Source organism: Gobio gobio (genome assembly GCF_949357685.1).
Source record: "Gobio gobio genome assembly, chromosome: 10".
In the NCBI taxonomy this organism is placed as follows: Eukaryota; Metazoa; Chordata; class Actinopteri; order Cypriniformes; family Gobionidae; genus Gobio; species Gobio gobio.
Window position 1 is genome coordinate 35,447,818 of NC_137116.1, and position 72,089 is coordinate 35,519,906.

Below are 72,089 nucleotides of genomic sequence, written 5' to 3' on the forward strand. Positions count from 1 at the left end.
ATAATGTACTATGATATCACACTGACTGTGTGTTAAGAACAAGTGTTCAATGGATTCAAATAATACACTATGATATCACACACTGAATGTGTGTTCAGAACAAGTGTTCAATTGATTAAAATCACACTGTCTTTGTGTTCGGAACAAGTGTTGAATGGATTCAAATAATGCACTATTATATCACACTGACTGTGTGTTCAGAACAAGTGTTCAATGGATTCAAATAATGTACTATGATATCACAATGACTGTGTTCAGAACAAGTGTTAAATGGATTCAAATAATGTACTATAATATCACACTGACTGTGTGTTCAGAACAAGTGTTAAATGGATTCAAATAATGCACTATGATATCACAATGACTGTGTTCAGAACAAGTGTTCAATGGATTCAAATAATGTACTATGTTATCACAATGACTGTGTGTTCAGAACAAGTGTTCAATGGATTCAAATAATGCACTATGATATCACAATGACTGTGTGTTCAGAACAAGTGTTCAATGGATTAAAATAATGTACTATGATATCACAATGACTGTGTTCAGAACAAGTGTTAAATGGATTCAAATAATGTACTATGATATCACACTGACTGTGTGTTCAGAACAAGTGTTCAATGGATTCAAATAATGCACTATGATATCACAATGACTGTGTGTTCAGAACAAGTGTTCAATGGATTCAAATAATGTACTATGATATCACACTGACTGTGTGTTAAGAACAAGTGTTCAATGGATTCAAATAATGTACTATGATATCACAATGACTGTGTTCAGAACAAGTGTTCAATGGATTCAAATAATGTACTATGATATCACAATGACTGTGTGTTCAGAACAAGTGTTCAATGGATTAAAATAATGTACTATGATATCACAATGACTGTGTTCAGAACAAGTTTTCAATGGATTCAAATAATGTACTATGATATCACACTGACTGTGTGTTCAGAACAAGTGTTCAATGGATTAAAATAATGCACTATGATATCACAATGACTGTGTTAAGAACAAGTGTTCAATGGATTCAAATAATGTACTATGATATCACAATGACTGTGTGTTCAGAACAAGTGTTCAATGGATTCAAATAATGCACTATGATATCACACACTGAATGTGTGCTCAGAACAAGTGTTCAATTGATTAAAATCACACTGTCTTTGTGTTCGGAACAAGTGTTGAATGGATTCAAATAATGTACTATGATATCACACTGACTGTGTGTTCAGAACAAGTGTTCAATGGATTAAAATAATGTACTATGATATCACAATGACTGTGTTCAGAACAAGTGTTAAATGGATTAAAATAATGTACTATGATATCACACTGACTGTGTGTTCAGAACAAGTGTTCAATGGATTAAAATAATGTACTATGATATCACAATGACTGTGTTCAGAACAAGTGTTAAATGGATTCAAATAATGTACTATGATATCACACTGACTGTGTGTTCAGAACAAGTGTTCAATGGATTCAAATAATGTACTATGATATCACAATGACTGTGTTCAGAACAAGTGTTAAATGGATTCAAATAATGTACTATGATATCACACTGACTGGGTGTTCAGAACAAGTGTTCAATGGATTAAAATAATGCACTATGATATCACAATGACTGTGTGTCCAGAACAAGTGTTCAATGGATTAAAATAGTGTACTATGATATCACAATGACTGTGTTCAGAACAAGTGTTCAATGGATTCAAATAATGCACAATGACATCACAATGACTGTGTTCAGAACAAGTGTTAAAACGATTAAAATAATGTACTATGATATCACACTGACTGTGTGTTCAGAACAAGTGTTCAATGGATTCAAATAATGTACTAAGATATCACACTGACTGTGTGTTCAGAACAAGTGTTCAATGGATTCAAATAATGTACTATGATATCACAATGACTGTGTTCAGAACAAGTGTTCAATGGATTCAAATAATGTACTATGATATCACACTAACGGTGTGTTCAGAACAAGTGTTCAATGGATTCAAATAATGTACTATGATATCACACTGACTGTGTGTTCAGAACAAGTGTTCAATGGATTCAAATAATGTACTATGATATCACACTGACTGTGTGTTAAGAACAAGTGTTCAATGGATTCAAATAATGTACTATGATATCACAATGACTGTGTTCAGAACAAGTGTTCAATGGATTCAAATAATGTACTATGATATCACAATGACTGTGTGTTCAGAACAAGTGTTCAATGGATTCAAATAATGTACTATGATATCACACTGACTGTGTGTTCAGAACAAGTGTTCAATGGATTCAAATAATGTACTATGATATCACACTGACTGTGTGTTAAGAACAAGTGTTCAATGGATTCAAATAATGCACTATGATATCACAATGACTGTGTGTTCAGAACAAGTGTTCAATGGATTCAAATAATGCACTATGATATCACAATTACTGTGTGTTCAGAACAAGTGTTCAATGGATTCAAATAATGTACTATGATATCACAATGAATGTGTGTTCAGAACAAGTGTTCAATGGATTCAAATAATGCACTATGATATCACAATGACTGTGGTCAGAACAAGTGTTCAATGGATTCAAATAATATACTATGATATCACAATGACTGTGTGTTCAGAACAAGTGTTCAATGGATTCAAATAATGTACTATGATATCACAATGACTGTGTGTTCAAAAAAAGTGTTCAATGGATTCAAATAATGCACTATGGTATCACACACTGAATGTGTGTTCAGAACAAGTGTTAAATGGATTAAAATCACACTGTCTTTGTGTTCAGAACAAGTGTTAAATGGATTCAAATAATGTACTATGATATCACAATGAATGTGTGTTCAGAACAAGTGTTCAATGGATTCAAATAATGCACTATGATATCACAATGACTGTGGTCAGAACAAGTGTTCAATGGATTCAAATAATATACTATGATATCACAATGACTGTGTGTTCAGAACAAGTGTTCAATGGATTCAAATAATGTACTATGATATCACAATGACTGTGTGTTCAAAAAAAGTGTTCAATGGATTCAAATAATGCACTATGGTATCACACACTGAATGTGTGTTCAGAACAAGTGTTAAATGGATTAAAATAATGTACTATGATATCAAACACTGTCTGTGTGTTCAAAACAAGTGTTAAATTGACTCAAATGATGTACAATGATATCACACACTGATTTTGTGTTCAGAACAAGTGTTCAATGGATTAAAATCACACTGTCTTTGTGTTCAGAACAAATGTTAAATGGATTCAAATAATGTACTATGATATCACAATGACTGTGTGTTCAGAACAAGTGTTAAATGGATTCAAATAATGTACTATGATATCACAATGACTTTGTGTTCAGAACAAGTGTTCAATGGATTCAAATAATGTACTATGATATCACACTGACTGTGTGTTCAAAACAAGTGTTCAATGGATTCAAATAATGTACTATGATATCACAATGACTGTGTTCAGAACAAGTGTTCAATGGATTCAAATAATGCACAATGACATCACAATGACTGTGTTCAGAACAAGTGTTAAATTGATTAAAATAATGTACTATGATATCACACTGACTGTGTGTTCAGAACAAGTGTTCAATGGATTCAAATAATGTACTAAGATATCACATTGACTGTGTGTTCAGAACAAGTGTTCAATTGATTCAAATAATGCACTATGATATCACAATGACTGTGTGTTCAGAACAAGTGTTCAATGGATTCAAATAATGTACTATGATTTCACAATGACTGTGTTTAGAACAAGTGTTCAATGGATTCAAATAATGAACTATGATATCACAATGACTGTGTTCAGAACAAGTGTTCAATGGATTCAAATAATGTACTATGATATCACACTGACTGTGTGTTCAGAACAAGTGTTCAATGGATTCAAATAATGCACTATGATATCGCAATGACTGTGTGTCCAGAACAAGTGTTCAATGGATTAAAATAATGTACTATGATATCACAATGACTGTGTTCAGAACAAGTGTTCAATGGATTCAAATAATGCACAATGACATCACAATGACTGTGTTCACAACAAGTGTTAAATAGATTAAAATAATGTACTATGATATCACACTGACTGTGTGTTCAGAACAAGTGTTCAATGGATTCAAATAATGTACTAAGATATCACATTGACTGTGTGTTCAGAACAAGTGTTCAATGGATTCAAATAATGTACTATGACATCACACTGTCTGTGTGTTCAGAACAAGTGTTCAATGGATTCAAATAATGCACTATGATATCACAATGACTGTGTGTTCAGAACAAGTGTTCAATGGATTCAAATAATGTACAATGATATCACACTGACTGTGTGTTCAGAACAAGTGTTCAATGGATTCAAATAATGTACTATGATATCACACTGACTGTGTGTTAAGAACAAGTGTTCAATGGATTCAAATAATACACTATGATATCACACACTGAATGTGTGTTCAGAACAAGTGTTCAATTGATTAAAATCACACTGTCTTTGTGTTCGGAACAAGTGTTGAATGGATTCAAATAATGCACTATTATATCACACTGACTGTGTGTTCAGAACAAGTGTTCAATGGATTCAAATAATGTACTATGATATCACAATGACTGTGTTCAGAACAAGTGTTAAATGGATTCAAATAATGTACTATAATATCACACTGACTGTGTGTTCAGAACAAGTGTTAAATGGATTCAAATAATGCACTATGATATCACAATGACTGTGTTCAGAACAAGTGTTCAATGGATTCAAATAATGTACTATGTTATCACAATGACTGTGTGTTCAGAACAAGTGTTCAATGGATTCAAATAATGCACTATGATATCACAATGACTGTGTGTTCAGAACAAGTGTTCAATGGATTAAAATAATGTACTATGATATCACAATGACTGTGTTCAGAACAAGTGTTAAATGGATTCAAATAATGTACTATGATATCACACTGACTGTGTGTTCAGAACAAGTGTTCAATGGATTCAAATAATGCACTATGATATCACAATGACTGTGTGTTCAGAACAAGTGTTCAATGGATTCAAATAATGTACTATGATATCACACTGACTGTGTGTTAAGAACAAGTGTTCAATGGATTCAAATAATGTACTATGATATCACAATGACTGTGTTCAGAACAAGTGTTCAATGGATTCAAATAATGTACTATGATATCACAATGACTGTGTGTTCAGAACAAGTGTTCAATGGATTAAAATAATGTACTATGATATCACAATGACTGTGTTCAGAACAAGTTTTCAATGGATTCAAATAATGTACTATGATATCACACTGACTGTGTGTTCAGAACAAGTGTTCAATGGATTAAAATAATGCACTATGATATCACAATGACTGTGTTAAGAACAAGTGTTCAATGGATTCAAATAATGTACTATGATATCACAATGACTGTGTGTTCAGAACAAGTGTTCAATGGATTCAAATAATGCACTATGATATCACACACTGAATGTGTGCTCAGAACAAGTGTTCAATTGATTAAAATCACACTGTCTTTGTGTTCGGAACAAGTGTTGAATGGATTCAAATAATGTACTATGATATCACACTGACTGTGTGTTCAGAACAAGTGTTCAATGGATTAAAATAATGTACTATGATATCACAATGACTGTGTTCAGAACAAGTGTTAAATGGATTAAAATAATGTACTATGATATCACACTGACTGTGTGTTCAGAACAAGTGTTCAATGGATTAAAATAATGTACTATGATATCACAATGACTGTGTTCAGAACAAGTGTTAAATGGATTCAAATAATGTACTATGATATCACACTGACTGTGTGTTCAGAACAAGTGTTCAATGGATTCAAATAATGTACTATGATATCACAATGACTGTGTTCAGAACAAGTGTTAAATGGATTCAAATAATGTACTATGATATCACACTGACTGGGTGTTCAGAACAAGTGTTCAATGGATTAAAATAATGCACTATGATATCACAATGACTGTGTGTCCAGAACAAGTGTTCAATGGATTAAAATAGTGTACTATGATATCACAATGACTGTGTTCAGAACAAGTGTTCAATGGATTCAAATAATGCACAATGACATCACAATGACTGTGTTCAGAACAAGTGTTAAAACGATTAAAATAATGTACTATGATATCACACTGACTGTGTGTTCAGAACAAGTGTTCAATGGATTCAAATAATGTACTAAGATATCACACTGACTGTGTGTTCAGAACAAGTGTTCAATGGATTCAAATAATGTACTATGATATCACAATGACTGTGTTCAGAACAAGTGTTCAATGGATTCAAATAATGTACTATGATATCACACTAACGGTGTGTTCAGAACAAGTGTTCAATGGATTCAAATAATGTACTATGATATCACACTGACTGTGTGTTCAGAACAAGTGTTCAATGGATTCAAATAATGTACTATGATATCACACTGACTGTGTGTTAAGAACAAGTGTTCAATGGATTCAAATAATGTACTATGATATCACAATGACTGTGTTCAGAACAAGTGTTCAATGGATTCAAATAATGTACTATGATATCACAATGACTGTGTGTTCAGAACAAGTGTTCAATGGATTCAAATAATGCACTTTGATATCACAATTACTGTGTGTTCAGAACAAGTGTTCAATGGATTCAAATAATGTACTATGATATCACAATGACTGTGTGTTCAGAAAAAGTGTTCAATGGATTCAAATAATGCACTATGATATCACAATGACTGTGAGTTCAGAACAAGTGTTCAATGGATTCAAATAATTTACTATGATATCACACTGACTGTGTATTCAGAACAAGTGTTAAATGGATTCAAATAATGTACTATGATATCACAATGACTGTGTGTTCAGAACAAGTGTTCAATGGATTAAAACCACACTGTCTTTGTGTTCAGAACAAGTGTTAAATTGATTCAAATAATGTACTATGATATCACAATGACTGTGTGTTCAGAACAAGTGTTCAATGGATTCAAATAATGCACTTTGATATCACAATTACTGTGTGTTCAGAACAAGTGTTCAATGGATTAAAATAATGCACTATGATATCACAATGACTGTGGTCAGAACAAGTGTTCAATGGATTCAAATAATATACTATGATATCACAATGACTGTGTGTTCAGAACAAGTGTTCAATGGATTCAAATAATGTACTATGATATCACAATGACTGTGTGTTCAGAACAAGTGTTAAATGGATTCAAATAATGTACTATGATATCACAATGACTGTGTGTTCAGAACAAGTGTTCAATGGATTCAAATAATGTACTAAGATATCACACTGACTGTGTGTTCAGAACAAGTGTTCAATGGATTCAAATAATGTACTATGATATCACAATGACTGTGTTCAGAACAAGTGTTCAATGGATTCAAATAATGTACTATGATATCACACTAACGGTGTGTTCAGAACAAGTGTTCAATGGATTAAAATAATGTACTATGATATCACACTGACTGTGTGTTCAGAACAAGTGTTCAATGGATTCAAATAATGTACTATGATATCACACTGACTGTGTGTTAAGAACAAGTGTTCAATGGATTCAAATAATGTACTATGATATCACAATGACTGTGTTCAGAACAAGTGTTCAATGGACTCAAATAATGTACTATGATATCACAATGACTGTGTGTTCAGAACAAGTGTTCAATGGATTCAAATAATGCACTTTGATATCACAATTACTGTGTGTTCAGAACAAGTGTTCAATGGATTAAAATCACACTGTCTTTGTGTTCAGAACAGTGTTAAATGGATTCAAATAATGTACTATGATATCACAATGACTGTGTGTTCAGAACAAGTGTTAAATGGATTCAAATAGTGTACTGTGATATCACAATGACTGTGTTCAGAACAAGTGTTCAATGGATTAAAATAATGCACTATGATATCACAATGACTGTGTTCAGAACAAGTGTTCAATGGATTCAAATAATGTACTGTTATCACAATGACTGTGTGTTCAGAACAAGTGTTCAATGGATTCAAATAATGCACTATGATATCACAATGACTGTGTGTTCAGAACAAGTGTTCAATGGATTAAAATAATGTACTATGATATCACAATGACTGTGTGTTCAGAACAAGTGTTAAATGGATTCAAATAATGTACTATGATATCACACTGACTGTGTGTTCAGAACAAGTGTTCAATGGATTAAAATAATGTACTATGATATCACACTGACTGTGTGTTCAGAACAAGTGTTAAATGGATTCAAATAATGTACTATGATATCACACTGACTGTGTGTTCAGAACAAGTGTTCAAAGGATTCAAATAATGCACTATGATATCACAATGACTGTGTTCAGAACAAGTGTTCAATGGATTCAAATAATGTACTATGATATCACACTGACTGTGTGTTCAGAACAAGTGTTCAATGGATTCAAATAATACACTATGATATCACACACTGAATGTGTGTTCAGAACAAGTGTTCAATTGATTAAAATCACACTGTCTTTGTGTTCGGAACAAGTGTTGAATGGATTCAAATAATGCACTATTATATCACACTGACTGTGTGTTCAGAACAAGTGTTCAATGGATTCAAATAATGTACTATGATATCACAATGACTGTGTTCAGAACAAGTGTTAAATGGATTCAAATAATGTACTATAATATCACATTTACTGTGTGTTCAGAACAAGTGTTAAATGGATTCAAATAATGCACTATGATATCACAATGACTGTGTTCAGAACAAGTGTCCAATGGATTCAAATAATGTACTATGTTATCACAATGACTGTTTGTTCAGAACAAGTGTTCAATGGATTCAAATAATGCACTATGATATCACAATGACTGTGTGTTCAGAACAAGTGTTCAATGGATTAAAATAATGTACTATGATATCACAATGACTGTGTTCAGAACAAGTGTTAAATGGATTCAAATAATGTACTATGATATCACACTGACTGTTTGTTCAGAACAAGTGTTCAATGGATTCAAATAATGCACTATGATATCACAATGACTGTGTGTTCAGAACAAGTGTTCAATGGATTCAAATAATGTACTATGATATCACACTGACTGTGTGTTAAGAACAAGTGTTCAATGGATTCAAATAATGTACTATGATATCACAATGACTGTGTTCAGAACAAGTGTTCAATGGATTCAAATAATGTACTATGATATCACAATGACTGTGTGTTCAGAACAAGTGTTCAATGGATTAAAATAATGTACTATGATATCACAATGACTGTGTTCAGAACAAGTTTTCAATGGATTTAAATAATGTACTATGATATCACACTGACTGTGTGTTCAGAACAAGTGTTCAATGGATTAAAATAATGCACTATGATATCACAATGACTGTGTTAAGAACAAGTGTTCAATGGATTCAAATAATGTACTATGATATCACAATGACTGTGTGTTCAGAACAAGTGTTCAATGGATTCAAATAATGCACTATGATATCACACACTGAATGTGTGCTCAGAACAAGTGTTCAATTGATTAAAATCACACTGTCTTTGTGTTCGGAACAAGTGTTGAATGGATTCAAATAATGTACTATGATATCACACTGACTGTGTGTTCAGAACAAGTGTTCAATGGATTAAAAAAAATGTACTATGATATCACAATGACTGTGTTCAGAACAAGTGTTAAATGGATTAAAATAATGTACTATGATATCACACTGACTGTGTGTTCAGAACAAGTGTTCAATGGATTAAACTAATGTACTATGATATCACAATGACTGTGTTCAGAACAAGTGTTAAATGGATTCAAATAATGTACTATGATATCACACTGACTGTGTGTTCAGAACAAGTGTTCAATGGATTCAAATAATGTACTATGATATCACAATGACTGTGTTCAGAACAAGTGTTAAATGGATTCAAATAATGTACTATAATATCACACTGACTGGGTGTTCAGAACAAGTGTTCAATGGATTAAAATAATGCACTATGATATCACAATGACTGTGTGTCCAGAACAAGTGTTCAATGGATTAAAATAGTGTACTATGATATCACAATGACTGTGTTCAGAACAAGTGTTCAATGGATTCAAATAATGCACAATGACATCACAATGACTGTGTTCAGAACAAGTGTTAAATGGATTAAAATAATGTACTATGATATCACACTGACTGTGTGTTCAGAACAAGTGTTCAATGGATTCAAATAATGTACTAAGATATCACACTGACTGTGTGTTCAGAACAAGTGTTCAATGGATTCAAATAATGTACTATGATATCACAATGACTGTGTTCAGAACAAGTGTTCAATGGATTCAAATAATGTACTATGATATCACACTAACGGTGTGTTCAGAACAAGTGTTCAATGGATTCAAATAATGTACTATGATATCACACTGACTGTGTGTTCAGAACAAGTGTTCAATGGATTCAAATAATGTACTATGATATCACACTGACTGTGTGTTAAGAACAAGTGTTCAGTGGATTCAAATAATGTACTATGATATCACAATGACTGTGTTCAGAACAAGTGTTCAATGGATTCAAATAATGTACTATGATATCACAATGACTGTGTGTTCAGAACAAGTGTTCAATGGATTCAAATAATGCACTTTGATATCACAATTACTGTGTGTTCAGAACAAGTGTTCAATGGATTCAAATAATGTACTATGATATCACAATGACTGTGTGTTCAGAAAAAGTGTTCAATGGATTCAAATAATGCACTATGATATCACAATGACTGTGAGTTCAGAACAAGTGTTCAATGGATTCAAATAATTTACTATGATATCACACTGACTGTGTATTCAGAACAAGTGTTAAATGGATTCAAATAATGTACTATGATATCACAATGACTGTGTGTTCAGAACAAGTGTTCAATGGATTAAAACCACACTGTCTTTGTGTTCAGAACAAGTGTTAAATGGATTCAAATAATGTACTATGATATCACAATGACTGTGTGTTCAGAACAAGTGTTCAATGGATTCAAATAATGCACTTTGATATCACAATTACTGTGTGTTCAGAACAAGTGTTCAATGGATTAAAATAATGCACTATGATATCACAATGACTGTGGTCAGAACAAGTGTTCAATGGATTCAAATAATATACTATGATATCACAATGACTGTGTGTTCAGAACAAGTGTTCAATGGATTCAAATAATGTACTATGATATCACAATGACTGTGTGTTCAGAACAAGTGTTAAATGGATTCAAATAATGTACTATGATATCACAATGACTGTGTGTTCAGAACAAGTGTTCAATGGATTCAAATAATGTACTAAGATATCACACTGACTGTGTGTTCAGAACAAGTGTTCAATGGATTCAAATAATGTACTATGATATCACAATGACTGTGTTCAGAACAAGTGTTCAATGGATTCAAATAATGTACTATGATATCACACTAACGGTGTGTTCAGAACAAGTGTTCAATGGATTAAAATAATGTACTATGATATCACACTGACTGTGTGTTCAGAACAAGTGTTCAATGGATTCAAATAATGTACTATGATATCACACTGACTGTGTGTTAAGAACAAGTGTTCAATGGATTCAAATAATGTACTATGATATCACAATGACTGTGTTCAGAACAAGTGTTCAATGGACTCAAAAAATGTACTATGATATCACAATGACTGTGTGTTCAGAACAAGTGTTCAATGGATTCAAATAATGCACTTTGATATCACAATTACTGTGTGTTCAGAACAAGTGTTCAATGGATTAAAATCACACTGTCTTTGTGTTCAGAACAGTGTTAAATGGATTCAAATAATGTACTATGATATCACAATGACTGTGTGTTCAGAACAAGTGTTAAATGGATTCAAATAGTGTACTGTGATATCACAATGACTGTGTGTTCAGAACAAGTGTTCAATGGATTCAAATAATGTACTATGATATCACAATGACTGTGTTCAGAACAAGTGTTAAATGGATTCAAATAATGTACTATAATATCACACTGACTGTGTGTTCAGAACAAGTATTAAATGGATTCAAATAATGCACTATGATATCACAATGACTGTGTTCAGAACAAGTGTTCAATGGATTCAAATAATGTACTGTTATCACAATGACTGTGTGTTCAGAACAAGTGTTAAATGGATTCAAATAATGTACTATGATATCACACTGACTGTGTGCTCAGAACAAGTGTTCAATGGATTAAAATAATGCACTATGATATCACAATGACTGTGTTCAGAACAAGTGTTCAATGGATTCAAATAATGTACTGTTATCACAATGACTGTGTGTTCAGAACAAGTGTTCAATGGATTCAAATAATGCACTATGATATCACAATGACTGTGTGTTCAGAACAAGTGTTCAATGGATTAAAATAATGTACTATGATATCACAATGACTGTGTGTTCAGAACAAGTGTTAAATGGATTCAAATAATGTACTATGATATCACACTGACTGTGTGTTCAGAACAAGTGTTCAATGGATTAAAATAATGTACTATGATATCACACTGACTGTGTGTTCAGAACAAGTGTTAAATGGATTCAAATAATGTACTATGATATCACACTGACTGTGTGTTCAGAACAAGTGTTCAAAGGATTAAAATAATGCACTATGATATCACAATGACTGTGTTCAGAACAAGTGTTCAATGGATTCAAATAATGTACTATGATATCACAATGACTGTGTGTTCAGAACAAGTGTTCAATGGATTCAAATAATGCACTATGATATCACACACTGAATGTGTGCTCAGAGCAAGTGTTCAATTGATTAAAATCACACTGTCTTTGTGTTCGGAACAAGTGTTGAATGGATTCAAATAATGTACTATGATATCACACTGACTGTGTGTTCAGAACAAGTGTTCAATGGATTCAAATAATGTACTATGATATCACAATGACTGTGTTCAAAAACAAGTGTTAAATGGATTCAAATAATGTACTATAATATCACACTGACTGTGTGTTCAGAACAAGTGTTAAATGGATTCAAATAATGCACTATGATATCACAATGACTGTGTTCAGAACAAGTGTTCAATGGATTCAAATAATGTACTATGATATCACACTGACTGTTTGTTCAGAACAAGTGTTAAATGGATTCAAATAATGTACTATGATATCACAATGACTGTGTGTTCAGAAAAAGTGTTCAATGGATTCAAATAATGCACTATGGTATCACACACTGAATGTGTGTTCAGAACAAGTGTTAAATGGATTCAAATAATGTACTATGATATCACAATGACTGTGTGTTCAGAACAAGTGTTAAATGGATTAAAATAGTGTACTATGATATCACAATGACTGTGTTCAGAACAAGTGTTCAATGGATTCAAATAATGTACTATGATATCACAATGACTGTGTGTTCAGAACAAGTGTTCAATGGATTAAAATAATGTACTATGATATCACAATGACTGTGTTCAGAACAAGTTTTCAATGGATTCAAATAATGTACTATGATATCACACTGATTCTGTGTTCAGAACAAGTGTTAAATTGATTAAAATAATGTACTATGATATCACACTGACTGTGTGTTCAGAACAAGTGTTAAATGGATTCAAATAATGTACTATGATATCACACTGACTGTGTGTTCAGAACAAGTGTTAAATGGATTCAAATAATGTACTATGATATCACACTGACTGTGTGTTCAGAACAAGTGTTCAATGGATTCAAATAATGTACTAAGATATCACACTGACTGTGTGTTCAGAACAAGTGTTCAATGGATTCAAATAATGTACTATGATATCACAATGACTGTGTTCAGAACAAGTGTTCAATGGATTCAAATAATGTACTATGATATCACACTAACGGTGTGTTCAGAACAAGTGTTCAATGGATTAAAATAATGTACTATGATATCACACTGACTGTGTGTTCAGAACAAGTGTTCAATGGATTCAAATAAATTACTATGATATCACACTGACTGTGTGTTAAGAACAAGTGTTCAATGGATTCAAATAATGTACTATGATATCACAATGACTGTGTTCAGAACAAGTGTTCAATGGACTCAAATAATGTACTATGATATCACAATGACTGTGTGTTCAGAACAAGTGTTCAATGGATTCAAATAATGCACTTTGATATCACAATTACTGTGTGTTCAGAACAAGTGTTCAATGGATTCAAATAATGTACTATGATATCACAATGACTGTGTGTTCAGAACAAGTGTTCAATGGATTCAAATAATGCACTATGATATCACAATGACTGTGTGTTCAGAACAAGTGTTCAATGGATTAAAATAATTTACTATGATATCACACTGACTGTGTGTTCAGAACAAGTGTTAAATGGATTCAAATAATGTACAATGATATCACAATGACTGTGTGTTCAGAACAAGTGTTCAATGGATTAAAATCACACTGTCTTTGTGTTCAGAACAGTGTTAAATGGATTCAAATAATGTACTATGATATCACAATGACTGTGTGTTCAGAACAAGTGTTCAAAGGATTCAAATAATGCACTATGATATCACAATGACTGTGTTCAGAACAAGTGTTCAATGGATTCAAATAATGTACTATGATATCACACTGACTGTGTGTTCAGAACAAGTGTTCAATGGATTCAAATAATACACTATGATATCACACACTGAATGTGTGTTCAGAACAAGTGTTCAATTGATTAAAATCACACTGTCTTTGTGTTCGGAACAAGTGTTGAATGGATTCAAATAATGCACTATTATATCACACTGACTGTGTGTTCAGAACAAGTGTTCAATGGATTCAAATAATGTACTATGATATCACAATGACTGTGTGTTCAGAACAAGTGTTCAAAGGATTCAAATAATGCACTATGATATCACAATGACTGTGTTCAGAACAAGTGTTCAATGGATTCAAATAATGTACTATGATATCACACTGACTGTGTGTTCAGAACAAGTGTTCAATGGATTCAAATAATACACTATGATATCACACACTGAATGTGTGTTCAGAACAAGTGTTCAATTGATTAAAATCACACTGTCTTTGTGTTCGGAACAAGTGTTGAATGGATTCAAATAATGCACTATTATATCACACTGACTGTGTGTTCAGAACAAGTGTTCAATGGATTCAAATAATGTACTATGATATCACAATGACTGTGTTCAGAACAAGTGTTAAATGGATTCAAATAATGTACTATAATATCACATTTACTGTGTGTTCAGAACAAGTGTTAAATGGATTCAAATAATGCACTATGATATCACAATGACTGTGTTCAGAACAAGTGTCCAATGGATTCAAATAATGTACTATGTTATCACAATGACTGTTTGTTCAGAACAAGTGTTCAATGGATTCAAATAATGCACTATGATATCACAATGACTGTGTGTTCAGAACAAGTGTTCAATGGATTAAAATAATGTACTATGATATCACAATGACTGTGTTCAGAACAAGTGTTAAATGGATTCAAATAATGTACTATGATATCACACTGACTGTTTGTTCAGAACAAGTGTTCAATGGATTCAAATAATGCACTATGATATCACAATGACTGTGTGTTCAGAACAAGTGTTCAATGGATTCAAATAATGTACTATGATATCACACTGACTGTGTGTTAAGAACAAGTGTTCAATGGATTCAAATAATGTACTATGATATCACAATGACTGTGTTCAGAACAAGTGTTCAATGGATTCAAATAATGTACTATGATATCACAATGACTGTGTGTTCAGAACAAGTGTTCAATGGATTAAAATAATGTACTATGATATCACAATGACTGTGTTCAGAACAAGTTTTCAATGGATTCAAATAATGTACTATGATATCACACTGACTGTGTGTTCAGAACAAGTGTTCAATGGATTAAAATAATGCACTATGATATCACAATGACTGTGTTAAGAACAAGTGTTCAATGGATTCAAATAATGTACTATGATATCACAATGACTGTGTGTTCAGAACAAGTGTTCAATGGATTCAAATAATGCACTATGATATCACACACTGAATGTGTGCTCAGAACAAGTGTTCAATTGATTAAAATCACACTGTCTTTGTGTTCGGAACAAGTGTTGAATGGATTCAAATAATGTACTATGATATCACACTGACTGTGTGTTCAGAACAAGTGTTCAATGGATTAAAAAAAATGTACTATGATATCACAATGACTGTGTTCAGAACAAGTGTTAAATGGATTAAAATAATGTACTATGATATCACACTGACTGTGTGTTCAGAACAAGTGTTCAATGGATTAAACTAATGTACTATGATATCACAATGACTGTGTTCAGAACAAGTGTTAAATGGATTCAAATAATGTACTATGATATCACACTGACTGTGTGTTCAGAACAAGTGTTCAATGGATTCAAATAATGTACTATGATATCACAATGACTGTGTTCAGAACAAGTGTTAAATGGATTCAAATAATGTACTATAATATCACACTGACTGGGTGTTCAGAACAAGTGTTCAATGGATTAAAATAATGCACTATGATATCACAATGACTGTGTGTCCAGAACAAGTGTTCAATGGATTAAAATAGTGTACTATGATATCACAATGACTGTGTTCAGAACAAGTGTTCAATGGATTCAAATAATGCACAATGACATCACAATGACTGTGTTCAGAACAAGTGTTAAATGGATTAAAATAATGTACTATGATATCACACTGACTGTGTGTTCAGAACAAGTGTTCAATGGATTCAAATAATGTACTAAGATATCACACTGACTGTGTGTTCAGAACAAGTGTTCAATGGATTCAAATAATGTACTATGATATCACAATGACTGTGTTCAGAACAAGTGTTCAATGGATTCAAATAATGTACTATGATATCACACTAACGGTGTGTTCAGAACAAGTGTTCAATGGATTCAAATAATGTACTATGATATCACACTGACTGTGTGTTCAGAACAAGTGTTCAATGGATTCAAATAATGTACTATGATATCACACTGACTGTGTGTTAAGAACAAGTGTTCAGTGGATTCAAATAATGTACTATGATATCACAATGACTGTGTTCAGAACAAGTGTTCAATGGATTCAAATAATGTACTATGATATCACAATGACTGTGTGTTCAGAACAAGTGTTCAATGGATTCAAATAATGCACTTTGATATCACAATTACTGTGTGTTCAGAACAAGTGTTCAATGGATTCAAATAATGTACTATGATATCACAATGACTGTGTGTTCAGAAAAAGTGTTCAATGGATTCAAATAATGCACTATGATATCACAATGACTGTGAGTTCAGAACAAGTGTTCAATGGATTCAAATAATTTACTATGATATCACACTGACTGTGTATTCAGAACAAGTGTTAAATGGATTCAAATAATGTACTATGATATCACAATGACTGTGTGTTCAGAACAAGTGTTCAATGGATTAAAACCACACTGTCTTTGTGTTCAGAACAAGTGTTAAATGGATTCAAATAATGTACTATGATATCACAATGACTGTGTGTTCAGAACAAGTGTTCAATGGATTCAAATAATGCACTTTGATATCACAATTACTGTGTGTTCAGAACAAGTGTTCAATGGATTAAAATAATGCACTATGATATCACAATGACTGTGGTCAGAACAAGTGTTCAATGGATTCAAATAATATACTATGATATCACAATGACTGTGTGTTCAGAACAAGTGTTCAATGGATTCAAATAATGTACTATGATATCACAATGACTGTGTGTTCAGAACAAGTGTTAAATGGATTCAAATAATGTACTATGATATCACAATGACTGTGTGTTCAGAACAAGTGTTCAATGGATTCAAATAATGTACTAAGATATCACACTGACTGTGTGTTCAGAACAAGTGTTCAATGGATTCAAATAATGTACTATGATATCACAATGACTGTGTTCAGAACAAGTGTTCAATGGATTCAAATAATGTACTATGATATCACACTAACGGTGTGTTCAGAACAAGTGTTCAATGGATTAAAATAATGTACTATGATATCACACTGACTGTGTGTTCAGAACAAGTGTTCAATGGATTCAAATAATGTACTATGATATCACACTGACTGTGTGTTAAGAACAAGTGTTCAATGGATTCAAATAATGTACTATGATATCACAATGACTGTGTTCAGAACAAGTGTTCAATGGACTCAAAAAATGTACTATGATATCACAATGACTGTGTGTTCAGAACAAGTGTTCAATGGATTCAAATAATGCACTTTGATATCACAATTACTGTGTGTTCAGAACAAGTGTTCAATGGATTAAAATCACACTGTCTTTGTGTTCAGAACAGTGTTAAATGGATTCAAATAATGTACTATGATATCACAATGACTGTGTGTTCAGAACAAGTGTTAAATGGATTCAAATAGTGTACTGTGATATCACAATGACTGTGTGTTCAGAACAAGTGTTCAATGGATTCAAATAATGTACTATGATATCACAATGACTGTGTTCAGAACAAGTGTTAAATGGATTCAAATAATGTACTATAATATCACACTGACTGTGTGTTCAGAACAAGTATTAAATGGATTCAAATAATGCACTATGATATCACAATGACTGTGTTCAGAACAAGTGTTCAATGGATTCAAATAATGTACTGTTATCACAATGACTGTGTGTTCAGAACAAGTGTTAAATGGATTCAAATAATGTACTATGATATCACACTGACTGTGTGCTCAGAACAAGTGTTCAATGGATTAAAATAATGCACTATGATATCACAATGACTGTGTTCAGAACAAGTGTTCAATGGATTCAAATAATGTACTGTTATCACAATGACTGTGTGTTCAGAACAAGTGTTCAATGGATTCAAATAATGCACTATGATATCACAATGACTGTGTGTTCAGAACAAGTGTTCAATGGATTAAAATAATGTACTATGATATCACAATGACTGTGTGTTCAGAACAAGTGTTAAATGGATTCAAATAATGTACTATGATATCACACTGACTGTGTGTTCAGAACAAGTGTTCAATGGATTAAAATAATGTACTATGATATCACACTGACTGTGTGTTCAGAACAAGTGTTAAATGGATTCAAATAATGTACTATGATATCACACTGACTGTGTGTTCAGAACAAGTGTTCAAAGGATTAAAATAATGCACTATGATATCACAATGACTGTGTTCAGAACAAGTGTTCAATGGATTCAAATAATGTACTATGATATCACAATGACTGTGTGTTCAGAACAAGTGTTCAATGGATTCAAATAATGCACTATGATATCACACACTGAATGTGTGCTCAGAGCAAGTGTTCAATTGATTAAAATCACACTGTCTTTGTGTTCGGAACAAGTGTTGAATGGATTCAAATAATGTACTATGATATCACACTGACTGTGTGTTCAGAACAAGTGTTCAATGGATTCAAATAATGTACTATGATATCACAATGACTGTGTTCAAAAACAAGTGTTAAATGGATTCAAATAATGTACTATAATATCACACTGACTGTGTGTTCAGAACAAGTGTTAAATGGATTCAAATAATGCACTATGATATCACAATGACTGTGTTCAGAACAAGTGTTCAATGGATTCAAATAATGTACTATGATATCACACTGACTGTTTGTTCAGAACAAGTGTTAAATGGATTCAAATAATGTACTATGATATCACAATGACTGTGTGTTCAGAAAAAGTGTTCAATGGATTCAAATAATGCACTATGGTATCACACACTGAATGTGTGTTCAGAACAAGTGTTAAATGGATTCAAATAATGTACTATGATATCACAATGACTGTGTGTTCAGAACAAGTGTTAAATGGATTAAAATAGTGTACTATGATATCACAATGACTGTGTTCAGAACAAGTGTTCAATGGATTCAAATAATGTACTATGATATCACAATGACTGTGTGTTCAGAACAAGTGTTCAATGGATTAAAATAATGTACTATGATATCACAATGACTGTGTTCAGAACAAGTTTTCAATGGATTCAAATAATGTACTATGATATCACACTGATTCTGTGTTCAGAACAAGTGTTAAATTGATTAAAATAATGTACTATGATATCACACTGACTGTGTGTTCAGAACAAGTGTTAAATGGATTCAAATAATGTACTATGATATCACACTGACTGTGTGTTCAGAACAAGTGTTAAATGGATTCAAATAATGTACTATGATATCACACTGACTGTGTGTTCAGAACAAGTGTTCAATGGATTCAAATAATGTACTAAGATATCACACTGACTGTGTGTTCAGAACAAGTGTTCAATGGATTCAAATAATGTACTATGATATCACAATGACTGTGTTCAGAACAAGTGTTCAATGGATTCAAATAATGTACTATGATATCACACTAACGGTGTGTTCAGAACAAGTGTTCAATGGATTAAAATAATGTACTATGATATCACACTGACTGTGTGTTCAGAACAAGTGTTCAATGGATTCAAATAAATTACTATGATATCACACTGACTGTGTGTTAAGAACAAGTGTTCAATGGATTCAAATAATGTACTATGATATCACAATGACTGTGTTCAGAACAAGTGTTCAATGGACTCAAATAATGTACTATGATATCACAATGACTGTGTGTTCAGAACAAGTGTTCAATGGATTCAAATAATGCACTTTGATATCACAATTACTGTGTGTTCAGAACAAGTGTTCAATGGATTCAAATAATGTACTATGATATCACAATGACTGTGTGTTCAGAACAAGTGTTCAATGGATTCAAATAATGTACTATGATATCACACTAACGGTGTGTTCAGAACAAGTGTTCAATGGATTAAAATAATGTACTATGATATCACACTGACTGTGTGTTCAGAACAAGTGTTCAATGGATTCAAATAATGTACTATGATATCACACTGACTGTGTGTTAAGAACAAGTGTTCAATGGATTCAAATAATGTACTATGATATCACAATGACTGTGTTCAGAACAAGTGTTCAATGGACTCAAATAATGTACTATGATATCACAATGACTGTGTGTTCAGAACAAGTGTTCAATGGATTCAAATAATGCACTTTGATATCACAATTACTGTGTGTTCAGAACAAGTGTTCAATGGATTCAAATAATGTACTATGATATCACAATGACTGTGTGTTCAGAACAAGTGTTCAATGGATTCAAATAATGCACTATGATATCACAATGACTGTGTGTTCAGAACAAGTGTTCAATGGATTAAAATAATTTACTATGATATCACACTGACTGTGTGTTCAGAACAAGTGTTAAATGGATTCAAATAATGTACAATGATATCACAATGACTGTGTGTTCAGAACAAGTGTTCAATGGATTAAAATCACACTGTCTTTGTGTTCAGAACAGTGTTAAATGGATTCAAATAATGTACTATGATATCACAATGACTGTGTGTTCAGAACAAGTGTTAAATGGATTCAAATAGTGTACTGTGATATCACAATGACTGTGTGTTCAGAACAAGTGTTAAATGGATTCAAATAATGTACTATGATATCACAATGACTGTGTGTTCAGAACAAGTGTTCAATGGATTCAAATAATGTACCATGATATCACAATGACTGTGTTCAGAACAAGTGTTCAATGGATTCAAATAATGTACTATGATATCACAATGACTGTGTGTTCAGAACAAGTTTTCAATGGATTCAAATAATGCACTATGATATCACACACTGACTGTGTGTTCAGAACAAGTGTTAAATGGATTCAAATAATGTACTATGATATCACACTGACTGTGTGCTAAGAACAAGTGTTCAATGGATTAAAATAATGCACTATGATATCACAATGACTGTGTTCAGAACAAGTGTTCAATGGATTCAAATAATGTACTGTTATCACAATGACTGTGTGTTCAGAACAAGTGTTCAATGGATTCAAATAATGCACTATGATATCACACACTGAATGTGTGTTCAGAACAAGTGTTCAATTGATTAAAATCACACTGTCTTTGTGTTCGGAACAAGTGTTGAATGGATTCAAATAATGTACTATGATATCACACTGACTGTGTGTTCAGAACAAGTGTTCAATGGATTAAAATAATGTACTATGATATCACAATGACTGTGTGTTCAGAACAAGTGTTAAATGGATTCAAATAATGTACTATGATATCACACTGACTGTGTGTTCAGAACAAGTGTTCAATGGATTAAAATAATGTACTATGATATCACACTGACTGTGTGTTCAGAACAAGTGTTAAATGGATTCAAATAATGTACTATGATATCACACTGACTGTGTGTTCAGAACAAGTGTTCAAAGGATTAAAATAATGCACTATGATATCACAATGACTGTGTTCAGAACAAGTGTTCAATGGATTCAAATAATGTACTATGATATCACAATGACTGTGTGTTCAGAACAAGTGTTCAATGGATTCAAATAATGCACTATGATATCACACACTGAATGTGTGCTCAGAACAAGTGTTCAATTGATTAAAATCACACTGTCTTTGTGTTCGGAACAAGTGTTGAATGGATTCAAATAATGTACTATGATATCACACTGACTGTGTGTTCAGAACAAGTGTTCAATGGATTAAAATAATGTACTATGATATCACAATGACTGTGTTCAGAACAAGTGTTAAATGGATTCAAATAATGTACTATGATATCACACTGACTGTTTGTTCAGAACAAGTGTTCAATGGATTCAAATAATGTACTATGATATCACAATGACTGTGTTCAGAACAAGTGTTAAATGGATTCAAATAATGTACTATAATATCACACTGACTGTGTGTTCAGAACAAGTGTTAAATGGATTCAAATAATGCACTATGATATCACAATGACTGTGTTCAGAACAAGTGTTCAATGGATTAAAATAGTGTACTATGATATCACAATGACTGTGTTCAGAACAAGTGTTCAATGGATTCAAATAATGCACAATGACATCACAATGACTGTGTTCAGAACAAGTGTTAAATGGATTAAAATAATGTACTATGATATAACAATGACTGTGTGTTCAGAACAAGTGTTCAATGGATTCAAATAATGTACTATGATATCACAATGACTGTGTGTTCAGAACAAGTGTTAAATGGATTCAAATAATGTACTATGATATCACAATGACTGTGTGTTCAGAAAAAGTGTTCAATGGATTCAAATAATGCACTATGGTATCACACACTGAATGTGTGTTCAGAACAAGTGTTAAATGGATTCAAATAATGTACTATGATATCACAATGACTGTGTGTTCAGAACAAGTGTTAAATGGATTAAAATAGTGTACTATGATATCACAATGACTGTGTTCAGAACAAGTGTTCAATGGATTCAAATAATGTACTATGATATCACAATGACTGTGTGTTCAGAACAAGTGTTCAATGGATTAAAATAATGTACTATGATATCACAATGACTGTGTTCAGAACAAGTTTTCAATGGATTCAAATAATGTACTATGATATCACACTGATTCTGTGTTCAGAACAAGTGTTAAATTGATTAAAATAATGTACTATGATATCACACTGACTGTGTGTTCAGAACAAGTGTTAAATGGATTCAAATAATGTACTATGATATCACACTGACTGTGTGTTCAGAACAAGTGTTAAATGGATTCAAATAATGTACTATGATATCACACTGTCTGTGTGTTCAGATCAAGTGTTCAATGGATTCAAACAATGTACTATGATATCACAATGACTGTGTTCAGAACAAGTGTTCAATCGATTCAAATAATGTACTATGATATCACAATGACTGTGTGTTCAGAACAAGTGTTCAATGGATTCAAACAATGTACTATGATATCACAATGACTGTGTTCAGAACAAGTGTTCAATTGATTCAAATAATGTACTATGATATCACAATGACTGTGTGTTCAGAACAAGTGTTAAATGGATTCAAATAATGTACTATGATATCACAATGACCGTGTGTTCAGAACAAGTGTTCAATGGATTCAAATAATGTACTATGATATCACACTGACTGTGTGTTCAGAACAAGTGTTCAATGGATTCAAATAATGTACTATGATATCACACTGACTGTGTGTTAAGAACAAGTGTTCAATGGATTCAAATAATGCACTATGATATCACAATGACTGTGTGTTCAGAACAAGTGTTCAATGGATTCAAATAATGCACTATGATATCACAATTACTGTGTGTTCAGAACAAGTGTTCAATGGATTCAAATAATGTACTATGATATCACAATGACTGTGTTCAGAACAAGTGTTCATTTGATTCAAATAATGTACTATGATATCACAATGACTGTGTGTTCAGAACAAGTGTTAAATGGATTCAAATAATGTACTATGATATCACAATGACTGTGTGTTCAGAACAAGTGTTCAATGGATTCAAATAATGTACTATGATATCACAATGACTGTGTTCAGAACAAGTGTTCAATGGATTCAAATAATGTACTATGATATCACAATGACTGTGTTCAGAACAAGTGTTCAATGGATTCAAATAATGTACTATGATATCACAATGACTGTGTTCAGAACAAGTTTTCAATGGATTCAAATAATGTACTATGATATCACACTGACTGTGTGTTCAGAACAAGTGTTCAATGGATTAAAATAATGCACTATGATATCACAATGACTGTGTTAAGAACAAGTGTTCAATGGATTCAAATAATGTACTATGATATCACAATGACTGTGTGTTCAGAACAAGTGTTCAATGGATTCAAATAATGCACTATGATATCACACACTGAATGTGTGCTCAGAACAAGTGTTCAATTGGTTAAAATCACACTGTCTTTGTGTTCGGAACAAGTGTTGAATGGATTCAAATAATGTACTATGATATCACACTGACTGTGTGTTCAGAACAAGTGTTCAATTGATTAAAATAATGTACTATGATATCACAATGACTGTGTTCAGAACAAGTGTTAATGGATTAAAATAATGTACTATGATATCACACTGACTGTGTGTTCAGAACAAGTGTTCAATGGATTAAAATAATGTACTATGATATCACAATGACTGTGTTCAGAACAAGTGTTAAATGGATTCAAATAATGTACTATGATATCACACTGACTGTGTGTTCAGAACAAGTGTTCAATGGATTCAAATAATGTACTATGATATCACAATGACTGTGTTCAGAACAAGTGTTAAATGGATTCAAATAATGTACTATAATATCACACTGACTGGGTGTTCAGAACAAGTGTTCAATGGATTAAAATATTGCACTATGATATCACAATGACTGTGTGTCCAGAACAAGTGTTCAATGGATTAAAATAGTGTACTATGATATCACAATGACTGTGTTCAGAACAAGTGTTCAATGGATTCAAATAATGCACAATGACATCACAATGACTGTGTTCAGAACAAGTGTTAAATTGATTAAAATAATGTACTATGATATCACACTGACTGTGTGTTCAGAACAAGTGTTCAATGGATTCAAATAATGTACTAAGATATCACACTGACTGTGTGTTCAGAACAAGTGTTCAATGGATTCAAATAATGTACTATGATATCACAATGACTGTGTTCAGAACAAGTGTTCAATGGATTCAAATAATGTACTATGATATCACACTAACGGTGTGTTCAGAACAAGTGTTCAATGGATTCAAATAATGTACTATGATATAACACTGACTGTGTGTTCAGAACAAGTGTTCAATGGATTCAAATAATGTACTATGATATCACACTGACTGTGTGTTAAGAACAAGTGTTCAATGGATTCAAATAATGTACTATGATATCACAATGACTGTGTTCAGAACAAGTGTTCAATGGATTCAAATAATGTACTATGATATCACAATGACTGTGTGTTCAGAACAAGTGTTCAATGGATTCAAATAATGCACTTTGATATCACAATTACTGTGTGTTCAGAACAAGTGTTCAATGGATTCAAATAATGTACTATGATATCACAATGACTGTGTGTTCAGAAAAAGTGTTCAATGGATTCAAATAATGCACTATGATATCACAATGACTGTGAGTTCAGAACAAGTGTTCAATGGATTCAAATAATTTACTATGATATCACACTGACTGTGTATTCAGAACAAGTGTTAAATGGATTCAAATAATGTACTATGATATCACAATGACTGTGTGTTCAGAACAAGTGTTCAATGGATTAAAACCACACTGTCTTTGTGTTCAGAACAAGTGTTAAATTGATTCAAATAATGTACTATGATATCACAATGACTGTGTGTTCAGAACAAGTGTTCAATGGATTCAAATAATGCACTTTGATATCACAATTACTGTGTGTTCAGAACAAGTGTTCAATGGATTAAAATAATGCACTATGATATCACAATGACTGTGGTCAGAACAAGTGTTCAATGGATTCAAATAATATACTATGATATCACAATGACTGTGTGTTCAGAACAAGTGTTCAATGGATTCAAATAATGTACTATGATATCACAATGACTGTGTGTTCAGAACAAGTGTTAAATGGATTCAAATAATGTACTATGATATCACAATGACTGTGTGTTCAGAAAAAGTGTTCAATGGATTCAAATAATGCACAATGACATCACAATGACTGTGTTCAGAACAAGTGTTAAATGGATTAAAATAATGTACTATGATATCACACTGACTGTGTGTTCAGAACAAGTGTTCAATGGATTCAAATAATGTACTAAGATATCACACTGACTGTGTGTTCAGAACAAGTGTTCAATGGATTCAAATAATGTACTATGATATCACAATGACTGTGTTCAGAACAAGTGTTCAATGGATTCAAATAATGTACTATGATATTACACTAACGGTGTGTTCAGAACAAGTGTTCAATGGATTAAAATAATGTACTATGATATCACACTGACTGTGTGTTCAGAACAAGTGTTCAATGGATTCAAATAATGTACTATGATATCACACTGACTGTGTGTTAAGAACAAGTGTTCAATGGATTCAAATAATGTACTATGATATCACAATGACTGTGTTCAGAACAAGTGTTCAATGGACTCAAATAATGTACTATGATATCACAATGACTGTGTGTTCAGAACAAGTGTTCAATGGATTCAAATAATGCACTTTGATATCACAATTACTGTGTGTTCAGAACAAGTGTTCAATGGATTAAAATCACACTGTCTTTGTGTTCAGAACAGTGTTAAATGGATTCAAATAATGTACTATGATATCACAATGACTGTGTGTTCAGAACAAGTGTTAAATGGATTCAAATAGTGTACTGTGATATCACAATGACTGTGTGTTCAGAACAAGTGTTCAATGGATTCAAATAATGTACTATGATATCACAATGACTGTGTTCAGAACAAGTGTTAAATGGATTCAAATAATGTACTATAATATCACACTGACTGTGTGTTCAGAACAAGTATTAAATGGATTCAAATAATGCACTATGATATCACAATGACTGTGTTCAGAACAAGTGTTCAATGGATTCAAATAATGTACTGTTATCACAATGACTGTGTGTTCAGAACAAGTGTTAAATGGATTCAAATAATGTACTATGATATCACACTGACTGTGTGCTCAGAACAAGTGTTCAATGGATTAAAATAATGCACTATGATATCACAATGACTGTGTTCAGAACAAGTGTTCAATGGATTCAAATAATGTACTGTTATCACAATGACTGTGTGTTCAGAACAAGTGTTCAATGGATTCAAATAATGCACTATGATATCACAATGACTGTGTGTTCAGAACAAGTGTTCAATGGATTAAAATAATGTACTATGATATCACAATGACTGTGTGTTCAGAACAAGTGTTAAATGGATTCAAATAATGTACTATGATATCACACTTACTGTGTGTTCAGAACAAGTGTTCAATGGATTAAAATAATGTACTATGATATCACACTGACTGTGTGTTCAGAACAAGTGTTAAATGGATTCAAATAATGTACTATGATATCACACTGACTGTGTGTTCAGAACAAGTGTTCAAAGGATTAAAATAATGCACTATGATATCACAATGACTGTGTTCAGAACAAGTGTTCAATGGATTCAAATAATGTACTATGATATCACAATGACTGTGTGTTCAGAACAAGTGTTCAATGGATTCAAATAATGTACTATGATATCACAATGACTGTGTGTTCAGAACAAGTGTTCAATGGATTAAAATAATGTACTATGATATCACAATGACTGTGTTCAGAACAAGTGTTCAATGGATTCAAATAATGTACTATGATATCACAATGACTGTGTGTTCAGAACAAGTGTTAAATGGATTCAAATAATGTACTATGATATCACACTGACTGTGTGTTCAGAACAAGTGTTAAATGGATTCAAATAATGTACTATGATATCACACTGACTGTGTGTTCAGAACAAGTGTTCAATGGATTCAAATAATGTACTAAGATATCACACTGACTGTGTGTTCAGAACAAGTGTTCAATGGATTCAAATAATGTACTATGATATCACAATGACTGTGTTCAGAACAAGTGTTCAATGGATTCAAATAATGTACTATGATATCACACTAACGGTGTGTTCAGAACAAGTGTTCAATGGATTAAAATAATGTACTATGATATCACACTGACTGTGTGTTCAGAACAAGTGTTCAATGGATTCAAATAATGTACTATGATATCACACTGACTGTGTGTTAAGAACAAGTGTTCAATGGATTCAAATAATGTACTATGATATCACAATGACTGTGTTCAGAACAAGTGTTCAATGGACTCAAATAATGTACTATGATATCACAATGACTGTGTGTTCAGAACAAGTGTTCAATGGATTCAAATAATGCACTTTGATATCACAATTACTGTGTGTTCAGAACAAGTGTTCAATGGATTCAAATAATGTACTATGATATCACAATGACTGTGTGTTCAGAACAAGTGTTCAATGGATTCAAATAATGCACTATGATATCACAATGACTGTGTGTTCAGAACAAGTGTTCAATGGATTAAAATAATTTACTATGATATCACACTGACTGTGTGTTCAGAACAAGTGTTAAATGGATTCAAATAATGTACAATGATATCACAATGACTGTGTGTTCAGAACAAGTGTTCAATGGATTAAAATCACACTGTCTTTGTGTTCAGAACAGTGTTAAATGGATTCAAATAATGTACTATGATATCACAATGACTGTGTGTTCAGAACAAGTGTTAAATGGATTCAAATAGTGTACTGTGATATCACAATGACTGTGTGTTCAGAACAAGTGTTAAATGGATTCAAATAATGTACTATGATATCACAATGACTGTGTGTTCAGAACAAGTGTTCAATGGATTCAAATAATGTACCATGATATCACAATGACTGTGTTCAGAACAAGTGTTCAATGGATTCAAATAATGTACTATGATATCACAATGACTGTGTGTTCAGAACAAGTTTTCAATGGATTCAAATAATGCACTATGATATCACACACTGACTGTGTGTTCAGAACAAGTGTTAAATGGATTCAAATAATGTACTATGATATCACACTGACTGTGTGCTAAGAACAAGTGTTCAATGGATTAAAATAATGCACTATGATATCACAATGACTGTGTTCAGAACAAGTGTTCAATGGATTCAAATAATGTACTGTTATCACAATGACTGTGTGTTCAGAACAAGTGTTAAATGGATTCAAATAATGTACAATGATATCACAATGACTGTGTGTTCAGAACAAGTGTTCAATGGATTAAAATCACACTGTCTTTGTGTTCAGAACAGTGTTAAATGGATTCAAATAATGTACTATGATATCACAATGACTGTGTGTTCAGAACAAGTGTTAAATGGATTCAAATAGTGTACTGTGATATCACAATGACTGTGTGTTCAGAACAAGTGTTAAATGGATTCAAATAATGTACTATGATATCACAATGACTGTGTGTTCAGAACAAGTGTTCAATGGATTCAAATAATGCACTATGATATCACAATGACTTTGTGTTCAGAACAAGTGTTCAATGGATTCAAATAATGTACCATGATATCACAATGACTGTGTTCAGAACAAGTGTTCAATGGATTCAAATAATGTACTATGATATCACAATGACTGTGTGTTCAGAACAAGTTTTCAATGGATTCAAATAATGCACTATGATATCACACACTGACTGTGTGTTCAGAACAAGTGTTAAATGGATTCAAATAATGTACTATGATATCACACTGACTGTGTGCTAAGAACAAGTGTTCAATGGATTAAAATAATGCACTATGATATCACAATGACTGTGTTCAGAACAAGTGTTCAATGGATTCAAATAATGTACTGTTATCACAATGACTGTGTGTTCAGAACAAGTGTTCAATGGATTCAAATAATGCACTATGATATCACACACTGAATGTGTGTTCAGAACAAGTGTTCAATTGATTAAAATCACACTGTCTTTGTGTTCGGAACAAGTGTTGAATGGATTCAAATAATGTACTATGATATCACACTGACTGTGTGTTCAGAACAAGTGTTCAATGGATTAAAATAATGTACTATGATATCACAATGACTGTGTGTTCAGAACAAGTGTTAACTGGATTCAAATAATGTACTATGATATCACACTGACTGTGTGTTCAGAACAAGTGTTCAATGGATTAAAATAATGTACTATGATATCACACTGACTGTGTGTTCAGAACAAGTGTTAAATGGATTCAAATAATGTACTATGATATCACACTGACTGTGTGTTCAGAACAAGTGTTCAAAGGATTAAAATAATGCACTATGATATCACAATGACTGTGTTCAGAACAAGTGTTCAATGGATTCAAATAATGTACTATGATATCACAATGACTGTGTGTTCAGAACAAGTGTTCAATGGATTCAAATAATGCACTATGATATCACACACTGAATGTGTGCTCAGAACAAGTGTTCAATTGATTAAAATCACACTGTCTTTGTGTTCGGAACAAGTGTTGAATGGATTCAAATAATGTACTATGATATCACACTGACTGTGTGTTCAGAACAAGTGTTCAATGGATTAAAATAATGTACTATGATATCACAATGACTGTGTTCAGAACAAGTGTTAAATGGATTCAAATAATGTACTATGATATCACACTGACTGTTTGTTCAGAACAAGTGTTCAATGGATTCAAATAATGTACTATGATATCACAATGACTGTGTTCAGAACAAGTGTTAAATGGATTCAAATAATGTACTATAATATCACACTGACTGTGTGTTCAGAACAAGTGTTAAATGGATTCAAATAATGCACTATGATATCACAATGACTGTGTTCAGAACAAGTGTTCAATGGATTAAAATAGTGTACTATGATATCACAATGACTGTGTTCAGAACAAGTGTTCAATGGATTCAAATAATGCACAATGACATCACAATGACTGTGTTCAGAACAAGTGTTCAATGGATTCAAATAATGCACTATGGTATCACACTCTGAATGTGTGTTCAGAACAAGTGTTAAATGGATTCAAATAATGTACTATGATATCACAATGACTGTGTGTTCAGAGCAAGTGTTAAATGGATTAAAATAGTGTACTATGATATCACAATGACTGTGTTCAGAACAAGTGTTCAATGGATTCAAATAATGTACTATGATATCACAATGACTGTGTGTTCAGAACAAGTGTTCAATGGATTAAAATAATGTACTATGATATCACAATGACTGTGTTCAGAACAAGTTTTCAATGGATTCAAATAATGTACTATGATATCACACTGATTCTGTGTTCAGAACAAGTGTTAAATTGATTAAAATAATGTACTATGATATCACACTGACTGTGTGTTCAGAACAAGTGTTAAATGGATTCAAATAATGTACTATGATATCACACTGACTGTGTGTTCAGAACAAGTGTTAAATGGATTCAAATAATGTACTATGATATCACACTGTCTGTGTGTTCAGATCAAGTGTTCAATGGATTCAAACAATGTACTATGATATCACAATGACTGTGTTCAGAACAAGTGTTCAATTGATTCAAATAATGTACTATGATATCACAATGACTGTGTGTTCAGAACAAGTGTTCAATGGATTCAAACAATGTACTATGATATCACAATGACTGTGTTCAGAACAAGTGTTCAATTGATTCAAATAATGTACTATGATATCACAATGACTGTGTGTTCAGAACAAGTGTTAAATGGATTCAAATAATGTACTATGATATCACAATGACCGTGTGTTCAGAACAAGTGTTCAATGGATTCAAATAATGTACTATGATATCACACTGACTGTGTGTTCAGAACAAGTGTTCAATGGATTCAAATAATGTACTATGATATCACACTGACTGTGTGTTAAGAACAAGTGTTCAATGGATTCAAATAATGCACTATGATATCACAATGACTGTGTGTTCAGAACAAGTGTTCAATGGATTCAAATAATGCACTATGATATCACAATTACTGTGTGTTCAGAACAAGTGTTCAATGGATTCAAATAATGTACTATGATATCACAATGACTGTGTTCAGAACAAGTGTTCATTTGATTCAAATAATGTACTATGATATCACAATGACTGTGTGTTCAGAACAAGTGTTAAATGGATTCAAATAATGTACTATGATATCACAATGACTGTGTGTTCAGAACAAGTGTTCAATGGATTCAAATAATGTACTATGATATCACAATGACTGTGTTCAGAACAAGTGTTCAATGGATTCAAATAATGTACTATGATATCACAATGACTGTGTTCAGAACAAGTGTTCAATGGATTCAAATAATGTACTATGACATCACAATGACTGTGTTCAGAACAAGTGTTAAATGGATTCAAATAATGTACTATGATATCACACTGAATGTGTGTTCAGAACAAGTGTTAAATGGATTCAAATAATGTACTATGATATCACACACTGAATGAGTGTTCAGAACAAGTGTGAAATGGATTCAAATAATGTACTATGATATCACACTGACTGTGTGTTCAGAACAAGTGTTCAATGGATTAAAATAATGCACTATGATATCACAATGACTGTGTTCAGAACAAGTGTTCAATGGATTCAAATAATATACTATGATATCACAATGACTGTGTGTTCAGAAAAAGTGTTCAATGGATTCAAATAATGCACTATGGTATCACACACTGAATGTGTGTTCGGAACAAGTGTTAAATGGATTCAAATAATGTACTATGATATCACAAACTGTCTGTGTGTTCAGAACAAGTGTTAAATTGATTCAAATAATGTACTATGATATCACACACTGAATGTGTGTTCAGAACAAGTGTTCAATCGATTAAAATAGTGTACTATGATATCACAATGACTGTGTGTTCAGAACAAGTGTTAAATGGATTCAAATAATGTACTATGATATCACAATGACTTTGTGTTCAGAACAAGTGTTCAATGGATTCAAATAATGTACTATGATATCACAATGACTGTGTGTTCAGAACAAGTGTTGAATGGATTCAAATAATGTACTATGATATCACACTGACTGTGTGTTCAGAACAAGTGTTGAATGGATTCAAATAATGCACTATGACATCACAATGACTGTGTGTTCAGAACAAGTGTTCAATGGATTCAAATAATGTACTATGATATCACAATGACTTTGTTCAGAACAGGTGTTCAATGGATTCAAATAATGTACTATGATATCACACACTGAATATGTGTTCAGAACAAGTAATAATAATAATAATAATCAATTTTATTTATATTGCACTTTACATTTAAAACAATCTCAAAGTGCTACAGAGTCAAGAGTTAAAATTAAGTTTAAACAAATTAAAAGTAAAATTAAACATGTCAGTTGTATGCTTTTCTAAAGAGATGTGTTTTTAAGTCTTTTTTAAAAACATCTGTAGTCTGTGGGGCCCTCAGGTGGTCAGGGAGGGCATTCCACAGCCTGGGGGCAGCAGAAGCAAAAGCCCTATCACCCATACTGCAGAGCTTGGTTCTGGGGGTTTGGAGGGTGTGTGAGGTTGCAGACCGGGTGCCTGAGGAGGTCTGGGGGGTGAGGAGTTCCTGTAGGTAAAGGGGGGCATGTCCATGAATGCACTGGTGAGTGAGGAGTGAGACCTTGTACTCAATTCTGAGTGGGACTGGAAGCCAGTGTAGGGATTTCAGAATGGGGGTGATGTGGTCATGCTTGCGCACCCTCATCAGGATCCTGGCAGCGCTGTTCTGTATGTACTGGAGTCTCTGGATGCTCCTGCCAGAGATCCCGATGAGGAGTGCATTACAGTAGTCCAGCCTGGAGGAGACAAAGGCATGGATGAGCTTCTCTGCATCTGGTAGGGTGAGTGTTGGACGGAGTTTGGCGATGTTCTTGAGGTGGTAAAATTATGTCTTACTGAGGTGTTTGATGTGGGTGTCAAAGGTGAGTTGTTGGTCCATTTTAACACCCAAGTTGGTGACAGATGTGGAGAGGGAGATGGTTTCGCCGTAGAAATTGATATTGGTGATGGTGGAAGAGCGGAGCTGATGTGGTGTGCCAACCAGGATGGCCTCCGTTTTGGAACTGTTAAGCTGTAGAAAGTTGAGCTTCATCCAAGCCTCTATCTCCTCCAGGCAGTTAGTCAGTGTAGAAGTTGGCAGAGGAGCAGAAGAAGTGGGGGTTGTCTTGAGGTAGAGCTGTGGGTCATCCGCATAACAGTGAAATGCTATGCCATGGCTGCTAATGATATTGCCAAGGGGGAGCATGTAGAGAGAAAAGAGGGTGGGGCCCAGCACAGAGCCCTGAGGAACACCACAGGTGACGTTGTGGGTGTGTGACTTGGCTTTGCCCAGGGCGACATGCTCAGTTCTGTCGGTCAGGTAGGAGGTGAACCAGTTGTGAGCGTTTTCTGAGAGTCCAATGGTGTATTGCAGACGGTGGAGAAGGATGTTGTGGTCTACTGTATCAAGTGTTAAATGGATTCAAATAATGTACTATGATATCACAATGACTGTGTTCAGAGCAGGTGTTCAATGGATTCAAATAATGTACTATGATATCACACTGACTGTGTGTTCAGAACAAGTGTTCAATGGATTCAAATAATGTACTATGATATCACACTGACTGTGTGTTAAGAACAAGTGTTCAATGGATTCAAATAATGTACTATGATATCACAATGACTGTGTTCAGAACAAGTGTTCAATGGACTCAAATAATGTACTATGATATCACAATGACTGTGTGTTCAGAACAAGTGTTCAATGGATTAAAATCACACTGTCTTTGTGTTCAGAACAAGTGTTAAATGGATTCAAATAATGTACTATGATATCACAATGAATGTGTGTTCAGAACAAGTGTTCAATGGATTCAAATAATGCACTATGATATCACAATGACTGTGGTCAGAACAAGTGTTCAATGGATTCAAATAATATACTATGATATCACAATGACTGTGTGTTCAGAACAAGTGTTCAATGGAATCAAATAATGTACTATGATATCACAATGACTGTGTGTTCAAAAAAAGTGTTCAATGGATTCAAATAATGCACTATGGTATCACACACTGAATGTGTGTTCAGAACAAGTGTTAAATGGATTAAAATAATGTACTATGATATCACAATGACTGTGTGTTCAGAACAAGTGTTAAATGGATTCAAATAATGTACTATGATATCACACTGACTGTGTGTTCAGAACAAGTGTTCAATGGATTCAAATTATGTACTATGATATCACACTGACTGTGTGTTCAGAACAAGTGTTAAATGGATTCAAATAATGTACTATGATATCACAATGACTGTGTGTTCAGAACAAGTGTTCAATGGATTCAAATAATGTACTATGATTTCACAATGACTGTGTTTAGAACAAGTGTTCAATGGATTCAAATAATGAACTATGATATCACAATGACTGTGTTCAGAACAAGTGTTCAATGGATTCAAATAATGTACTATGATATCACACTGACTGTGTGTTCAGAACAAGTGTTCAATGGATTCAAATAATGCACTATGATATCGCAATGACTGTGTGTCCAGAACAAGTGTTCAATGGATTAAAATAATGTACTATGATATCACAATGACTGTGTTCAGAACAAGTGTTCAATGGATTCAAATAATGCACAATGATATCACAATGACTGTGTTCACAACAAGTGTTAAATAGATTAAAATAATGTACTATGATATCACACTGACTGTGTGTTCAGAACAAGTGTTCAATGGATTCAAATAATGTACTAAGATATCACACTGACTGTGTGTTCAGAACAAGTGTTCAATGGATTCAAATAATGTACTATGACATCACACTGTCTGTGTGTTCAGAACAAGTGTTCAATGGATTCAAATAATGTACTATGATATCACACTGACTGTGTGTTAAGAACAAGTGTTCAATGGATTCAAATAATACACTATGATATCACACACTGAATGTGTGTTCAGAACAAGTGTTCAATTGATTAAAATCACACTGTCTTTGTGTTCGGAACAAGTGTTGAATGGATTCAAATAATGCACTATTATATCACACTGACTGTGTGTTCAGAACAAGTGTTCAATGGATTCAAATAATGTACTATGATATCACAATGACTGTGTTCAGAACAAGTGTTAAATGGATTCAAATAATGTACTATAATATCACACTGACTGTGTGTTCAGAACAAGTGTTAAATGGATTCAAATAATGCACTATGATATCACAATGACTGTGTTCAGAACAAGTGTTCAATGGATTCAAATAATGTATTATGTTATCACAATGACTGTGTGTTCAGAACAAGTGTTCAATGGATTCAAATAATGCACTATGATATCACAATGACTGTGTGTTCAGAACAAGTGTTCAATGGATTAAAATAATGTACTATGATATCACAATGACTGTGTTCAGAACAAGTGTTAAATGGATTCAAATAATGTACTATGATATCACACTGACTGTGTGTTCAGAACAAGTGTTCAATGGATTCAAATAATGCACTATGATATCACAATGACTGTGTGTTCAGAACAAGTGTTCAATGGATTCAAATAATGTACTATGATATCACACTGACTGTGTGTTAAGAACAAGTGTTCAATGGATTCAAATAATGTACTATGATATCACAATGACTGTGTTCAGAACAAGTGTTCAATGGATTCAAATAATGTACTATGATATCACAATGACTGTGTGTTCAGAACAAGTGTTCAATGGATTAAAATAATGTACTATGATATCACAATGACTGTGTTCAGAACAAGTTTTCAATGGATTCAAATAATGTACTATGATATCACACTGACTGTGTGTTCAGAACAAGTGTTCAATGGATTAAAATAATGCACTATGATATCACAATGACTGTGTTAAGAACAAGTGTTCAATGGATTCAAATAATGTACTATGATATCACAATGACTGTGTGTTCAGAACAAGTGTTCAATGGATTCAAATAATGCACTATGATATCACACACTGAATGTGTGCTCAGAACAAGTGTTCAATTGATTAAAATCACACTGTCTTTGTGTTCGGAACAAGTGTTGAATGGATTCAAATAATGTACTATGATATCACACTGACTGTGTGTTCAGAACAAGTGTTCAATTGATTAAAATAATGTACTATGATATCACAATGACTGTGTTCAGAACAAGTGTTAATGGATTAAAATAATGTACTATGATATCACACTGACTGTGTGTTCAGAACAAGTGTTCAATGGATTAAAATAATGTACTATGATATCACAATGACTGTGTTCAGAACAAGTGTTAAATGGATTCAAATAATGTACTATGATATCACACTGACTGTGTGTTCAGAACAAGTGTTCAATGGATTCAAATAATGTACTATGATATCACAATGACTGTGTTCAGAACAAGTGTTAAATGGATTCAAATAATGTACTATAATATCACACTGACTGGGTGTTCAGAACAAGTGTTCAATGGATTAAAATAATGCACTATGATATCACAATGACTGTGTGTCCAGAACAAGTGTTCAATGGATTAAAATAGTGTACTATGATATCACAATGACTGTGTTCAGAACAAGTGTTCAATGGATTCAAATAATGCACAATGACATCACAATGACTGTGTTCAGAACAAGTGTTAAATTGATTAAAATAATGTACTATGATATCACACTGACTGTGTGTTCAGAACAAGTGTTCAATGGATTCAAATAATGTACTAAGATATCACACTGACTGTGTGTTCAGAACAAGTGTTCAATGGATTCAAATAATGTACTATGATATCACAATGACTGTGTTCAGAACAAGTGTTCAATGGATTCAAATAATGTACTATGATATCACACTAACGGTGTGTTCAGAACAAGTGTTCAATGGATTCAGATAATGTACTATGATATCACACTGACTGTGTGTTCAGAACAAGTGTTCAATGGATTCAAATAATGTACTATGATATCACACTGACTGTGTGTTAAGAACAAGTGTTCAATGGATTCAAATAATGTACTACACTGTCAGAAAAAAAGGTACATTGCTGTCACTGGGGCGGTACCCTAAGGTACATAACAAAAAAGGTACTAATATGTACCTTTAAGGTATTAATATGTACCTTTAAGGTACTAATATGCACTCTTAAAGTACTGATATGTACCTTTTGAGGTACTAAAATGTACCTTTCAGGGGTGAGTAAGGTACAAAGATGTACCTTTTCACTTTTGTACCTTAGGGTACCGCCCCAGTGACAGCCCTGTACCTTTTTTTCTGAGAGTGTATGATATCACAATGACTGTGTTCAGAACAAGTGTTCAATGGATTCAAATAATGTACTATGATATCACAATGACTGTGTGTTCAGAACAAGTGTTCAATGGATTCAAATAATGCACTTTGATATCACAATTACTGTGTGTTCAGAACAAGTGTTCAATGGATTCAAATAATGTACTATGATATCACAATGACTGTGTGTTCAGAAAAAGTGTTCAATGGATTCAAATAATGCACTATGATATCACAATGACTGTGAGTTCAGAACAAGTGTTCAATGGATTCAAATAATTTACTATGATATCACACTGACTGTGTATTCAGAACAAGTGTTAAATGGATTCAAATAATGTACTATGATATCACAATGACTGTGTGTTCAGAACAAGTGTTCAATGGATTAAAACCACACTGTCTTTGTGTTCAGAACAAGTGTTAAATTGATTCAAATAATGTACTATGATATCACAATGACTGTGTGTTCAGAACAAGTGTTCAATGGATTCAAATAATGCACTTTGATATCACAATTACTGTGTGTTCAGAACAAGTGTTCAATGGATTAAAATAATGCACTATGATATCACAATGACTGTGGTCAGAACAAGTGTTCAATGGATTCAAATAATATACTATGATATCACAATGACTGTGTGTTCAGAACAAGTGTTCAATGGATTCAAATAATGTACTATGATATCACAATGACTGTGTGTTCAGAACAAGTGTTAAATGGATTCAAATAATGTACTATGATATCACAATGACTGTGTGTTCAGAAAAAGTGTTCAATGGATTCAAATAATGCACAATGACATCACAATGACTGTGTTCAGAACAAGTGTTAAATGGATTAAAATAATGTACTATGATATCACACTGACTGTGTGTTCAGAACAAGTGTTCAATGGATTCAAATAATGTACTAAGATATCACACTGACTGTGTGTTCAGAACAAGTGTTCAATGGATTCAAATAATGTACTATGATATCACAATGACTGTGTTCAGAACAAGTGTTCAATGGATTCAAATAATGTACTATGATATTACACTAACGGTGTGTTCAGAACAAGTGTTCAATGGATTAAAATAATGTACTATGATATCACACTGACTGTGTGTTCAGAACAAGTGTTCAATGGATTCAAATAATGTACTATGATATCACACTGACTGTGTGTTAAGAACAAGTGTTCAATGGATTCAAATAATGTACTATGATATCACAATGACTGTGTTCAGAACAAGTGTTCAATGGACTCAAATAATGTACTATGATATCACAATGACTGTGTGTTCAGAACAAGTGTTCAATGGATTCAAATAATGCACTTTGATATCACAATTACTGTGTGTTCAGAACAAGTGTTCAATGGATTAAAATCACACTGTCTTTGTGTTCAGAACAGTGTTAAATGGATTCAAATAATGTACTATGATATCACAATGACTGTGTGTTCAGAACAAGTGTTAAATGGATTCAAATAGTGTACTGTGATATCACAATGACTGTGTGTTCAGAACAAGTGTTCAATGGATTCAAATAATGTACTATGATATCACAATGACTGTGTTCAGAACAAGTGTTAAATGGATTCAAATAATGTACTATAATATCACACTGACTGTGTGTTCAGAACAAGTATTAAATGGATTCAAATAATGCACTATGATATCACAATGACTGTGTTCAGAACAAGTGTTCAATGGATTCAAATAATGTACTGTTATCACAATGACTGTGTGTTCAGAACAAGTGTTAAATGGATTCAAATAATGTACTATGATATCACACTGACTGTGTGCTCAGAACAAGTGTTCAATGGATTAAAATAATGCACTATGATATCACAATGACTGTGTTCAGAACAAGTGTTCAATGGATTCAAATAATGTACTGTTATCACAATGACTGTGTGTTCAGAACAAGTGTTCAATGGATTCAAATAATGCACTATGATATCACAATGACTGTGTGTTCAGAACAAGTGTTCAATGGATTCAAATAATGTACTATGATATCACAATGACTGTGTGTTCAGAACAAGTGTTCAATGGATTCAAATAATGCACTATGATATCACAATGACTGTGTGTTCAGAACAAGTGTTCAATGGATTAAAATAATGTACTATGATATCACAATGACTGTGTGTTCAGAACAAGTGTTAAATGGATTCAAATAATGTACTATGATATCACACTTACTGTGTGTTCAGAACAAGTGTTCAATGGATTAAAATAATGTACTATGATATCACACTGACTGTGTGTTCAGAACAAGTGTTAAATGGATTCAAATAATGTACTATGATATCACACTGACTGTGTGTTCAGAACAAGTGTTCAAAGGATTAAAATAATGCACTATGATATCACAATGACTGTGTTCAGAACAAGTGTTCAATGGATTCAAATAATGTACTATGATATCACAATGACTGTGTGTTCAGAACAAGTGTTCAATGGATTCAAATAATGTACTATGATATCACAATGACTGTGTGTTCAGAACAAGTGTTCAATGGATTAAAATAATGTACTATGATATCACAATGACTGTGTTCAGAACAAGTGTTCAATGGATTCAAATAATGTACTATGATATCACAATGACTGTGTGTTCAGAACAAGTGTTAAATGGATTCAAATAATGTACTATGATATCACACTGACTGTGTGTTCAGAACAAGTGTTCAATGGATTCAAATAATGTACTATGATATCACACTGACTGTGTGTTCAGAACAAGTGTTCAATGGATTCAAATAATGTACTAAGATATCACACTGACTGTGTGTTCAGAACAAGTGTTCAATGGATTCAAATAATGTACTATGATATCACAATGACTGTGTTCAGAACAAGTGTTCAATGGATTCAAATAATGTACTATGATATCACACTAACGGTGTGTTCAGAACAAGTGTTCAATGGATTAAAATAATGTACTATGATATCACACTGACTGTGTGTTCAGAACAAGTGTTCAATGGATTCAAATAATGTACTATGATATCACACTGACTGTGTGTTAAGAACAAGTGTTCAATGGATTCAAATAATGTACTATGATATCACAATGACTGTGTTCAGAACAAGTGTTCAATGGACTCAAATAATGTACTATGATATCACAATGACTGTGTGTTCAGAACAAGTGTTCAATGGATTCAAATAATGCACTTTGATATCACAATTACTGTGTGTTCAGAACAAGTGTTCAATGGATTCAAATAATGTACTATGATATCACAATGACTGTGTGTTCAGAACAAGTGTTCAATGGATTCAAATAATGCACTATGATATCACAATGACTGTGTGTTCAGAACAAGTGTTCAATGGATTAAAATAATTTACTATGATATCACACTGACTGTGTGTTCAGAACAAGTGTTAAATGGATTCAAATAATGTACAATGATATCACAATGACTGTGTGTTCAGAACAAGTGTTCAATGGATTAAAATCACACTGTCTTTGTGTTCAGAACAGTGTTAAATGGATTCAAATAATGTACTATGATATCACAATGACTGTGTGTTCAGAACAAGTGTTAAATGGATTCAAATAGTGTACTGTGATATCACAATGACTGTGTGTTCAGAACAAGTGTTAAATGGATTCAAATAATGTACTATGATATCACAATGACTGTGTGTTCAGAACAAGTGTTCAATGGATTCAAATAATGCACTATGATATCACAATGACTTTGTGTTCAGAACAAGTGTTCAATGGATTCAAATAATGTACCATGATATCACAATGACTGTGTTCAGAACAAGTGTTCAATGGATTCAAATAATGTACTATGATATCACAATGACTGTGTGTTCAGAACAAGTTTTCAATGGATTCAAATAATGCACTATGATATCACACACTGACTGTGTGTTCAGAACAAGTGTTAAATGGATTCAAATAATGTACTATGATATCACACTGACTGTGTGCTAAGAACAAGTGTTCAATGGATTAAAATAATGCACTATGATATCACAATGACTGTGTTCAGAACAAGTGTTCAATGGATTCAAATAATGTACTGTTATCACAATGACTGTGTGTTCAGAACAAGTGTTCAATGGATTCAAATAATGCACTATGATATCACACACTGAATGTGTGTTCAGAACAAGTGTTCAATTGATTAAAATCACACTGTCTTTGTGTTCGGAACAAGTGTTGAATGGATTCAAATAATGTACTATGATATCACACTGACTGTGTGTTCAGAACAAGTGTTCAATGGATTAAAATAATGTACTATGATATCACAATGACTGTGTGTTCAGAACAAGTGTTAAATGGATTCAAATAATGTACTATGATATCACACTGACTGTGTGTTCAGAACAAGTGTTCAATGGATTAAAATAATGTACTATGATATCACACTGACTGTGTGTTCAGAACAAGTGTTAAATGGATTCAAATAATGTACTATGATATCACACTGACTGTGTGTTCAGAACAAGTGTTCAAAGGATTAAAATAATGCACTATGATATCACAATGACTGTGTTCAGAACAAGTGTTCAATGGATTCAAATAATGTACTATGATATCACAATGACTGTGTGTTCAGAACAAGTGTTCAATGGATTCAAATAATGCACTATGATATCACACACTGAATGTGTGCTCAGAACAAGTGTTCAATTGATTAAAATCACACTGTCTTTGTGTTCGGAACAAGTGTTGAATGGATTCAAATAATGTACTATGATATCACACTGACTGTGTGTTCAGAACAAGTGTTCAATGGATTAAAATAATGTACTATGATATCACGATGACTGTGTTCAGAACAAGTGTTAAATGGATTCAAATAATGTACTATGATATCACACTGACTGTTTGTTCAGAACAAGTGTTCAATGGATTCAAATAATGTACTATGATATCACAATGACTGTGTTCAGAACAAGTGTTAAATGGATTCAAATAATGTACTATAATATCACACTGACTGTGTGTTCAGAACAAGTGTTAAATGGATTCAAATAATGCACTATGATATCACAATGACTGTGTTCAGAACAAGTGTTCAATGGATTAAAATAGTGTACTATGATATCACAATGACTGTGTTCAGAACAAGTGTTCAATGGATTCAAATAATGCACAATGACATCACAATGACTGTGTTCAGAACAAGTGTTCAATGGATTCAAATAATGTACTATGATATAACAATGACTGTGTGTTCAGAACAAGTGTTCAATGGATTCAAATAATGTACTATGATATCACAATGACTGTGTGTTCAGAACAAGTGTTAAATGGATTCAAATAATGTACTATGATATCACAATGACTGTGTGTTCAGAAAAAGTGTTCAATGGATTCAAATAATGCACTATGGTATCACACACTGAATGTGTGTTCAGAACAAGTGTTAAATGGATTCAAATAATGTACTATGATATCACAATGACTGTGTGTTCAGAACAAGTGTTAAATGGATTAAAATAGTGTACTATGATATCACAATGACTGTGTTCAGAACAAGTGTTCAATGGATTCAAATAATGTACTATGATATCACAATGACTGTGTGTTCAGAACAAGTGTTCAATGGATTAAAATAATGTACTATGATATCACAATGACTGTGTTCAGAACAAGTTTTCAATGGATTCAAATAATGTACTATGATATCACACTGATTCTGTGTTCAGAACAAGTGTTAAATTGATTAAAATAATGTACTATGATATCACACTGACTGTGTGTTCAGAACAAGTGTTAAATGGATTCAAATAATGTACTATGATATCACACTGACTGTGTGTTCAGAACAAGTGTTAAATGGATTCAAATAATGTACTATGATATCACACTGTCTGTGTGTTCAGATCAAGTGTTCAATGGATTCAAACAATGTACTATGATATCACAATGACTGTGTTCAGAACAAGTGTTCAATTGATTCAAATAATGTACTATGATATCACAATGACTGTGTGTTCAGAACAAGTGTTCAATGGATTCAAACAATGTACTATGATATCACAATGACTGTGTTCAGAACAAGTGTTCAGTTGATTCAAATAATGTACTATGATATCACAATGACTGTGTGTTCAGAACAAGTGTTAAATGGATTCAAATAATGTACTATGATATCACAATGACCGTGTGTTCAGAACAAGTGTTCAATGGATTCAAATAATGTACTATGATATCACACTGACTGTGTGTTCAGAACAAGTGTTCAATGGATTCAAATAATGTACTATGATATCACACTGACTGTGTGTTAAGAACAAGTGTTCAATGGATTCAAATAATGCACTATGATATCACAATGACTGTGTGTTCAGAACAAGTGTTCAATGGATTCAAATAATGCACTATGATATCACAATTACTGTGTGTTCAGAACAAGTGTTCAATGGATTCAAATAATGTACTATGATATCACAATGACTGTGTTCAGAACAAGTGTTCATTTGATTCAAATAATGTACTATGATATCACAATGACTGTGTGTTCAGAACAAGTGTTAAATGGATTCAAATAATGTACTATGATATCACAATGACTGTGTGTTCAGAACAAGTGTTCAATGGATTCAAATAATGTACTATGATATCACAATGACTGTGTTCAGAACAAGTGTTCAATGGATTCAAATAATGTACTATGATATCACAATGACTGTGTTCAGAACAAGTGTTCAATGGATTCAAATAATGTACTATGACATCACAATGACTGTGTTCAGAACAAGTGTTAAATGGATTCAAATAATGTACTATGATATCACACTGAATGTGTGTTCAGAACAAGTGTTAAATGGATTCAAATAATGTACTATGATATCACACACTGAATGTGTGTTCAGAACAAGTGTTAAATGGATTCAAATAATGTACTATGATATCACACTGACTGTGTGTTCAGAACAAGTGTTCAATGGATTAAAATAATGCACTATGATATCACAATGACTGTGTTCAGAACAAGTGTTCAATGGATTCAAATAATATACTATGATATCACAATGACTGTGTGTTCAGAACAAGTGTTCAATGGATTCAAATAATGCACTATGGTATCACACACTGAATGTGTGTTCGGAACAAGTGTTAAATGGATTCAAATAATGTACTATGATATCACAAACTGTCTGTGTGTTCAGAACAAGTGTTAAATTGATTCAAATAATGTACTATGATATCACACACTGAATGTGTGTTCAGAACAAGTGTTCAATCGATTAAAATAGTGTACTATGATATCACAATGACTGTGTGTTCAGAACAAGTGTTAAATGGATTCAAATAATGTACTATGATATCACAATGACTTTGTGTTCAGAACAAGTGTTCAATGGATTCAAATAATGTACTATGATATCACAATGACTGTGTGTTCAGAACAAGTGTTGAATGGATTCAAATAATGTACTATGATATCACACTGACTGTGTGTTCAGAACAAGTGTTGAATGGATTCAAATAATGCACTATGAGATCACAATGACTGTGGGCCCTATTTTAACGATCTGAAACGCAAGTGTAAAAACGCGAAGCGCAAGTAACTTTGTGGGCGGGTCTCGGCGCTGTTGCTATTTTCCCGGCGGGATAAATGGCTCTTGCGCCCGGCGCAAATCTAAAATGGGTTGGTCTGAAGTAGCTTCATTATTCATAGGTGTGGTTTGGGCGTAACGTGAATAAACCAATCCGAGCGTCATCCAACATTCCCTTTAAAAGCAGGTGCGCAAGTTCCATTATGGATTGCTATTATTATGGCGTATTTACCAGGCGCACGCCAGGAGCGGTTCACAGCCGAGGAGACTGATGTTCTAGTAAGAGCAGTGAAAGACAGAGAAGTGAAGTTGTAATGTTGTACATTATGGTAAAGGTGATTTCACAGTCTTTTTTTTTTCAGTCTTTCAGTTTTTTCAGTTTTTCAGTCTATTTTTTTTCCTGGTTCTTGACGGACAAACCAATTTGTCAGATGTCCTTATATACATATATGTCTTGCCACTATTGGGCAAACAGGTCTTATCCTTAATTATTACAATTAGCCTGAATCATTTGTAAGCTAGATTTATGCCTATTTTTTCACATCTTCGTGGCACACCACAATGATTTCCGTCATATGACGGATGAAGATGAAGATATCTCATGTGTTAATATTTTTTTAGTGTAACAATTTATGATTTGCAAAAATAACTGTTGCATCTGTGTAGATTACATGAGCAAAGTGTATGCGCGTTGTGCACGCTATACATTATGGTCAAGCATGCGCCCTTAAAATAGCATAATGAACAACGCGCAACGCGCCACTGACTTTAGACTAGGTTTTTTCTGGTCAGTGGCGCAATTGTTTAATGAAACAGCAAAATAGCACCAGGGATTGTTTGCGCCGGAACACGCCTCCTTTTTTGCGCTGAACCGCCCAGGGAGCGCAAGTGCATTCACTAGTTTAGCGGCGTGCTTCTGTGGAGGGAAAAGCGCGCTTTGCGCGGGTGCAAAATAGGAATGACACATGCGTCGGTGTACAAAGTCAATTGCGCTGGGTGCAAGATAGGGCCCTGTGTGTTCAGAACAAGTGTTCAATGGATTCAAATAATGTACTATGATATCACAATGACTTTGTTCAGAACAGGTGTTCAATGGATTCAAATAATGTACTATGATATCACACACTGAATATGTGTTCAGAACAAGTAATAATAATAATAATAATCAATTTTATTTATATTGCACTTTACATTTAAAACAATCTCAAAGTGCTACAGAGTCAAGAGTTAAAATTAAGTTTAAACAAATTAAAAGTAAAATTAAACATGTCAGTTGTATGCTTTTCTAAAGAGATGTGTTTTTAAGTCTTTTTTAAAAACATCTGTAGTCTGTGGGGCCCTCAGGTGGTCAGGGAGGGCATTCCACAGCCTGGGGGCAGCAGAAGCAAAAGCCCTATCACCCATACTGCAGAGCTTGGTTCTGGGGGTTTGGAGGGTGTGTGAGGTTGCAGACCGGGTGCCTGAGGAGGTCTGGGGGGTGAGGAGTTCCTGTAGGTAAAGGGGGGCATGTCCATGAATGCACTGGTGAGTGAGGAGTGAGACCTTGTACTCAATTCTGAGTGGGACTGGAAGCCAGTGTAGGGATTTCAGAATGGGGGTGATGTGGTCATGCTTGCGCACCCTCATCAGGATCCTGGCAGCGCTGTTCTGTATGTACTGGAGTCTCTGGATGCTCCTGCCAGAGATCCCGATGAGGAGTGCATTACAGTAGTCCAGCCTGGAGGAGACAAAGGCATGGATGAGCTTCTCTGCATCTGGTAGGGTGAGTGTTGGACGGAGTTTGGCGATGTTCTTGAGGTGGTAAAATTATGTCTTACTGAGGTGTTTGATGTGGGTGTCAAAGGTGAGTTGTTGGTCCATTTTAACACCCAAGTTGGTGACAGATGTGGAGAGGGAGATGGTTTCGCCGTAGAAATTGATATTGGTGATGGTGGAAGAGCGGAGCTGATGTGGTGTGCCAACCAGGATGGCCTCCGTTTTGGAACTGTTAAGCTGTAGAAAGTTGAGCTTCATCCAAGCCTCTATCTCCTCCAGGCAGTTAGTCAGTGTAGAAGTTGGCAGAGGAGCAGAAGAAGTGGGGGTTGTCTTGAGGTAGAGCTGTGGGTCATCCGCATAACAGTGAAATGCTATGCCATGGCTGCTAATGATATTGCCAAGGGGGAGCATGTAGAGAGAAAAGAGGGTGGGGCCCAGCACAGAGCCCTGAGGAACACCACAGGTGACGTTGTGGGTGTGTGACTTGGCTTTGCCCAGGGCGACATGCTCAGTTCTGTCGGTCAGGTAGGAGGTGAACCAGTTGTGAGCGTTTTCTGAGAGTCCAATGGTGTATTGCAGACGGTGGAGAAGGATGTTGTGGTCTACTGTATCAAGTGTTAAATGGATTCAAATAATGTACTATGATATCACAATGACTGTGTTCAGAGCAGGTGTTCAATGGATTCAAATAATGTACTATGATATCACACACTGAATGTGTGTTCAGAACAAGTGTTAAATGGATTAAAATAATGTACTATGATATCACACTGTCTGTGTGTTCAGAACAAGTGTTCAATGGATTCAAATAATGTACTATGATATCACATTGACTGTGTGTTCAGAACAAGTGTTCAATGGATTCAAATAATGCACTATGGTATCACACACTGAATGTGTATTCGGAACAAGTGTTAAATGGATTCAAATAATGTACTATGATATCACAAACTGTCTGTGTGTTCAGAACAAGTGTTAAATTGATTCAAATAATGTACTATGATATCACACACTGAATGTGTGTTCAGAACAAGTGTTCAATCGATTAAAATAGTGTACTATGATATCACAATGACTGTGTATTCAGAACAAGTGTTAAATGGATTCAAATAATGTACTATAATATCACACTGACTGTGTGTTCAGAACAAGTGTTGAATGGATTCAAATAATGCACTATGACATCACAATGACTGTGTGTTCAGAACAAGTGTTCAATGGATTCAAATAATGTACTATGATATCACAATGACTGTGTGTTCAGAACAAGTGTTGAATGGATTCAAATAATGTACTATGATATCACACTGACTGTGTGTTCAGAACAAGTGTTCAATGGATTCAAATAATGTACTATGATATCACAATGACTGTGTGTTCAGAACAAGTGTTCAATGGATTAAAATAATGTACTATGATATCACAATGACTGTGTTCAGAACAAGTGTTCAATGGATTCAAATAATGTACTATGATATCACAATGACTGTGTGTTCAGAACAAGTGTTAAATGGATTCAAATAATGTACTATGATATCACACTGACTGTGTGTTCAGAACAAGTGTTAAATGGATTCAAATAATGTACTATGATATCACACTGACTGTGTGTTCAGAACAAGTGTTCAATGGATTCAAATAATGTACTAAGATATCACACTGACTGTGTGTTCAGAACAAGTGTTCAATGGATTCAAATAATGTACTATGATATCACAATGACTGTGTTCAGAACAAGTGTTCAATGGATTCAAATAATGTACTATGATATCACACTAACGGTGTGTTCAGAACAAGTGTTCAATGGATTAAAATAATGTACTATGATATCACACTGACTGTGTGTTCAGAACAAGTGTTCAATGGATTCAAATAATGTACTATGATATCACACTGACTGTGTGTTAAGAACAAGTGTTCAATGGATTCAAATAATGTACTATGATATCACAATGACTGTGTTCAGAACAAGTGTTCAATGGACTCAAATAATGTACTATGATATCACAATGACTGTGTGTTCAGAACAAGTGTTCAATGGATTCAAATAATGCACTTTGATATCACAATTACTGTGTGTTCAGAAAAAGTGTTCAATGGATTCAAATAATGTACTATGATATCACAATGACTGTGTGTTCAGAACAAGTGTTCAATGGATTCAAATAATGCACTATGATATCACAATGACTGTGTGTTCAGAACAAGTGTTCAATGGATTAAAATAATTTACTATGATATCACACTGACTGTGTGTTCAGAACAAGTGTTAAATGGATTCAAATAATGTACAATGATATCACAATGACTGTGTGTTCAGAACAAGTGTTCAATGGATTAAAATCACACTGTCTTTGTGTTCAGAACAGTGTTAAATGGATTCAAATAATGTACTATGATATCACAATGACTGTGTGTTCAGAACAAGTGTTAAATGGATTCAAATAGTGTACTGTGATATCACAATGACTGTGTGTTCAGAACAAGTGTTAAATGGATTCAAATAATGTACTATGATATCACAATGACTGTGTGTTCAGAACAAGTGTTCAATGGATTCAAATAATGCACTATGATATCACAATGACTTTGTGTTCAGAACAAGTGTTCAATGGATTCAAATAATGTACCATGATATCACAATGACTGTGTTCAGAACAAGTGTTCAATGGATTCAAATAATGTACTATGATATCACAATGACTGTGTGTTCAGAACAAGTTTTCAATGGATTCAAATAATGCACTATGATATCACACACTGACTGTGTGTTCAGAACAAGTGTTAAATGGATTCAAATAATGTACTATGATATCACACTGACTGTGTGCTAAGAACAAGTGTTCAATGGATTAAAATAATGCACTATGATATCACAATGACTGTGTTCAGAACAAGTGTTCAATGGATTCAAATAATGTACTGTTATCACAATGACTGTGTGTTCAGAACAAGTGTTCAATGGATTCAAATAATGCACTATGATATCACACACTGAATGTGTGTTCAGAACAAGTGTTCAATTGATTAAAATCACACTGTCTTTGTGTTCGGAACAAGTGTTGAATGGATTCAAATAATGTACTATGATATCACACTGACTGTGTGTTCAGAACAAGTGTTCAATGGATTAAAATAATGTACTATGATATCACAATGACTGTGTGTTCAGAACAAGTGTTAAATGGATTCAAATAATGTACTATGATATCACACTGACTGTGTGTTCAGAACAAGTGTTCAATGGATTAAAATAATGTACTATGATATCACACTGACTGTGTGTTCAGAACAAGTGTTAAATGGATTCAAATAATGTACTATGATATCACACTGACTGTGTGTTCAGAACAAGTGTTCAAAGGATTAAAATAATGCACTATGATATCACAATGACTGTGTTCAGAACAAGTGTTCAATGGATTCAAATAATGTACTATGATATCACAATGACTGTGTGTTCAGAACAAGTGTTCAATGGATTCAAATAATGCACTATGATATCACACACTGAATGTGTGCTCAGAACAAGTGTTCAATTGATTAAAATCACACTGTCTTTGTGTTCGGAACAAGTGTTGAATGGATTCAAATAATGTACTATGATATCACACTGACTGTGTGTTCAGAACAAGTGTTCAATGGATTAAAATAATGTACTATGATATCACAATGACTGTGTTCAGAACAAGTGTTAAATGGATTCAAATAATGTACTATGATATCACACTGACTGTTTGTTCAGAACAAGTGTTCAATGGATTCAAATAATGTACTATGATATCACAATGACTGTGTTCAGAACAAGTGTTAAATGGATTCAAATAATGTACTATAATATCACACTGACTGTGTGTTCAGAACAAGTGTTAAATGGATTCAAATAATGCACTATGATATCACAATGACTGTGTTCAGAACAAGTGTTCAATGGATTAAAATAGTGTACTATGATATCACAATGACTGTGTTCAGAACAAGTGTTCAATGGATTCAAATAATGCACAATGACATCACAATGACTGTGTTCAGAACAAGTGTTAAATGGATTAAAATAATGTACTATGATATAACAATGACTGTGTGTTCAGAACAAGTGTTCAATGGATTCAAATAATGTACTATGATATCACAATGACTGTGTGTTCAGAACAAGTGTTAAATGGATTCAAATAATGTACTATGATATCACAATGACTGTGTGTTCAGAAAAAGTGTTCAATGGATTCAAATAATGCACTATGGTATCACACACTGAATGTGTGTTCAGAACAAGTGTTAAATGGATTCAAATAATGTACTATGATATCACAATGACTGTGTGTTCAGAACAAGTGTTAAATGGATTAAAATAGTGTACTATGATATCACAATGACTGTGTTCAGAACAAGTGTTCAATTGATTCAAATAATGTACTATGATATCACAATGACTGTGTGTTCAGAACAAGTGTTCAATGGATTAAAATAATGTACTATGATATCACAATGACTGTGTTCAGAACAAGTTTTCAATGGATTCAAATAATGTACTATGATATCACACTGATTCTGTGTTCAGAACAAGTGTTAAATTGATTAAAATAATGTACTATGATATCACACTGACTGTGTGTTCAGAACAAGTGTTAAATGGATTCAAATAATGTACTATGATATCACACTGACTGTGTGTTCAGAACAAGTGTTAAATGGATTCAAATAATGTACTATGATATCACACTGTCTGTGTGTTCAGATCAAGTGTTCAATGGATTCAAACAATGTACTATGATATCACAATGACTGTGTTCAGAACAAGTGTTCAATTGATTCAAATAATGTACTATGATATCACAATGACTGTGTGTTCAGAACAAGTGTTCAATGGATTCAAACAATGTACTATGATATCACAATGACTGTGTTCAGAACAAGTGTTCAATTGATTCAAATAATGTACTATGATATCACAATGACTGTGTGTTCAGAACAAGTGTTAAATGGATTCAAATAATGTACTATGATATCACAATGACCGTGTGTTCAGAACAAGTGTTCAATGGATTCAAATAATGTACTATGATATCACACTGACTGTGTGTTCAGAACAAGTGTTCAATGGATTCAAATAATGTACTATGATATCACACTGACTGTGTGTTAAGAACAAGTGTTCAATGGATTCAAATAATGCACTATGATATCACAATGACTGTGTTCAGAACAAGTGTTCATTTGATTCAAATAATGTACTATGATATCACAATGACTGTGTGTTCAGAACAAGTGTTAAATGGATTCAAATAATGTACTATGATATCACAATGACTGTGTGTTCAGAACAAGTGTTCAATGGATTCAAATAATGTACTATGATATCACAATGACTGTGTTCAGAACAAGTGTTCAATGGATTCAAATAATGTACTATGATATCACAATGACTGTGTTCAGAACAAGTGTTCAATGGATTCAAATAATGTACTATGACATCACAATGACTGTGTTCAGAACAAGTGTTAAATGGATTCAAATAATGTACTATGATATCACACTGAATGTGTGTTCAGAACAAGTGTTAAAATGATTCAAATAATGTACTATGATATCACAATGACTGTGTGTTCAGAACAAGTGTTCAAAGGATTAAAATCACACTGTCGTTGTGTTCAGAACAAGTGTTAAATGGATTCAAATAATTTACCATGATATCACAATGACTGTGTGTTCAGAACAAGTGTTCAATGGATTCAAATAATGTACTATGATATCACAATGACTGTGTTCAGAACAAGTGTTAAATGGATTCAAATAATGTACTGTGATATCACACCGAATGTGTGTTCAGAACAAGTGTTAAATGGATTAAAATAATGTACTATGATATCACACTGAATGTGTGTTCAGAACAAGTGTTCAATGGATTCAAATAATGTACTATGATATCACACACTGAATGTGTGTTCAGAACAAGTATTAAATGGATTCAAATAATGTACTATGATATCACACTGACTATGTGTTCAGAACAAGTGTTCAATGGATTCAAATAATGTACTATGATATCACAATGACTGTGTGTTCAGAACAAGTGTTCAATGGATTCAAATAATGTACTATGATATCACAATGACTGTGTGTTCAGAACAAGTGTTGAATGGATTCAAATAATGTACTATGATATCACACTGACTGTGTGTTCAGAACAAGTGTTGAATGGATTCAAATAATGCACTATGACATCACAATGACTGTGTGTTCAGAACAAGTGTTCAATGGATTCAAATAATGTACTATGATATCACAATGACTTTGTTCAGAACAGGTGTTCAATGGATTCAAATAATGTACTATGATATCACACACTGAATATGTGTTCAGAACAAGTAATAATAATAATAATAATCAATTTTATTTATATTGCACTTTACATTTAAAACAATCTCAAAGTGCTACAGAGTCAAGAGTTAAAATTAAGTTTAAACAAATTAAAAGTAAAATTAAACATGTCAGTTGTATGCTTTTCTAAAGAGATGTGTTTTTAAGTCTTTTTTAAAAACATCTGTAGTCTGTGGGGCCCTCAGGTGGTCAGGGAGGGCATTCCACAGCCTGGGGGCAGCAGAAGCAAAAGCCCTATCACCCATACTGCAGAGCTTGGTTCTGGGGGTTTGGAGGGTGTGTGAGGTTGCAGACCGGGTGCCTGAGGAGGTCTGGGGGGTGAGGAGTTCCTGTAGGTAAAGGGGGGCATGTCCATGAATGCACTGGTGAGTGAGGAGTGAGACCTTGTACTCAATTCTGAGTGGGACTGGAAGCCAGTGTAGGGATTTCAGAATGGGGGTGATGTGGTCATGCTTGCGCACCCTCATCAGGATCCTGGCAGCGCTGTTCTGTATGTACTGGAGTCTCTGGATGCTCCTGCCAGAGATCCTGATGAGGAGTGCATTACAGTAGTCCAGCCTGGAGGAGACAAAGGCATGGATGAGCTTCTCTGCATCTGGTAGGGTGAGTGTTGGACGGAGTTTGGCGATGTTCTTGAGGTGGTAAAATTATGTCTTACTGAGGTGTTTGATGTGGGTGTCAAAGGTGAGTTGTTGGTCCATTTTAACACCCAAGTTGGTGACAGATGTGGAGAGGGAGATGGTTTCGCCGTAGAAATTGATATTGGTGATGGTGGAAGAGCGGAGCTGATGTGGTGTGCCAACCAGGATGGCCTCCGTTTTGGAACTGTTAAGCTGTAGAAAGTTGAGCTTCATCCAAGCCTCTATCTCCTCCAGGCAGTTAGTCAGTGTAGAAGTTGGCAGAGGAGCAGAAGAAGTGGGGGTTGTCTTGAGGTAGAGCTGTGGGTCATCCGCATAACAGTGAAATGCTATGCCATGGCTGCTAATGATATTGCCAAGGGGGAGCATGTAGAGAGAAAAGAGGGTGGGGCCCAGCACAGAGCCCTGAGGAACACCACAGGTGACGTTGTGGGTGTGTGACTTGGCTTTGCCCAGGGCGACATGCTCAGTTCTGTCGGTCAGGTAGGAGGTGAACCAGTTGTGAGCGTTTTCTGAGAGTCCAATGGTGTATTGCAGACGGTGGAGAAGGATGTTGTGGTCTACTGTATCAAGTGTTAAATGGATTCAAATAATGTACTATGATATCACAATGACTGTGTTCAGAGCAGGTGTTCAATGGATTCAAATAATGTACTATGATATCACACACTGAATGTGTGTTCAGAACAAGTGTTAAATGGATTAAAATAATGTACTATGATATCACACTGTCTGTGTGTTCAGAACAAGTGTTCAATGGATTCAAATAATGTACTATGATATCACATTGACTGTGTGTTCAGAACAAGTGTTCAATGGATTCAAATAATGCACTATGGTATCACACACTGAATGTGTGTTCGGAACAAGTGTTAAATGGATTCAAATAATGTACTATGATATCACAAACTGTCTGTGTGTTCAGAACAAGTGTTAAATTGATTCAAATAATGTACTATGATATCACACACTGAATGTGTGTTCAGAACAAGTGTTCAATCGATTAAAATAGTGTACTATGATATCACAATGACTGTGTATTCAGAACAAGTGTTAAATGGATTCAAATAATGTACTATAATATCACACTGACTGTGTGTTCAGAACAAGTGTTGAATGGATTCAAATAATGCACTATGACATCACAATGACTGTGTGTTCAGAACAAGTGTTCAATGGATTCAAATAATGTACTATGATATCACAATTACTGTGTGTTCAGAACAAGTGTTCAATGGATTCAAATAATGTACTATGATATCACAATGACTGTGTTCAGAACAAGTGTTCATTTGATTCAAATAATGTACTATGATATCACAATGACTGTGTGTTCAGAACAAGTGTTAAATGGATTCAAATAATGTACTATGATATCACAATGACTGTGTGTTCAGAACAAGTGTTCAATGGATTCAAATAATGTACTATGATATCACAATGACTGTGTTCAGAACAAGTGTTCAATGGATTCAAATAATGTACTATGATATCACAATGACTGTGTTCAGAACAAGTGTTCAATGGATTCAAATAATGTACTATGACATCACAATGACTGTGTTCAGAACAAGTGTTAAATGGATTCAAATAATGTACTATGATATCACACTGAATGTGTGTTCAGAACAAGTGTTAAATTGATTCAAATAATGTACTATGATATCACAATGACTGTGTGTTCAGAACAAGTGTTCAAAGGATTAAAATCACACTGTCGTTGTGTTCAGAACAAGTGTTAAATGGATTCAAATAATTTACCATGATATCACAATGACTGTGTGTTCAGAACAAGTGTTCAATGGATTCAAATAATGTACTATGATATCACAATGACTGTGTTCAGAACAAGTGTTAAATGGATTCAAATAATGTACTGTGATATCACACCGAATGTGTGTTCAGAACAAGTGTTAAATGGATTAAAATAATGTACTATGATATCACACTGAATGTGTGTTCAGAACAAGTGTTCAATGGATTCAAATAATGTACTATGATATCACACACTGAATGTGTGTTCAGAACAAGTATTAAATGGATTCAAATAATGTACTATGATATCACACTGACTATGTGTTCAGAACAAGTGTTCAATGGATTCAAATAATGTACTATGATATCACAATGACTGTGTGTTCAGAACAAGTGTTCAATGGATTCAAATAATGTACTATGATATCACAATGACTGTGTGTTCAGAACAAGTGTTGAATGGATTCAAATAATGTACTATGATATCACACTGACTGTGTGTTCAGAACAAGTGTTGAATGGATTCAAATAATGCACTATGACATCACAATGACTGTGTGTTCAGAACAAGTGTTCAATGGATTCAAATAATGTACTATGATATCACAATGACTTTGTTCAGAACAGGTGTTCAATGGATTCAAATAATGTACTATGATATCACACACTGAATATGTGTTCAGAACAAGTAATAATAATAATAATAATCCATTTTATTTATATTGCACTTTACATTTAAAACAATCTCAAAGTGCTACAGAGTCAAGAGTTAAAATTAAGTTTAAACAAATTAAAAGTAAAATTAAACATGTCAGTTGTATGCTTTTCTAAAGAGATGTGTTTTTAAGTCTTTTTTAAAAACATCTGTAGTCTGTGGGGCCCTCAGGTGGTCAGGGAGGGCATTCCACAGCCTGGGGGCAGCAGAAGCAAAAGCCCTATCACCCATACTGCAGAGCTTGGTTCTGGGGGTTTGGAGGGTGTGTGAGGTTGCAGACCGGGTGCCTGAGGAGGTCTGGGGGGTGAGGAGTTCCTGTAGGTAAAGGGGGGCATGTCCATGAATGCACTGGTGAGTGAGGAGTGAGACCTTGTACTCAATTCTGAGTGGGACTGGAAGCCAGTGTAGGGATTTCAGAATGGGGGTGATGTGGTCATGCTTGCGCACCCTCATCAGGATCCTGGCAGCGCTGTTCTGTATGTACTGGAGTCTCTGGATGCTCCTGCCAGAGATCCCGATGAGGAGTGCATTACAGTAGTCCAGCCTGGAGGAGACAAAGGCATGGATGAGCTTCTCTGCATCTGGTAGGGTGAGTGTTGGACGGAGTTTGGCGATGTTCTTGAGGTGGTAAAATTATGTCTTACTGAGGTGTTTGATGTGGGTGTCAAAGGTGAGTTGTTGGTCCATTTTAACACCCAAGTTGGTGACAGATGTGGAGAGGGAGATGGTTTCGCCGTAGAAATTGATATTGGTGATGGTGGAAGAGCGGAGCTGATGTGGTGTGCCAACCAGGATGGCCTCCGTTTTGGAACTGTTAAGCTGTAGAAAGTTGAGCTTCATCCAAGCCTCTATCTCCTCCAGGCAGTTAGTCAGTGTAGAAGTTGGCAGAGGAGCAGAAGAAGTGGGGGTTTTCTTGAGGTAGAGCTGTGGGTCATCCGCATAACAGTGAAATGCTATGCCATGGCTGCTAATGATATTGCCAAGGGGGAGCATGTAGAGAGAAAAGAGGGTGGGGCCCAGCACAGAGCCCTGAGGAACACCACAGGTGACGTTGTGGGTGTGTGACTTGGCTTTGCCCAGGGCGACATGCTCAGTTCTGTCGGTCAGGTAGGAGGTGAACCAGTTGTGAGCGTTTTCTGAGAGTCCAATGGTGTATTGCAGACGGTGGAGAAGGATGTTGTGGTCTACTGTATCAAGTGTTAAATGGATTCAAATAATGTACTATGATATCACAATGACTGTGTTCAGAGCAGGTGTTCAATGGATTCAAATAATGTACTATGATATCACACACTGAATGTGTGTTCAGAACAAGTGTTAAATGGATTAAAATAATGTACTATGATATCACACTGTCTGTGTGTTCAGAACAAGTGTTCAATGGATTCAAATAATGTACTATGATATCACATTGACTGTGTGTTCAGAACAAGTGTTCAATGGATTCAAATAATGCACTATGGTATCACACACTGAATGTGTGTTCGGAACAAGTGTTAAATGGATTCAAATAATGTACTATGATATCACAAACTGTCTGTGTGTTCAGAACAAGTGTTAAATTGATTCAAATAATGTACTATGATATCACACACTGAATGTGTGTTCAGAACAAGTGTTCAATCGATTAAAATAGTGTACTATGATATCACAATGACTGTGTATTCAGAACAAGTGTTAAATGGATTCAAATAATGTACTATAATATCACACTGACTGTGTGTTCAGAACAAGTGTTGAATGGATTCAAATAATGCACTATGACATCACAATGACTGTGTGTTCAGAACAAGTGTTCAATGGATTCAAATAATGTACTATGATATCACAATGACTGTGTGTTCAGAACAAGTGTTGAATGGATTCAAATAATGTACTATGATATCACACTGACTGTGTGTTCAGAACAAGTGTTGAATGGATTAAAATAATGTACTATGATATCACACTGAATGTGTGTTCAGAACAAGTGTTCAATGGATTCAAATAATGTACTATGATATCACACACTGAATGTGTGTTCAGAACAAGTATTAAATGGATTCAAATAATGTACTATGATATCACACTGACTATGTGTTCAGAACAAGTGTTCAATGGATTCAAATAATGTACTATGATATCACAATGACTGTGTGTTCAGAACAAGTGTTCAATGGATTCAAATAATGTACTATGATATCACACTGACTGTGTGTTCAGAACAAGTGTTAAATTGATTCAAATAATGTACTATGATATCACAATGACTGTGTGTTCAGAACAAGTGTTCAAATGGATTCAAATAATGTACTATGATATCACAATGACTGTGTGTTCAGAACAAGTGTTCAATGGATTCAAATAATGCACGATGATATCACAATGACTGTGTTCAGAACAAGTGTTCAATGGATTCAAATAATATACTATGATATCACAATGACTCTGTGTTCAGAACAAGTGTTAAATGGATTCAAATAATGTACTATGATATCACAATGACTGTGTGTTCAGAACAAGTGTTCAATGGATTCAAATAATGTACTATGATATCACAATGACTGTGTGTTCAGAACAAGTGTTAAATTGATTCAAATAATGTACTATGATATCACAATGACTGTGTGTTCAGAACAAGTGTTCAAAGGATTAAAATCACACTGTCGTTGTGTTCAGAACAAGTGTTAAATGGATTCAAATAATTTACCATGATATCACAATGACTGTGTGTTCAGAACAAGTGTTCAATGGATTCAAATAATGCACGATGATATCACAATGACTGTGTGTTCAGAACAAGTTTTCAATGGATTCAAATAATGTACTATGATATCACAATGACTTTGTTCAGAACAGGTGTTCAATGGATTCAAATAATGTACTATGATATCACAATGACTGTGTTCAGAACAAGTGTTAAATGGATTCAAATAATGTACTGTGATATCACACTGAATGTGTGTTCAGAACAAGTGTTAAATGGATTAAAATAATGTACTATGATATCACACTGAATGTGTGTTCAGAACAAGTGTTCAATGGATTCAAATAATGTACTATGATATCACACACTGAATGTGTGTTCAGAACAAGTATTAAATGGATTCAAATAATGTACTATGATATCACACTGACTATGTGTTCAGAACAAGTGTTCAATGGATTCAAATAATGTACTATGATATCACAATGACTGTGTGTTCAGAACAAGTGTTCAATGGATTCAAATAATGTACTATGATATCACAATGACTGTGTGTTCAGAACAAGTGTTCAATGGATTCAAATAATGCACGATGATATCACAATGACTGTGTTCAGAACAAGTGTTCAATGGATTCAAATAATATACTATGATATCACAATGACTGTGTGTTCAGAACAAGTGTTAAATGGATTCAAATAATGTACTATGATATCACACTGACTGTGTTTACAGAACAAGTGTTAAATGGATTCAAATAATGTACTATGATATCACAATGACTGTGTTTACAGAACAAGTGTTAAATGGATTCAAATAATGTACTATGATATCACACTGACTGTGTGTTCAGAACAAGTGTTCAATGGATTCAAATAATGTACTATGATATCACAATGACTGTGTTCAGAACAAGTGTTCATTTGATTCAAATAATGTACTATGATATCACAATGACTGTGTGTTCAGAACAAGTGTTAAATGGATTCAAATAATGTACTATGATATCACAATGACTGTGTGTTCAGAACAAGTTTTCAATGGATTCAAATAATGCACTATGATATCACACACTGACTGTGTGTTCAGAACAAGTGTTAAATGGATTCAAATAATGTACTATGATATCACACTGACTGTGTGCTAAGAACAAGTGTTCAATGGATTAAAATAATGCACTATGATATCACAATGACTGTGTTCAGAACAAGTGTTCAATGGATTCAAATAATGTACTATGATATCACAATGACTGTGTGTTCAGAACAAGTTTTCAATGGATTCAAATAATGCACTATGATATCACACACTGACTGTGTGTTCAGAACAAGTGTTAAATGGATTCAAATAATGTACTATGATATCACACTGACTGTGTGCTAAGAACAAGTGTTCAATGGATTAAAATAATGCACTATGATATCACCATGACTGTGTTCAGAACAAGTGTTCAATGGATTCAAATAATGTACTGTTATCACAATGACTGTGTGTTCAGAATAAGTGTTCAATGGATTCAAATAATGCACTATGATATCACACACTGAATGTGTGTTCAGAACAAGTGTTCAATTGATTAAAATCACACTGTCTTTGTGTTCGGAACAAGTGTTGAATGGATTCAAATAATGTACTATGATATCACACTGACTGTGTGTTCAGAACAAGTGTTCAATGGATTAAAATAATGTACTATGATATCACAATGACTGTGTGTTCAGAACAAGTGTTAAATGGATTCAAATAATGTACTATGATATCACACTGACTGTGTGTTCAGAACAAGTGTTCAATGGATTCAAATAATGTACTATGATATCACACTGACTGTGTGTTCAGAACAAGTGTTAAATGGATTCAAATAATGTACTATGATATCACACTGACTGTGTGTTCAGAACAAGTGTTCAAAGGATTAAAATAATGCACTATGATATCACAATGACTGTGTTCAGAACAAGTGTTCAATGGATTCAAATAATGTACTATGATATCACAATGACTGTGTGTTCAGAACAAGTGTTCAATGGATTCAAATAATGCACTATGATATCACACACTGAATGTGTGCTCAGAACAAGTGTTCAATTGATTAAAATCACACTGTCTTTGTGTTCGGAACAAGTGTTGAATGGATTCAAATAATGTACTATGATATCACACTGACTGTGTGTTCAGAACAAGTGTTCAATGGATTAAAATAATGTACTATGATATCACAATGACTGTGTTCAGAACAAGTGTTAAATGGATTCAAATAATGTACTATGATATCACACTGACTGTTTGTTCAGAACAAGTGTTCAATGGATTCAAATAATGTACTATGATATCACAATGACTGTGTTCAGAACAAGTGTTAAATGGATTCAAATAATGCACTATGATATCACAATGACTGTGTTCAGAACAAGTGTTCAATGGATTAAAATAGTGTACTATGATATCACAATGACTGTGTTCAGAACAAGTGTTCAATGGATTCAAATAATGCACAATGACATCACAATGACTGTGTTCAGAACAAGTGTTAAATGGATTAAAATAATGTACTATGATATAACAATGACTGTGTGTTCAGAACAAGTGTTCAATGGATTCAAATAATGTACTATGATATCACAATGACTGTGTGTTCAGAACAAGTGTTAAATGGATTCAAATAATGTACTATGATATCACAATGACTGTGTGTTCAGAAAAAGTGTTCAATGGATTCAAATAATGCACTATGGTATCACACACTGAATGTGTGTTCAGAACAAGTGTTAAATGGATTCAAATAATGTACTATGATATCACAATGACTGTGTGTTCAGAACAAGTGTTAAATGGATTAAAATAGTGTACTATGATATCACAATGACTGTGTTCAGAACAAGTGTTCAATGGATTCAAATAATGTACTATGATATCACAATGACTGTGTGTTCAGAACAAGTGTTCAATGGATTAAAATAATGTACTATGATATCACAATGACTGTGTTCAGAACAAGTTTTCAATGGATTCAAATAATGTACTATGATATCACACTGATTCTGTGTTCAGAACAAGTGTTAAATTGATTAAAATAATGTACTATGATATCACACTGACTGTGTGTTCAGAACAAGTGTTAAATGGATTCAAATAATGTACTATGATATCACACTGACTGTGTGTTCAGAACAAGTGTTAAATGGATTCAAATAATGTACTATGATATCACACTGTCTGTGTGTTCAGATCAAGTGTTCAATGGATTCAAACAATGTACTATGATATCACAATGACTGTGTTCAGAACAAGTGTTCAATTGATTCAAATAATGTACTATGATATCACAATGACTGTGTGTTCAGAACAAGTGTTCAATGGATTCAAACAATGTACTATGATATCACAATGACTGTGTTCAGAACAAGTGTTCAATTGATTCAAATAATGTACTATGATATCACAATGACTGTGTGTTCAGAACAAGTGTTAAATGGATTCAAATAATGTACTATGATATCACAATGACCGTGTGTTCAGAACAAGTGTTCAATGGATTCAAATAATGTACTATGATATCACACTGACTGTGTGTTCAGAACAAGTGTTCAATGGATTCAAATAATGTACTATGATATCACACTGACTGTGTGTTAAGAACAAGTGTTCAATGGATTCAAATAATGCACTATGATATCACAATGACTGTGTGTTCAGAACAAGTGTTCAATGGATTCAAATAATGCACTATGATATCACAATTACTGTGTGTTCAGAACAAGTGTTCAATGGATTCAAATAATGTACTATGATATCACAATGACTGTGTTCAGAACAAGTGTTCATTTGATTCAAATAATGTACTATGATATCACAATGACTGTGTGTTCAGAACAAGTGTTAAATGGATTCAAATAATGTACTATGATATCACAATGACTGTGTGTTCAGAACAAGTGTTCAATGGATTCAAATAATGTACTATGATATCACAATGACTGTGTTCAGAACAAGTGTTCAATGGATTCAAATAATGTACTATGATATCACAATGACTGTGTTCAGAACAAGTGTTCAATGGATTCAAATAATGTACTATGACATCACAATGACTGTGTTCAGAACAAGTGTTAAATGGATTCAAATAATGTACTATGATATCACACTGAATGTGTGTTCAGAACAAGTGTTAAATGGATTCAAATAATGTACTATGATATCACACACTGAATGTGTGTTCAGAACAAGTGTTAAATGGATTCAAATAATGTACTATGATATCACACTGACTGTGTGTTCAGAACAAGTGTTCAATGGATTAAAATAATGCACTATGATATCACAATGACTGTGTTCAGAACAAGTGTTCAATGGATTCAAATAATATACTATGATATCACAATGACTGTGTGTTCAGAAAAAGTGTTCAATGGATTCAAATAATGCACTATGGTATCACACACTGAATGTGTGTTCGGAACAAGTGTTAAATGGATTCAAATAATGTACTATGATATCACAAACTGTCTGTGTGTTCAGAACAAGTGTTAAATTGATTCAAATAATGTACTATGATATCACACACTGAATGTGTGTTCAGAACAAGTGTTCAATCGATTAAAATAGTGTACTATGATATCACAATGACTGTGTGTTCAGAACAAGTGTTAAATGGATTCAAATAATGTACTATGATATCACAATGACTTTGTGTTCAGAACAAGTGTTCAATGGATTCAAATAATGTACTATGATATCACAATGACTGTGTGTTCAGAACAAGTGTTGAATGGATTCAAATAATGTACTATGATATCACACTGACTGTGTGTTCAGAACAAGTGTTGAATGGATTCAAATAATGCACTATGACATCACAATGACTGTGTGTTCAGAACAAGTGTTCAATGGATTCAAATAATGTACTATGATATCACAATGACTTTGTTCAGAACAGGTGTTCAATGGATTCAAATAATGTACTATGATATCACACACTGAATATGTGTTCAGAACAAGTAATAATAATAATAATAATCAATTTTATTTATATTGCACTTTACATTTAAAACAATCTCAAAGTGCTACAGAGTCAAGAGTTAAAATTAAGTTTAAACAAATTAAAAGTAAAATTAAACATGTCAGTTGTATGCTTTTCTAAAGAGATGTGTTTTTAAGTCTTTTTTAAAAACATCTGTAGTCTGTGGGGCCCTCAGGTGGTCAGGGAGGGCATTCCACAGCCTGGGGGCAGCAGAAGCAAAAGCCCTATCACCCATACTGCAGAGCTTGGTTCTGGGGGTTTGGAGGGTGTGTGAGGTTGCAGACCGGGTGCCTGAGGAGGTCTGGGGGGTGAGGAGTTCCTGTAGGTAAAGGGGGGCATGTCCATGAATGCACTGGTGAGTGAGGAGTGAGACCTTGTACTCAATTCTGAGTGGGACTGGAAGCCAGTGTAGGGATTTCAGAATGGGGGTGATGTGGTCATGCTTGCGCACCCTCATCAGGATCCTGGCAGCGCTGTTCTGTATGTACTGGAGTCTCTGGATGCTCCTGCCAGAGATCCCGATGAGGAGTGCATTACAGTAGTCCAGCCTGGAGGAGACAAAGGCATGGATGAGCTTCTCTGCATCTGGTAGGGTGAGTGTTGGACGGAGTTTGGCGATGTTCTTGAGGTGGTAAAATTATGTCTTACTGAGGTGTTTGATGTGGGTGTCAAAGGTGAGTTGTTGGTCCATTTTAACACCCAAGTTGGTGACAGATGTGGAGAGGGAGATGGTTTTGCCGTAGAAATTGATATTGGTGATGGTGGAAGAGCGGAGCTGATGTGGTGTGCCAACCAGGATGGCCTCCGTTTTGGAACTGTTAAGCTGTAGAAAGTTGAGCTTCATCCAAGCCTCTATCTCCTCCAGGCAGTTAGTCAGTGTAGAAGTTGGCAGAGGAGCAGAAGAAGTGGGGGTTGTCTTGAGGTAGAGCTGTGGGTCATCCGCATAACAGTGAAATGCTATGCCATGGCTGCTAATGATATTGCCAAGGGGGAGCATGTAGAGAGAAAAGAGGGTGGGGCCCAGCACAGAGCCCTGAGGAACACCACAGGTGACGTTGTGGGTGTGTGACTTGGCTTTGCCCAGGGCGACATGCTCAGTTCTGTCGGTCAGGTAGGAGGTGAACCAGTTGTGAGCGTTTTCTGAGAGTCCAATGGTGTATTGCAGACGGTGGAGAAGGATGTTGTGGTCTACTGTATCAAGTGTTAAATGGATTCAAATAATGTACTATGATATCACAATGACTGTGTTCAGAGCAGGTGTTCAATGGATTCAAATAATGTACTATGATATCACACACTGAATGTGTGTTCAGAACAAGTGTTAAATGGATTAAAATAATGTACTATGATATCACACTGTCTGTGTGTTCAGAACAAGTGTTCAATGGATTCAAATAATGTACTATGATATCACATTGACTGTGTGTTCAGAACAAGTGTTCAATGGATTCAAATAATGCACTATGGTATCACACACTGAATGTGTGTTCGGAACAAGTGTTAAATGGATTCAAATAATGTACTATGATATCACAAACTGTCTGTGTGTTCAGAACAAGTGTTAAATTGATTCAAATAATGTACTATGATATCACACACTGAATGTGTGTTCAGAACAAGTGTTCAATCGATTAAAATAGTGTACTATGATATCACAATGACTGTGTATTCAGAACAAGTGTTAAATGGATTCAAATAATGTACTATAATATCACACTGACTGTGTGTTCAGAACAAGTGTTGAATGGATTCAAATAATGCACTATGACATCACAATGACTGTGTGTTCAGAACAAGTGTTCAATGGATTCAAATAATGTACTATGATATCACAATGACTGTGTGTTCAGAACAAGTGTTGAATGGATTCAAATAATGTACTATGATATCACACTGACTGTGTGTTCAGAACAAGTGTTGAATGGATTAAAATAATGTACTATGATATCACACTGAATGTGTGTTCAGAACAAGTGTTCAATGGATTCAAATAATGTACTATGATATCACACACTGAATGTGTGTTCAGAACAAGTATTAAATGGATTCAAATAATGTACTATGATATCACACTGACTATGTGTTCAGAACAAGTGTTCAATGGATTCAAATAATGTACTATGATATCACAATGACTGTGTGTTCAGAACAAGTGTTCAATGGATTCAAATAATGTACTATGATATCACACTGACTGTGTGTTCAGAACAAGTGTTAAATTGATTCAAATAATGTACTATGATATCACAATGACTGTGTGTTCAGAACAAGTGTTCAAATGGATTCAAATAATGTACTATGATATCACAATGACTGTGTGTTCAGAACAAGTGTTCAATGGATTCAAATAATGCACGATGATATCACAATGACTGTGTTCAGAACAAGTGTTCAATGGATTCAAATAATATACTATGATATCACAATGACTCTGTGTTCAGAACAAGTGTTAAATGGATTCAAATAATGTACTATGATATCACACTGACTGTGTTTACAGAACAAGTGTTAAATGGATTCAAATAATGTACTATGATATCACAATGACTGTGTGTTCAGAACAAGTGTTCAATGGATTCAAATAATGTACTATGATATCACAATGACTGTGTGTTCAGAACAAGTGTTAAATTGATTCAAATAATGTACTATGATATCACAATGACTGTGTGTTCAGAACAAGTGTTCAAAGGATTAAAATCACACTGTCGTTGTGTTCAGAACAAGTGTTAAATGGATTCAAATAATTTACCATGATATCACAATGACTGTGTGTTCAGAACAAGTGTTCAATGGATTCAAATAATGCACGATGATATCACAATGACTGTGTGTTCAGAACAAGTTTTCAATGGATTCAAATAATGTACTATGATATCACAATGACTTTGTTCAGAACAGGTGTTCAATGGATTCAAATAATGTACTATGATATCACAATGACTGTGTTCAGAACAAGTGTTAAATGGATTCAAATAATGTACTGTGATATCACACTGAATGTGTGTTCAGAACAAGTGTTAAATGGATTAAAATAATGTACTATGATATCACACTGAATGTGTGTTCAGAACAAGTGTTCAATGGATTCAAATAATGTACTATGATATCACACACTGAATGTGTGTTCAGAACAAGTATTAAATGGATTCAAATAATGTACTATGATATCACACTGACTATGTGTTCAGAACAAGTGTTCAATGGATTCAAATAATGTACTATGATATCACAATGACTGTGTGTTCAGAACAAGTGTTCAATGGATTCAAATAATGTACTATGATATCACAATGACTGTTTGTTCAGAACAAGTGTTCAATGGATTCAAATAATGCACGATGATATCACAATGACTGTGTTCAGAACAAGTGTTCAATGGATTCAAATAATATACTATGATATCACAATGACTGTGTGTTCAGAACAAGTGTTAAATGGATTCAAATAATGTACTATGATATCACACTGACTGTGTTTACAGAACAAGTGTTAAATGGATTCAAATAATGTACTATGATATCACAATGACTGTGTTTACAGAACAAGTGTTAAATGGATTCAAATAATGTACTATGATATCACACACTGAATGTGTGTTCAGAACAAGTGTTAAATGGATTCAAATAATGTACTATGATATCACACTGACTGTGTGTTCAGAACAAGTGTTCAATGGATTAAAATAATGCACTATGATATCACAATGACTGTGTTCAGAACAAGTGTTCAATGGATTCAAATAATATACTATGATATCACAATGACTGTGTGTTCAGAAAAAGTGTTCAATGGATTCAAATAATGCACTATGGTATCACACACTGAATGTGTGTTCGGAACAAGTGTTAAATGGATTCAAATAATGTACTATGATATCACAAACTGTCTGTGTGTTCAGAACAAGTGTTAAATTGATTCAAATAATGTACTATGATATCACACACTGAATGTGTGTTCAGAACAAGTGTTCAATCGATTAAAATAGTGTACTATGATATCACAATGACTGTGTGTTCAGAACAAGTGTTAAATGGATTCAAATAATGTACTATGATATCACAATGACTTTGTGTTCAGAACAAGTGTTCAATGGATTCAAATAATGTACTATGATATCACAATGACTGTGTGTTCAGAACAAGTGTTGAATGGATTCAAATAATGTACTATGATATCACACTGACTGTGTGTTCAGAACAAGTGTTGAATGGATTCAAATAATGCACTATGAGATCACAATGACTGTGTGTTCAGAACAAGTGTTCAATGGATTCAAATAATGTACTATGATATCACAATGACTTTGTTCAGAACAGGTGTTCAATGGATTCAAATAATGTACTATGATATCACACACTGAATATGTGTTCAGAACAAGTAATAATAATAATAATAATCAATTTTATTTATATTGCACTTTACATTTAAAACAATCTCAAAGTGCTACAGAGTCAAGAGTTAAAATTAAGTTTAAACAAATTAAAAGTAAAATTAAACATGTCAGTTGTATGCTTTTCTAAAGAGATGTGTTTTTAAGTCTTTTTTAAAAACATCTGTAGTCTGTGGGGCCCTCAGGTGGTCAGGGAGGGCATTCCACAGCCTGGGGGCAGCAGAAGCAAAAGCCCTATCACCCATACTGCAGAGCTTGGTTCTGGGGGTTTGGAGGGTGTGTGAGGTTGCAGACCGGGTGCCTGAGGAGGTCTGGGGGGTGAGGAGTTCCTGTAGGTAAAGGGGGGCATGTCCATGAATGCACTGGTGAGTGAGGAGTGAGACCTTGTACTCAATTCTGAGTGGGACTGGAAGCCAGTGTAGGGATTTCAGAATGGGGGTGATGTGGTCATGCTTGCACACCCTCATCAGGATCCTGGCAGCGCTGTTCTGTATGTACTGGAGTCTCTGGATGCTCCTGCCAGAGATCCCGATGAGGAGTGCATTACAGTAGTCCAGCCTGGAGGAGACAAAGGCATGGATGAGCTTCTCTGCATCTGGTAGGGTGAGTGTTGGACGGAGTTTGGCGATGTTCTTGAGGTGGTAAAATTATGTCTTACTGAGGTGTTTGATGTGGGTGTCAAAGGTGAGTTGTTGGTCCATTTTAACACCCAAGTTGGTGACAGATGTGGAGAGGGAGATGGTTTCGCCGTAGAAATTGATATTGGTGATGGTGGAAGAGCGGAGCTGATGTGGTGTGCCAACCAGGATGGCCTCCGTTTTGGAACTGTTAAGCTGTAGAAAGTTGAGCTTCATCCAAGCCTCTATCTCCTCCAGGCAGTTAGTCAGTGTAGAAGTTGGCAGAGGAGCAGAAGAAGTGGGGGTTGTCTTGAGGTAGAGCTGTGGGTCATCCGCATAACAGTGAAATGCTATGCCATGGCTGCTAATGATATTGCCAAGGGGGAGCATGTAGAGAGAAAAGAGGGTGGGGCCCAGCACAGAGCCCTGAGGAACACCACAGGTGACGTTGTGGGTGTGTGACTTGGCTTTGCCCAGGGCGACATGCTCAGTTCTGTCGGTCAGGTAGGAGGTGAACCAGTTGTGAGCGTTTTCTGAGAGTCCAATGGTGTATTGCAGACGGTGGAGAAGGATGTTGTGGTCTACTGTATCAAGTGTTAAATGGATTCAAATAATGTACTATGATATCACAATGACTGTGTTCAGAGCAGGTGTTCAATGGATTCAAATAATGTACTATGATATCACACACTGAATGTGTGTTCAGAACAAGTGTTAAATGGATTAAAATAATGTACTATGATATCACACTGTCTGTGTGTTCAGAACAAGTGTTCAATGGATTCAAATAATGTACTATGATATCACATTGACTGTGTGTTCAGAACAAGTGTTCAATGGATTCAAATAATGCACTATGGTATCACACACTGAATGTGTGTTCGGAACAAGTGTTAAATGGATTCAAATAATGTACTATGATATCACAAACTGTCTGTGTGTTCAGAACAAGTGTTAAATTGATTCAAATAATGTACTATGATATCACACACTGAATGTGTGTTCAGAACAAGTGTTCAATCGATTAAAATAGTGTACTATGATATCACAATGACTGTGTATTCAGAACAAGTGTTAAATGGATTCAAATAATGTACTATAATATCACACTGACTGTGTGTTCAGAACAAGTGTTGAATGGATTCAAATAATGCACTATGACATCACAATGACTGTGTGTTCAGAACAAGTGTTCAATGGATTCAAATAATGTACTATGATATCACAATGACTGTGTGTTCAGAACAAGTGTTGAATGGATTCAAATAATGTACTATGATATCACACTGACTGTGTGTTCAGAACAAGTGTTCAATGGATTCAAATAATGTACTATGATATCACAATGACTGTGTGTTCAGAACAAGTGTTCAATGGATTAAAATAATGTACTATGATATCACAATGACTGTGTTCAGAACAAGTGTTCAATGGATTCAAATAATGTACTATGATATCACAATGACTGTGTGTTCAGAACAAGTGTTAAATGGATTCAAATAATGTACTATGATATCACACTGACTGTGTGTTCAGAACAAGTGTTAAATGGATTCAAATAATGTACTATGATATCACACTGACTGTGTGTTCAGAACAAGTGTTCAATGGATTCAAATAATGTACTAAGATATCACACTGAC